The sequence below is a fragment of the Cotesia glomerata genome, linkage group LG3 (genome assembly GCF_020080835.1).
Source record: "Cotesia glomerata isolate CgM1 linkage group LG3, MPM_Cglom_v2.3, whole genome shotgun sequence".
NCBI lineage: Eukaryota > Metazoa > Arthropoda > Insecta > Hymenoptera > Braconidae > Cotesia > Cotesia glomerata.
Genome location: NC_058160.1, coordinates 25340935 through 25413023, shown reverse-complemented (window position 1 = coordinate 25413023; position 72089 = coordinate 25340935). Strand labels below are relative to the sequence as shown.

Genomic DNA, 72089 nt, shown 5'->3' with positions numbered 1-72089 from the left:
ACAGTGTACAGTCTACATAACAGTGTGTATTATATGTAGTTGTCTATGTCTATGACGGTGAGTGTGTAACGCGCAAACTCAAATGCTCATCATTATATTATCGAGCACAAAATTTATTCCTTTCATTCTTTGATTGTCATTGAAATTCATTCATCCAATATTATGTAATAAACTATCATTGTATTATTTCGTCTATTATAAGTATATGTATAGATATATCCATTTGCTTAGAATGAAATGTAATAATAATAATGAATTTTATATGATACTGATGATATGATATAAAAAAAGTTATTGAATCACTAAATTATATGTATAGAGAAACGGAAATCGCTGATGCTGATACATATCCAGTAAGTTTTACTTCCGTCCTCAGTTATTCATGCCGGACGTAAGCATTTACCTTTCGTATAATCAACTAAACCGTTTTAACGTCTCATAGACATTGTCATTGTGTAAATTAAATTTGGTCGTTGAATTTCATGTATTATACTCACATATAAGGATCTATGGATCTTTACTACTACATATGGCATGTATATGTGTATGTACGCTTGACATATTTTTTGTCACTTGTAGTGATATACGGAAAATTCTTTGTCTATCTTTAGAGTGACATTGATACATTAATTATAATTAATTAATCGAATTTATTCAATTTTAAATAACTTTATAGTAATCAGGTTTATACACATACTTACATCGATTCGTTTGTATGAATGATTCATTGATAGCATACTTTTTGTGAATTACATATTGTTGTTTTCCTACTTTATATTTCAACGATTTTGAATGAATAGGGGATGAAAGGCAAGATAAAGACGACTGGAAAAAAATTGGCTTTTGTTGTGCTTCATTATGGATCTATTTTTTTTTTTATTCTATGACTGATTTTTTTAAGTTACTAAATTATTATTATTATTTTTACTATTTTTTCCGAAGATCGGTGTTTTTACTAATTAAAGAGTTCATTATTTCAAAGCCATTATCCCCGATCCAAATTGATGTTAGACTAATATTAAATTTTACATTAAATTTTTATTTATTAAATTTATTTTCACCACTTTTATTGTTGGTATGAGCACTCAATACCTAATTACGATTAATACTTAATTAAGATTAAGCAAAGAAGTTAATTTTTTGTTTATTATTATTATTATTATTATTATTATTATTATTATTATTATTATTATTATTATTATTATTATTATTATTATTATTATTATTATTATTATTATTATTATTATTATTATTATTATTATTATTATTATTATTATTATTATTATTTAATAAAGATATAGTTATTATTTTAGCTCAAATAAGATAAATTATTTTAGTCCTGGTCTGGGTTGTCCGAATTATTTTTTCGGTTACCGAAAAAAGTTTCACTGAGTAAAAAATTACATCTTTACATAATTCTAATAAATTTGTCATAAAAATCAAAATTTTAATTATTGTATTTTCACCCGAGGTTGGTATACAGAAAGAAAAATTCCTTGACTGGAGAACAAAATTCTTGCCTCAGGAAAATTTTCGGGTGCCTGAAGGAAGACCGAAGTTGTGTTGGCCGAAGTAAAAATTTTTTTTGAAATTTTATTCTTGGTGGAAGCAATTTTTTCTTAATTCAAATTATCATAAATACTTGATACAATAAATTTTTATATTTGATCAAGATTTTTAGATACTTTAGGGAAGCAGCACCACTTACTTCAGTTGAGATAAAAATTTTCTCACTTTGAGAAAATTTTTCTATTGAATATTTGATACCCATTTTACATTATTTTAGAGTGCAATTATATATATTGAATGAAAAAAAATGATTCAATATTATTTGATCTTCCCATTTGACATGTTAATCAATGAAAATAATAATGAAAATTTACTTCTATCAAGATATTTAATTTTTTGGAGCAAGAGAGAAATTTTCTCAAGACAAGAAAATTTACTTCTATCAAGAACTAAATTTTTTGGAGCAAGAGGCTGAATTTTCTCAAAACAAAAAGATTTTCTTGTCTTAAATAAATTTTCTTGGATCAAAATACGTATTTCTTAAAGCAAGAGAATTAATTTTGTTAGAATAAATGAAATTTCTTGTGTCAAAAAAAAATTTTTTTTTTGCTCAAGAAAATAATTAGGAAGAAAAATCTTTTCTTGGCTCAAGTGAACCTTTTTTTCTGTGATAAGATCTCATACCGAAAAATGTTGTGGTGAAAAAAATAATAATAAAAATTGAATAGTCTTCAAATTAGATCGGATCTTTGGGCTAAAATAATAACTATCTCTTTATCAAGTAAAAACACTCTTCGAGTTATATATTGAACATATTATTATTATTATTATTAAAAAAATAAACGATACACAAATAAGCTAAAGAGCTCTGTCAATAAATGTCAAAATTTTAGATACATGGCGTCAAAAGAATGACAAATGGCGTGAAGAAAAGGTAACATCTTCACAAATAAAAATATAAATATCCAAGATTATTTTTAAGCATTACCTTGAGACGGAAAATCGGGATGAGCTTTTAATGCGTTACTAAATATTTTTCTATTCCGGAAGTTGGATCCCCGATGAGAAAGGTCTTAAAAGATTTCTTCTATGTATATGTATATATACCATATCGTTTCATTCATTTTCCATTGACGCCCAAGATGTTTTTTTTTCCGTATCTTCCGGAAGTTACAGGTCCTCTAAGGCTCTTTGTAATTAGTTCCCAGAAAAACCCACCTATTTTTCTCAAAAACCATTTTCTTAAGAATAACGTCTATTCTTTATGTCCCTATATCTTCTTTTTTTCTATTTGTTATCCGAAATAATTTACAACTTATTTCCGGGCGGATCTTATAAATAACATATATTATATACAAATAATAATAATAATAATATTAATATTATTAATAATAACAATAACAACTGTCGTTTATTTATAAATAACAACATTGTCGTCATAGAAGAATGTTATAATTATTAGTGAATGTCACACGACTCTGCGCGTCAAGTTCATGATCCAGACTATCACACAACGCCTACAAGATTAATGTATATGTACTCTTAAACATATATGTAATCACCGCAAAATAAATTCAATTGGCCAAGAGTTCAATTGACATTTAACGATAATTAAATTTCCAATCTTTTTTCACAATAATTTTATTTTTACTCGAAATAATTTAATTTCTGTTTCAAAAACTATTTTTAAAAAAAGAATTAATTGGGAAAAATAATGACTAAATTTTTTAATATTGTTCTATTTTTTTACTAACGCATTATTAATATAAAAATAAAAATAAAACCTTATTGTTTTGAGCCATATTTTTTTGGCCGATCCTTTTTAAAATTATTATATTATCAAAAATACAGTATTAAAATGTAAATAATGTGTGTAATAATTACCAGCACAAAAGTTTAAACACTTTAAATTAAATAATGACCTAATTAATTAGATCCATTAAATTCATCAAAAAGTGGAGTATATAACAAACAAATTTTCGAGACATCTTCAATATCCAGTCAAATGTATATGTCCTTCCGTTTGCTGCCTACATTCGGTGATAAATAGCTTGACATTTTAAATAAATTAAACAGAAAGTTATTAATAATTCGCTCGTTTAAATTAAAAAATTTATTCATATGACACATTTAAAAATAATTTTAAAAGCTTGTTGTTTAATAACAATAAAAAATTATTTTGATGAAATGTTAACGAATAATAATTCAAAACTGCTGATCATTCATGCGATGATATATGTTTTGTATAAATGTTTCTGTGTCAAATTGTGTCAGCATTCATTCGATTTCCACAATCATAAAAATACATCAATGAAATAAAAGTTTGCGAGTACATATATTATATTCACACAATATAAATATAACAAAAAAAAAACTATAAATAACAGATAAAGCGGCTTCTCTTTGCATAGTATTATAAAAATACAACTACAAATATATATTGTGTCTGCGGATTATGTTTGTATATAAATATATAGTGTGTATAGGACGAACATACGTTCGAAGGCCGTGCACTCGGCCTTTCCGTCAGTTTGCCCGGAACCGGAAGTGACGTCCGGTGTTGATCGGTTAATAAAAACGTCGAACTGTTAATACAAAAACCCGTAAAAATAAACAAAATATATATATCTGTGTCTATAGATCTGAGCTGTTGGGGCTAAGCCGGTTCTGCGCTGTCCGTAGATCCAGAAATTTATTTATAAAAAACAGGATGAAATGCTTGAAAAAAGTAACAAGCATTCTGAATTAAAAGGCTGATGCCATCGGAGATAGAGCAGAGTTGTGGCAGACGAAACGGATTGGGATCGAGATTGAGTAGGATGTAATGCCGAGCTTTCAATGAAACTAATGTGTATGTGGCTATTGAGAGAATCAAAGAACAAAAAACCGGTTATGTGTTATAAATGCATGCATACGTATATTTAATTTATTGCAAGTTAAGCACTTGTAAGCTTGTCAAATACAAGCGCACGTATTTCCGGTTCTGATATCGGGGTTTTGTTACATTTTTTTATGCTTAATTTGTCCGACGTTGAACGGTAAACTAATTATCCGCAAATTGTTTTTATAATTATTATGTGTCGCGATACTATTAAAAATGTATTTTTTTTATTTTTCATGGTTAATTTTTGTCTAGCTTTTTGATGATTTTTTGGAATAAGTTATGTATTTAAAGGAAGTTATCAACTTTTGTGAAATATCAATTTTTTTCTTGAATTAAAATTTTTATTTTCAAGTAGGAAAGTGGTACTGCAATCTTAAATCTTAGAACATTTAGTAAAAATTATTGATTTGTTCACAAATTTATTTTTTGTATCTAAAAAATTATTTTTTTTTCTTAAAAATCATTATACTATTTTATATTAATTAAAGGTTTATGAAAAAGTCTTTTTTTACTTTTTGAGAAATTTCTCATTCTTTAATTCATTTTAAACACAGAAAAAAATTTTTTTATTGTAGAACCAATTATTTTCTTGACTAAAAAAAAATATTTAGAAAAACAAAAATTCTTTTGGCTAAAGTTTAGTTAATAAAAAACTTTCTTGGTTAAAAAAAAAATTTAATTTTGATGAACAATAATCAATAATGAACAGAAAAAAAATCTGTAAAAAAAATTTAAAGTAAGAAAATTAAAAAAAAAATTACATTTAACAAATTAAAATAATTAAAAAAATAAAATTAGTATTTTTGTTAATTTATTAGAAGAATTTATCAATGAAACAATTTCTTCTAATTTAAAATCAAAACTTTTTGCTTAGTTGGTCTCTACTGTATACTTGTATATTTTCTATTCATCATGTGTATATACAATATGTATGGGAATAAAATGTAAAAAAAATATTTACTTATATACAAGGGATTGTTGAAGGATTAGGTATACTTGTGAATAAAAAACCGGAAATGTCAGCTTGCAAAAAAGGATAAACCGTTTTTTTTATTTATCTGGTGTTTTTACTGTAATACTTTATAATATTTCGTTTTAGAACCCTTTAATTTCGTGTCAGGTATAATTAAAGTCGGAGTTATCGCTCGCATTGCTTCACCTGTACTGAGATATGATCTAATCGCATCCCACAACTCTGAACTGAGGACTTGAGGGTAATAAGGAAAAAACTAAAAGTAGGTATAAAAGTTGAGGGTTTACGACTGCGTGTATCGATTGGGGAAGCGCTCCGTTGCCTAGACTCTCCTACAATCGTACATACCCCTTGTAACCTCCCTTGACTATACCCTGGCCCCGTCAACGGTTTTCTCTTCGTCTCCATTCTCTTTACACGCCGCTACACCGCGATCTCACCGTACCGAGTACTCGCGTGCAAAAAGAACAAATTATTATTAAATGGTTCTATTATTTATTATTTATTACTTTCATCAACTACTATGTTAATTTTGTATTAACATCATTTTGTTGTTTTAGTATAAGTAATAATATTAATAATAAATTTGTATTTAAATTTGCAATAATTTTTTTAAGAATTTTTGACTTTAGATTAATAATATAACTAAACAATAGATACGGAAATTTTTATGAAGACATTTTTTATAATTTAATTTTCCATAATATAATTGTCGTAATTTTTTTGTATCTTCAATATTTTTCCCAGAATTTTGATTCTTAATTTTTATAATGTTTTTTTCGTCATTATACAAGTTTACCAAAAATATTTTCTTACGACTATTAAATCAAAATTCTGGCTAAATGATGCAAAGTATAACGAAATTGATCAGTATTATTTATAAAGAGAATAAAATTTCCTACAAATAATTCTCTTACAATTTTTTCGTATTTTCAATATTTTACACAATTTAAATATAAAAAATTTTTTATTAGTCAAATACTCCAAAAAAAAAATTTTTATGACTTTTCATCCCGACCGTAAATTTTTGACAGTGTTTCAATAAATATAACTTGATATACGCAGTATTATATCTCTATGTACTATCCTATCCTTATCAACAAAATTTTGTGTGTGTTTATTCAACATTAGACCAACACAAACGCGGGTAATCGTGTTGTACCCTTTTATCATTGTGCCCTTTAATAATTTTTTTTTATTTAAATTTGCGAAAACTATAACGAATTCGAAGGATAACTCGTCGAGTTTTTTTTTTGTCATAGGAGATATTTTATCGGGGATATTTTGTCCGCGGATATGGTTTTTTGGGGTATTTTGACGGGGATATTTTGTCGGAGGATCGAGACGCCTGATATCCAAGCTCTTAAACTTTTTACTGCTTTCCCTCAGTACAGCTCAGCTCTTTATAATTCTCTCAAGTGACAAATTTATTAAAGAAAGAATAAAAAAATCACCTGAGATATTATGAATCATTCAGTTAATCCTCTCTTTCAACTCATTAATCATCACTCAGTACCGACTCTTTTGTAACTTCATTTTAAGCTCCCTGGTGACTCGTCACAGCTCCATTGACTTTGCTGTCGACTATTGATCAAAAGAAACGCCTATAAAAAAGCAATAAATTAAAAAAAATTTTGATATTTTAAGTTGATAAAAAAATATTTTTCAAAAATTATAAAAAATCAGAATTTTATTTAAAAAAAAAATAAAATAGATATACGTCGACGAAAGTATGAGTGAAGCTTGAACAAGAATGGGAGTCGTAAAAGGGAGAAATAACGTGTATGAATCGTGAACGAGAGTTGCATTACAGAGTGAGAGCTTGGGGTGTACGAAGCTCGCAGCTGGGGGTGGTGAGCTTTTTTAACAGATACTCGCTCTCTGGTGGTAGTGAATCCATGTTGAGAATGCGCGCGCTACCCCTTTTAGTGAGCTCTTCTTTCTTGCTCGCGTAATTTAATCGCAATAGAATATCACTCGACTCAGTCAATTCCATACCACCAGTATCAGTACCAGTACCAGTAGAGCAGCCAGTGGGTGCCACTGCCGCGCAAGCTGAATGCAGTTTACTGTCACTTTGCAACCCGTACAGACGGTACTCAGATGCACCAGATCCGTCTAACCGGTTGGATTAAGCCCTCGAGCACTGTCACTTTTACAACTGTCGTTCTGTCAAATTTACAAAGCACCTGTGTAGTTGTTCAATTTACACTTCTGATATTTTATTATCTGGTGAGTTTTTATTTTGTTTATTTAATTGTTTTTTTTTTTTTTTTTTTTTTTTTAAGCTACATAATTATTAATAATTATCACATGAATGTTTGTAATAAAATAACATGTTTCTAGGTAGTAACACAATACTTTGTGAGAGAGGAAGTATGTCGTAAGGTGGATCATCATTAAATCGTGAGTATATGATATCACGAATAGAAGTAAAACGGATTAGATTATATTTTACATTATATTGCATCCGACACACTAGAATATAGTACGCTCTAGCGATAATCAGTGTTGTGGAGATACGAGACTTTTTTATATTTAATTTAATTTATAAGATTCTTAGTCGAAGTGTAAATATTATTAATAGAATATTTTGATTAAAAATTATTTTTATACTTCGTTCAACACATTTTTATCTTCCTTAATATTTTTTTTAAGTCAATTTTTTCTTCCGTGTGTGAATTAATGATAAGCCGAAAATTTTTTATGTGATTACTTGATATTAGTTTGATATTTTAAACTTGAATTAAGTTTTTTTTTAACATTTTTACACAAGTATAAAACACAATCATTTTTGTCCGCATTTGCCACTCTCCAAAATTGAAATTTTCACTTACAAAAATAATAATTAACAGCCGAGACCAGTGATTGCAGTTTCAATCGGCTTAGCGAAACGAATGGAAATTTTGAAAAAACGTTTTTAGAGATAATAGATCATTTAATAAACTATTTCACCACAAAGCGGTTTTTTCAAAAATTTCATTCGTTTCGTGAAACCAATCGAAATTGCAATTGCTCTGTTGTTGGGAGTGCGACAGAGATAGTTCCGTGGAACTCCGTGAGAGCAAAGCGAGAAAAAGATGGTCTCGCCTGTTAACAAAATTCAGATTCTTTTTGTAATTTAACTTAATAAAAAAAATTGATATAACATCAATTTGTAAATAGAAGATACATTGATAGCAAATTTATTAGGAATAAAAATAATCAGGTTGAATAATAAAAGTGATAAAAATTGTCACAGAAAAAAGTCAAAACCAAGTTTTTTGCTATTTTGCAGCTACTGTGTTTTGAAATGAGGCAGCTGGGGTAATTTTTATTATTTTTATTAAGTGTAGCTTAGTTATTTTATTTATTTGACTTATAAGTAACAATTATACTTTTTATAATGCATATGAATAGTATTTAAACTTTTATTGATAAATTTTTTCATTTAATTTTTACCATGACAATATTGATACTTTATCATTTTTATATATAATATAAATAGTAAATAACAACTACTTATTATACGAGTTACTGTACTCTGTACTACTTAATGTAGCATAATAATTATAATATACATCTATAAAGAGGGAATAAGTCGATATTACTCAGACAAGAACCTTTGAAAATTTGATTTGTTTTATGCATCTATAATAGATCGTATACCTTAACTACTATATCTAGATGATCCAATATAAAGTATTTATTTATTATTATTAATATTATTACTTTTATTTAAAATATTAATTATTGAAAAATAAATAATTGTTTTACTATCGTGAAATTAAAATTAACGCAGAATCTAAGTATATAAAAAGTGAAGGGAATAATTTCGGATACACACCAATTCTTTTTTTTTCGTGTTAAATTTTCTGGCATGACACACCCACGCACAAATTCAGACCTGTAGATCTCCCAAAGCTATCATCCTACGCAAAAAGTATATATTGTTTGTTTCTATTAACGGTACTCAAACAGTGGTTTATTTTAATTAACTTTACAATCGGAATTCATGCATGGAATTTTAAATTAAGATTTAACAGAGAAACATGAAAGCGAGATTGATTTGAAGATTCGAGTATTTATAGGAAAAAATGAGCGGTCGTATGAAAAAACGTGAAAGCTTTCACCTTGTACGAAAGCTTTTGACTGATGCACAGAGGCATTCAGTGTTCCGTGTGAATGGAGAGAGCTTCTCCGGCCTCAGATTCATCGAGCAAAGCAAAGAGGCTGCATCAAGCCAGATCGTTCGTGATGCAAGCTTTGATAATTCCTCACATTACTCCACTCTGAGGAAAATAGGTCATATCGTATAGTCATTTTATTAGTATCAATAAATCTCTAGGTTATATAATTTTGGATTTTATGTTTGATACTGATTTAAAAATATTTAAACTTTGATATCTGACCTATAAAACTTTTTTTGGGCATTTTAAGTTGGATATAACATACGAAGAACTAAAAATATTATATAAAATTTATATCATATTTATATGATTTCAAAGATTCATTATTAAAGAGATTTTATTATAAAATACAAATTTTTTGCAGACAGTTCAATAATTAAGCAGTAAAATAATACAATAAATTAATAGAGGTAATACATTGAAAAAAATTTTCAATTTTCTTAGCGGGAAGTTAAAAAGTTGACTTGAATCAAGAGAATAATTCTTGAGCCAAGAAAAAAATTTTGACGAGTTTCATTGTCTTGAATCAAGTAAAATTTACTTAAACCAAGAAAAATTTCTTAGTTTAAGAATTTTTCTACTCAAATCAAGCAGATAAAGTTCTTTAAAATTATTTACTTGATTCAAGTTGAATTTTTTTGTGTGTAGATAATTAGATTTGTTAAAAATTAAAGTATTTGTATTTATATTTTTTTTTTAATAATAATTACATTAAATTCTTGAAATTCTAATTCTTCAAGAATTTTTTAAATGATTATTATTATTCATTGTAATTAATAATTTCCTTTCAGTGTTTCATTTTACACTAAATTTTCAACTTAAAAAAAAAAAAAAAATAAAATCAACTAATTATTATTTTTCCCTACAAATAAATTAAACTATTTAAATAATGAGAATATTATAAATCATTAATAATATTCTATGAAATAATTGTTTCTAACAAACAGTAATTCTGTATAAAAAATTATTTATGTATGTAATTTTATTGTCTACAGACAGTTGCCTGCTATTGATTTAATAACTCTATTTTTTCGTACTTTATATATGTATACGAATTCACTGATATATCAATAAAATGAGAATATATACAGAATAATAAGCCGGATTATTAACTAGTTAACTGCGAAAAGGTTTAATATCTTCCTTATAATACTCATCCAAATCTAACCCTTTGAATCACAAGTAAATAGTTAATAACTAATTGAATACTTAATACCACTGATGATTTATTTATTACTATATATGACTATGACTTATGACAAATTGACCCGTAAAATTAGTCAGTAAGTATATTTACACACAAAACTTTCCACATTTATTATATTGACGGTGGAAATACGTAAAAGCTTTTTATTTTCTCGACTGATGAGTCTCAAATACTAGTGCGCGGTATATAAGTATTATATCCAGCAAATTTTGTGGAGTAAGCAGTCAGAGCACCCACGCACTAGACGGCCTATTGATATACGAATTTTACTATAATAATATTACGTGTAAGTCGTAGATAGAACGCTCAAAGTTGTTATGGTTAACATAGGGTTGACATGAAGAGAATAAGATAGACTTTTAGATATAGACAGATTTCTGTTGACTTTATTGGGGAAAAGTCGAGTGAGAAAAACTTATATAAGAGTAAATAGTAAACTAGTTAGCAGTAAGAGAGGGAAAGTGCTTACTTGGATGAATGGAAAGGGAAACGGGGGTTTTTAGGCTTTAGCTTTAGTGTAACGTTAGACACTCATCAGTTCTACTGTGACCCTTATTCGATCCGCGACAAGTTCTACGTAACATGTGTTTACTATTTTTGCCGTATTTAATTTAAAAAAAAAAAAAAAGTTTTACTTGGTTTAAATTAATTACTTAATTATTTAATTATTAATTACTTGTTTCTTCACTGATGACTTATTATGTGTAATTTTAATGGATGAAAAAATTTTTTTCTACCCTTGAAAAGTACGTTTATTTATACAATAATGGGTGTAACGGAAGACGTGGGCGTGAGTCGTCAATCCACACACAACTAATAATGACGACATGCTCAAACTGTTATTTTTAACTCCAGTCATTTTTTATATTTTTATGTTTATTTATTAATAAGTTTGTCGCTAGTCAATAGTGAAATAGATTTGTGGATTTTGGAGGCAATAAATTTAATGCGTGGGAAAAAATTTTAATGCATTCGATGCCAAGATTCGTTAATTCTAATTATAGCTTACAATTGCTGAACAATTGTAGGAGTATGAAGCAGTGCGATTCTTATCATGGTAATAATTTGTTGAGTAATTAGTAATTTAAGCTAACATACTTGAGTTATTCACAACAATACGCCTTTAAAGTAATAAAATACTTGTCATTAAAAGAAACACGCGTTAAAATTGAGAATAACGAGAACTTGCAAATAATTCACACAAAATTAAATTTTTTTTTTCCACAGAGAATCATTAGTTTTTTCCTATACACAAAATTTTTTACAGTTGACTGATTTAAAGTGTCAAAATTATTTAAAATCAAATATTACATTTTTTTACACGACAGTAATTAAATTTATTAAAATTTTTATCTCTTATTCAAGTTGTTATATTCAATTTTTATTGAAAAATGATTACTGTTAATATGTGTAGGCTAAAATAATTTAACAAAAGTTGAATTATTTATTGCAATTTTAAATGAAGAACAAACGATTTAATTAAAAAAATTTTTTTCTCTTTTATCAAAATATTTACTTACTTTATAAAGAGTAAAAATTTTTAATAATACTCATTTACTTTTTATATTTTCTTTAATTAATAAAAAAATTGATGTTATTTTTAAGTAATTTTTATATTTCAATACATGAAAATTAATATTTTTTTCCTACTCAGCTTGATTGAAATTTTAACATAAATTCAATAAATTTTTACGCGTTTTTTTTAATGCATTAAAATAAAAAGCAATTAAAAACTCTATAATCGAAATAAATTATTAAAATAAAATATCTTATAAAAAACACCTATTCTTAAAAATTTAAAAAACTACAATTCCAAATAATTAAAAGAAATGACAGATATTCTAAAAAATTTCAACACTCACCCAAAGTAAGTACTTTGAAATTACAACTCTAATTATAAATCAAATTAAATTAATTTAATTAAAAAGTAATTATTCATAAAAACGTCAGCCGAAATGTTTGCACCGATTACACTAATTTTTGTTAAAAAAATCTTTATCTTTTTTTACCCAAGTCTTGATTCGTGTTTCCCGCGACAAATAAAACCGCCTTGACCACGTGACGAAACTTAGCCTGAATGAGAGGATCTAATTGGCGGTGGCTCGGCCCCCACTCGGATGCGCGGAAGCAGGCACTCGGGAGCGGATCGCGAGCGCTTCGCCCGCTTAAAAACCAGCGCCAGCAGTGGCCAGCAGTTTGTGTGTGAGACTTGCGCAGGAATGTTCACTCTCGTTTTTTCGTGTCAGTGAACTCGATCGTTAAAAATATGGCGATGAATGTGAGCGTGAGCACACCGCGGTCCTGTAGTAGAAATAGAGATCTGGATCGCAGAAATTATAAATTTTCTCCAAATACAAACATTATTATTTTATCAATTCATCTATCAGTTGTTTTTATTATTTTATCAGCAGTTGAAGGTACGGTTTAATTAGTTTTATAAAAGTAATCATAAAAATAAACTCCAAACTTGGTTATAAAAGTTATAAATAAAAAAAAATTCATAATTTCTATAATTTAAATTATTTTTCTAATTTATTTATTTTTCAGGTTAAAATAGAAACGTGCGAATGATTTATAGAGTATTGCGCATCTGTCAGAAAATTTAATTCATATATTTGCCGGCTTAGATATTCATTGATTGAAGCACATAGTAGAATGGCACAGAGCACATAACAGCTAAGCACACTGCATCTGTTCGCTCTTCACTCCGTCTCTTTCTATCTCGTCGTGCCCTCTCTACTTTCGTGTTCCGTTCATAAAATTAGACCAATGTTTACTTCCTGTTTGACGATAGGAAGCCGACGGTTCTATCTTTTTTTTCTTACATTTTTATCTCGCTCATTCATTCAGTTCAGTTTTTCATCCGTTCACTCACTCACTCTCAGCTTGTGCTTTTACCTAGCTAGCTACTGGTTACTAAAAATATAAGAAGCATCATCGTAATTTTGCTTTTCTTGTAGTATAGTACAGTGTGTAGGTATTATATTATTTTTTAATCGGTTGAGTTATCTCAATTTTGCTCTGTTTCCGTTTTAAACTTTTATCATCCAACTTAATGACCTTAGTTATAATTAACTTATTACAATTAAAAATAAAGATACAATGCATTCGGTAATTAAACTCGTATTTTTTTTAGCTTCTTTATTTTTAACTTATTAAAAATGGCGAATGATACTGAATTTAACAGACATTTAACAATTTTTTAGATTTTTATAATAATTAAATTAGAATAAAAAAAATTTAGTAAAAAAATTTCATACGCAGAAATTTTAAAAAATTATAAGTAGGATTTTTAAAAATATTTTTTTTTTACAATAATTAATTTATTATAAAAATTAAAAAAATTGTAAGATGTTTGCTAATTTCAGTATTATAATTTCATGATACTGAATTTAACAGACATTTAACAATTTTTCATATTTTTATAACAATTAAATTATAATGAAAAAAAATTTAGTAGAAAAATTCCACATGTAGAAATTTTTAAAAATTATCAGTGCGGATTTGTTTTAATATTTTTAACTTCCCGCTAAGAAAATTGAAAATTTTCAAAAATCGGGAAGTTATTGGTTTTACCCCGTTTTTCGAAAATCGAGTTTTCAACGGATGTTGACGTTTTGAGGTCCTAGGAAGCCTCCCCGAATGTTTCCGCGATGATGTCCGTATGTCTGTATGTATGTGTGTATGTGTGTGGCCGTATGTAAACCTCTCATAACTTTTGAACGGCTCGACCGATTTGATCGCGGTTAGTGCCATTCGAAAGGGCTTGACCAAACTCAGATTTTCAATAGAATTTGGACCGATTCGAACTAGTAGATTTTAAGAAATCTCAAAAAAACTACAAAAAAAAAATTTTTGAAATGTGGTTTTTTTTTAATTACTTTTAAATGGCTTTACCGATCAATTCCAAAATCTAATCAGCTCTTAAGATCAAAAAACCACGTCGATCACCGCAAACCCGGTCAAAATCGGTTGATTCGTTCGTGAGTTATCGTTGTCGAAAAAAAACCGAAAAAAGTGTTTTTTCGGAATTATTTCGAAATTACTGGCTCGATCATTTTAAACTTAACGATCCTTTATGGGGCTTTGAAAACTGCGTCGAATGCCGCCAACCGCGTGAAAATCGGTTCATTCATTCGAAAGTTATTGCCGTTTGAATATTCAAAAAATTGTGTTTTATTAAACTGCTATCAGAGTTTTTAGCTCAGAGAGCTCAAAATGACACAAAAATTATATTTTTGAGCTCGAAGAGCTCAAAAACGTAATGTGTAACTTTGAGCGCTTAAGTACAATATGAGCGGGAAGTTGCAGGGATGGCCTGTAGAGTCAACCGTCATCCTAATTTTTTTTATAATAATTAATTTACTATAAAAATTTAAAGAATTTTCAAATATCTGTTAATTTCAGTATTATAATAGCATGATACTAAGCTTAACAGATATTTAACAATTTTTTAGATTTTTATAACAATTAAATTATAATGAAAAAAATTTAATAAATAAATTCCATATGTAAAAATTTTAAAAAATTTTAAGTGCGAATTTTCAAAATAATTTTTTTTTTATAATAATTAATTTAATATAAAAATTTTAAAAATTGTAAGATGTCTGCTAATTTCAGTATTACAATTCCATGATACTGAATTTAATAGACATTTAACAATTTTTCATATTTTTATAACAATTAAATTATAATGAAAAAAATTTAGTAGAAAAATTCCACATTTAGAAGTTTTGAAAAATTATAAGAGAATTTTTTTAAATGTTTTTTTTTTTTATAATAATTAATTTGTTATAAATATTAAAAAATTGCAAGATGTCTGTTAATATTAGAATGGCGAATAATTATTATATAGATACGTAATAAAATAAATAGAACTATGAAACGGTGAAGAATCAACGAAACGTGTGATTTATTCCCATGAACCAAACGATGACGAGTGTGGTGAATCACGTTGGCTTTGTTAGGGTCTTAAGAAGACCAATTGTGTACGTGGATTTCTTTTTTCAATCCTTGATTATGATTATTATGAATAGACCGAGTCTGAGTAATTATATTTAGAGAACTGTATGCGGTTTTAATTGATATAATTATTATTCATTATCACGATTACTGTTGGTGTTATTTTGATATTATATTATGAAGATATCTTTTTATTAATGTGAGTGTATTTTTTTTTATTCTAGGAAGTACTGGTACACCTTTATCACAGTGGTACATAAGTGATGTTGGTTACGGGAATTCAAATGACGACAGTAAAACTATTTCATTGGAAAGGATTTACTTAATTACTCAGCAAAATCAAGACAAATCTGTGCTACCAATCTCCTTGCTGCCGGTTACCGAGGGGATGTCCTCATCCCCTAAGCATAGGTAAATAATTTAACATTTTTCATGCAATAATTTATCTAGCCAGTCAACTCTTTATAAAAGCGGATATTGATAAAATTTTATTGTAAAAAAATACGTGACTATAAAACTAAGTCATTTTTTATTGAAAAAAACATCCGTTTCAAGCATTGAACTCTATGATATATATATTACAATTTAAATTATAAAGAAATAAATAACTATTATTAATTTTATTTAATTATTTTAGATAATTGAAGATGAACTTCATCGCTAAGATTATCAGCCTAATTTTAACAATTTATTGTATAATTACTTAGCCCATTAATGTCGGTCTTAAATTTAATCGTTTGTTACTCAACAAGATAAGGAATTGTTTTATTAATGATACTAGAAATATCCAATATCTTACAATTTTTGTTACCAATAAACAGGTGAACTGTTTAAAAAAAAATTGAGTATAAAAAAATATTTAAAAATCTTTATCGACATAGCTTCGAGTTTTTTTCTTATAATTAGTAGCTTGTTAATTTAAATAAATTAATTATCAAGTGTCTGGTGACTGAAAGTATTCTTCTCATAAAATTTTTTAGTTAACACTCGAGTATTCTCACACATAAAATGTAAGCTTGTGGTTGGAATTGAAATTAGCAATGAATAGTATGATAACAGAAGGTTACATTAAGTCAAGGTGATACTGTGCGGATTATTTTAACATAAATATGTTTGCTGATATTGGTTATATAATTCATACTAACTGTTAATATTTTTTTTTAAGGTTGAAAAAGTCCGAATAAACACGTAACGTGGTTATTTTGATATTGACCGCGGATTTACAGTATTTATTATTCTTTGAAAAATTTGAAGCCGCAAAAAAAACAGTTGTTAAAGGTGTTATTCAAGCCACGCTTAATACGGCAAAAACATCTGTGATGTTCTTGCGTAAGGTGTCCAGAACTGGTACTGAGAATCCCGCAACCGGTACTTCTACCGTATAATCTTTTTTTTCACATGGTATGGGTTATATTATCGTTCCCGCGGATTTTTTCGGCATAACCGCAAACTTTACCACGTGATAAAACTTTTGTTGAATGGGAGAATCCAATTGGTTAAAATTGACTCCCACACTTAGTCTACAACGAGCCAGAGCGCGCCGAAGCTGGCACTCGCACCTCGAAACCGCTTTAACCAGCACCAGTTTGTATGTGAGACTTGCGCAGGAATGTTCACTCTCGTTTTTTCGTGTCAGTGAACTCGATCGTTAAAAATATGGCGATGAATGTGAGCGTAAGCACACGACGCTCCTGTAGTAGAGATCGTATAAATTTCAAAACTTTTATAAAAATATTTATTTTATCCGTTTATATGTCAGTCGCTATCGCTAGTTTGTCGAAAATTGAAATTAAAGGTACAAAGTGATTAATTGTTTAGTAACTAATAAATAAACATACCTAATTTATTTGATTAAATAATAAACTGAATCTTGGGGCATAAATTTTAAACTCTTGAATGAATTTCTAAGTATTATCTTGTTTAAAGTGAAAATAAAAACCGGAGAATAATTTATTATGTATTGCGCATCTGTCAGTAGATTTAATTCATATATCTGCCGCCATTCATTGATTGGAGCACACAGTATACTGCGTTCGTTCATTTTATCTCTTTTCCTCCCTACTTTCTTTCTCCGTTCATAAACTTTCATTCATCATTATTATTAATAAAGAGAAGAAAAATATTAATAAAATTTCTCAAGATTACTCCGGTGCTCTGTGATCTGTGATAAATAGTAGAACGCTGAACGCAAACTCTAGATGTCAGTTTCAATGGATAATATTAACCAATTAAAATTCAACGGGGTGTATATTCTTGACACTATTTTTTTTATAAAACTTAGTAGTGTATTAATGATTACATTGACTTTGATATAAATTATGAAGAGTCATAGAGAAGTGACTGTGTAAATATTGAGGGTTAATTTAATAAAAAATCCCTTGAAAAATTTTTATTAATTATTTTGTAGAACTATTTATTATAAATGTCAGCAAACTCTTATAATTGGTAATTCTTTTTTTTTTTTTTTTATAATTTATCATTTTTCATTATTTATTTTTTGATAGATTAAATTAATATAATACTTGAAAAATTTTATAGCAAATTCATCATCAATTACAAAATAATGAATTTTTATAAAAATTAAAATATTTTATTAAATAAATAAATAAATTTAATTATAGGATTCGGCAGTCCTCAACGGGACTGGATGATGCTGGGATGGACCTACAAGCAAGTCAGCTCAGTACCCGTGCTGGTCAGGAGATTAGCTCGACGGCTGCTGTATCATGGACAAACTGGAAATTGCCATTTCCTGTGATAGTCTGTGCAATTGCTGGCGCTATTCTCTTAACTTTCCTGATCCTCTTATGGCTCCGCAAGCAAATGTCGAGTGAAAAGAAGTCTAGTGATGGAGATAGACGTGAGTTGGTGGAAAAAGGCGCTGTTGATGGGTCCTCGTCCTCGTCGTCACTGGATAAGCCGGGTAAGAGTACCCAAGAATGGTCAATGGAAGCCAAATGGGTTCATCAGCCAGCTGCTAAGCCATCGTCAGTTTCCGTGCAAACAGTTCCTGTTGCTAGAGCTGTCGGCTTGTCCACTGGCGGCTTAGTTTGCAATTTACCTCAAGTACTGACTGTCGCGACTCCTGAGAGACGTCCTGAACCCATTCGCATAAAGGCTAAAGGATCTCTTCTCGAACGACGAGGCTCAAGTGCTAGTTTGACAATCGAGCTGGCCCCTGCGCCCGGCAGTCCACCCCATGTCGTCACTCCAACACGCGAATGCACCTCTGAGGAATTTCTTCTCAGCGCTGGAAACGTTCTATCCCGCATGCAGTTGAGAAAAGTCATACAAGATCCATCTGCGCTACATAAAAAATTTTGGGAGGTCCCGTTAAATTTACCAGAGAAAGTTGATATTTTTGGAGCTGGCGTAAAGAATAGATATTCTGGAGTTCTGCCAAACCCTCAATCTAGGGTTGTCTTGAGGGGATCTGATGATCCAGTCGCTAGTTACATCAATGCTAATTACATTCGGGTAAATATTATTTTAAGTTACTAGATTTTAAATTTTACTGCAATCTTAAGAATAATTAAAAAAATTAATAATTTCTCGTTCTTAAAATATATTATTTGTGAAGAAAGTAAATATTATTGATGAAAAGATATTGTCTTGTAAATATCTTTATGATAATGTAGATAAATATTTATTCAAACATTTAATGATTTCTTATGTACAAAAGTAAATTTAAATTTGGTCAAATTATTTTTTTTATGAATGGAATAATTTTTATGTTATAATTAAATTTATTAAGGGGGATCGAAAAGATAGGTGATTTTCGGGAATTTTTTTTGACTGGGATAATAAAGGAATTCGGGGATCGGGTTTTTTTTTGTTTTATAAAGTATACATTAAAGATTATTCTCCTGAATTTTTACTAAAAAATATCATGTTGTTAAAAAGTTATTAGTATTTTTGTGTTATTTTAAGTTATTAGTATTTTCAAAAACGGATTATCTAAAACAAAAAAACGAAACAGCGTTGTAATCTGCATGCATGTGGGTATCGTTGCAGGTAGGGGATTTTGAAAATTTGGCTTTAACAAAAAATGGCGACATATTAAAAATTTTTTCGTTTTTTTTTCTCATTTTTTTGGATTCAAACAGCCCTGAAAAATCTTAAAAATCAAAATTTTCAAAATCCCCTACGTGCAAAGATAGCTACTGAATAGACAAATACGGGAGAAAAAAAAGTTGCAAATCGGTTCATATTTATGCAAATTACAGTTCCCACCAGTTCAAAAAAAGTAGTTTCGAGAAAAACGCGTTTGACACGCTGTCACAAAAATGACTATAACTCGAAAAATATTCGGAATTTTCATATAAAACTCTAGATACATATTTTTGAATGTATAAACTTAGATTTAATGAAAAAAAAAAAAAATTTTTTTTTTTAAATTTCACAGTGGCTATCCCTTTTAAATTATGTATTGATTAAAATGAGAACAATTATTTATTAATTATTTTTTTTCTTCTAATTAAAATAGGGATACGATGGTGAAAGTAATCGTTACATAGCAACCCAAGGACCACTTGCCAGCACAGTGGCAGATTTTTGGCGAATGGTGTGGATGGACAAAGTATCGGGAGTTGTAATGATGACGCGGTTGTTTGAAGCAGCTAAGGCCAAGTGTGACGTTTATTTCCCACTGGAGAACAACAGCCGAATTCAGGCTGGCCCATTTACAATTACCGTCACGTCTATCACGAACAGAGACGGGTACATGATACGTGATATCGAGCTGAGACACGAGAATGAAAGAAGGAATGTTACGCACTATTGGTATGACTCATGGCCTGATCATGCAGTACCTCAAGCCGCGGACTCACTAGTCAGTTTGGCGGCCGAAATAAATACCTTGCCCGGGCCTGTGGTGGTGCACTGTAGTGCAGGGATAGGCAGAACTGGGTGTTTCATTGCTCTTGCCACTGGGATGATTCAACTCGCCCGAGATGGCAATGTTGATGTTCTAGGAATTCTCTGTCAAATGAGGTAAGCTATTATTATTATTATTATTTTAATTTTAATTCAAATTTACATAGTTTAAGTCTATTAGTTTATTAATAAATTTATTTATATTTAAGGTACGACAGAGGAGGAATGATTCAGACAGCTGAGCAATACGAGTTTGTACACAAAGCTCTCTGTCTGTTTGAGCAGACGCTGGATGGCAAAGTGCCAACAACCGGCGACTGAAGTGTCTAGCCAGCTAGACATTTACAAATAAAATAATATTAAATAATCAAGTTGAAGTGGCGAGTGACCTGATTATCATTTAATTGCTCGCGGATTACTGAGGTAAATATTTACGTGGGTTGAATTAATATTGATAATAATAATAGTAACGATAATAAGAATAATATTAATATTAAAAATAATAATTATAATATTAAGTATCTACTCACTGGATGAAATGAAAATGTCACAACTCTTCTTCTTCTTCTTGATTTTAATAGCAATGTACAACATTGATAACAAAATCAATATCTATCGTCGTCTTAATGATGTATAACTTCGTTAAAATTAATCAGACGATTATGAATCTCGTCACTTGTTAAGCTGCCATTACTATACTGCCACTAACAAAAAATATACACAACTTTATTGTAAAATATACATTTTACTATTGACGATCATAAATACGATTTAAAAAAAAATGGCTCAAGTAATCGAGATTATTATATGAAAACAAGAGACACGACTAGATGGTATTTTAATTGTATGGTATGACTTCCTTAAATCTATGATCCGATACTCGACAATATGATATGAATATATTATATATAATATATATATTTATTTTTAATTATTTAATTAGGTCATTGCTGGCAACAATGGATTATTTGTAATTAAAATTTTTTTTTTAACTATTCCTAATCGTGGATCATTAATTATTTATACTTTAAATGAGAATCTTTTAGCATTAAATAATTTAAAAATTCCGACGTGAAAACAATGGTTTTCTTCACAATTATTTATATTTATTTTGAATTTATTTATTAACAAAGACTGAATGCTACTAGTACAATGTGTTTCATTAATAAATTGTTAAAAAAAAAAAAAAAAAGATATAAAGATAAGTTAGATTGTGCAAGTAGCATTGATAATTAAAAAATGTACGATTTATTCAAAATAATGAAACTATCAGATCTGAGAATATATATTGAAGACATTAGTAATTGATAGTAATCCTATATTCTAAGTTAATGAGTATAAATGTATAAAAAATATTTTTCAAATTAATCGATTTTTTTTTTAAATTAGTCATTTTAAATTATTAATTACTAGTGTCTTTGTAGTGTGAAAAAAATGGCAGAAAAGTGAGCTTTTAACTCACTTAGAATATATAAATGTATAAATCACAAATCTCAGAGCTATATATTATAAAAAAAAACAATAAATAAAAAATTATAAAACTAAGATGTCTTAATATAAATATTATAAAAGATTAATTAATATACAATATAGCTGATAAAAATTAACAAAATTGACTCAAAGCTGCTTATGAATTTTATAGTCTCTGTTGACAAAAAAAAAATTATATTTAATTTTGTTCATTCCAATTTTTAAGTATACTACGAAACAGATTCACCGATAATAGTGGTAAAAAAATTGAATCTCAATGCTTGTAATAATATTGTAGGTGTAATTTTATCTTTCATATCCCTACGTGCCTAAAAAAAAAAAAAAAAAATACTGAAACACCGATAAATTATTATTTAAAAGGCCTCAACGATTATTAGTTTTGTATTTTATCTTTATTTAATTATTTAAGTTATTTAATATTGATTGAAAATAAAAATATATTACGCTCAGTAACTGCTAGTATAAATAAAGTATAAAATAATGATATTGATGAGCAATTAATCAGCGCGTGTGTATTTTGTGTTCAGCGAGCGCAAGTATGTGATATAAATGTGTAAAAAAATTATAATTATTATATATTGTACAGAGAGCGAATTATATTTGTGAGTGTAAAAGAGTATATATACAATAATTGTGAATCTAAAATTAAAAAAAAAGCAAACAAATTAATAACAATAATATTATTTATTAAAACTACACAAAATCATAGTTAATTCAATTAATTGTATTTAATATTATAATTATACATACATATAAATTTAAAAAATAATTATACTAGTAACCTTTTGGTGTTCAATTGTACTTACGTGACTCATAAATATTTATAGTATCCAAAATTTATTTATTATTATTATATTTAATTATTAGTTAATAAATTTTCCTTAAATTTAAACTAATTTAAACTGCGCATGCGCGCCTGTTTTATCGATTTCAAAATTTCATAAAGCCGTAAAGTGGCGCCACCTAACTTCATAATTTCAAAGTTAGTGCGACAAACCGGTTCTTCTTACAAATTTTTAATTTTTCTTCCATGCGGTATCTTCAGAAGAAAAAAAATAAACATAAATCTTCCATCTTTAATGCAAGACACAATGACATGAAAACATAACTTATTAGTATTAAGCAAAAACAATAATTAAACAAATGAAAAAGTAAAAATTAAAATAATCTATTCAACTAAATAGTCACTGATTGTTGTCCTTCTCAGCTTCTATTCACATCAAAAGCAATCAGTCTATATTTATTTATTGTAAGTGTATAATAGTGCATTGTGTGGTGGAGTGTACAGTACCATACCAAAGAATCACGTGATCACATGGCTCTGTTTCACAGTGGTTATTTGATGAACACGCAAGTGTATTCGGTGGGATGGTGGGGCCGTCAGAGTTGTATCGTGAGCGTGCAGCAGCCTGTGTCGGTTAGCGCACATTGGCGCATCATACTGTCAAGAAAATAATATCAAAAAAATTTACATTAATTTTTAACAAAATAACATTTTTTTTAATTAAAACATTAAATAAGTATTTTTCTGTTTTTGTTTCACTGGTTACCAGTCAGTTTAAATTGGTCTCGGTGTTTATGTACGTTTTCAGTAGTGAATACAATGTCAATTGTAATTATGACGAAAAGAGTGCGCTGAAGAAAGAAGAAATGGGAAAACTAAATGAAAAAATAAAATTATAGTGTAAAAAAAGTGTAAACGACTTGAAAGCTAGCCAGCTAGTGACTTCCGCTCTAGACGGTGGTTGTTTTAACTATGCAACTTGTTCTCCTGGTCCTGGAGAACTACTTGTACAGCGGACCCACTAGACGTACTCGTGACGTTTATTTTTAACGTTGTGGTATGCTGGAAACTTGATCTGATGCTGTACTAATTTCTGAAAGTCGTGCTATTGTTATTTTATTTATATTTATATTATTTATAAATATACAGTAAAATAATAAATTGTGATAACGGTTAATGCTGGTTATGTTGTGCGCGCCAAATGAATTATAAATAAAATGACAAATGCTGGCATTGATGATATGATGTGAATTTTAAATTGATATACTGGTTTTGTTCTAACACGTTTGTTTGAAGTTATCGGTTATTTATAAAATATCAATTAATAATTATCATTAAAAATACAGTACAATAAGTGGGATAAATATCAATTGAAACAAGAAGACAACTATCGAGTTAAGTTTTAAATCTGAAGAATGGATTATCATTTAAATTACCTTGGAGATCTTTAAGATGTTGGACGGGTTGAAGAGAGTAGACAACCAACAAAATGGGACCCGTTAAGATCCTAAAGGGATCCTGGATCCCAACTACGGAGGCATGGATGTCATTGGGGACGGTGACGAGCAAACCCTCCAGGCTATTCTCGGTAATTATTAATATTTTTATTAACAATTAAACTTTTATTTACAGGTAAAATATTAGTGAGTAGATTAATTTTATTTATTTATAAGAATATAAAAAAATAGGCGATGAGGTGAACACTATTTTTTATTTTGATTGGTGCCAATGACTTGTACGAGCGAGTTCAGGGCATGTTTCACCAGTCATTGACCTTTATCGTGATCAGAATTAAGGTGGATATTGAATACGACTAATGGAAAGCGCCGTGGCATGGTAATAAAGTCACCGAGTTGTTCTAGAAGGCTCCTTTTTATTTTTATAAGCCTTCTAACCATTGAGATGTCGCTGATTATTATTGTTTTTATTATTATCATCATCATTATAATTATTAATATAATAATTTGTAATGAAAATAATAATCATGACATTATGTGCGAATTACAAGAGTAAGTAAAGAAGAATTTAAGAGACAGAGACGGTGAGAGTTTGTGAAATTGAGGAAGAAGAAATTTAAAAAGAACTCTTGAGTAACACAACTTTGCTTGGATATATAAGATATAAGTATGGTGACTTTATTTTGAATTTACTGACTGACTGCTACTCCTTCCACCACTATTTCTGCACTTGTACCACCACAGTGCGCCGTTTAAGCAACGTTTCACTTCATGACAACTACCAGCTCAGCAATGACGACAGAACAGTTGCATCGGCAAAATGCATCAAAACAATTTCCGGTGGACAATTGAATTTATTTCTATCAATAAATGACATTTTAAATCACTTAACTAATCTACTACAAACACATCTTCAGTCATATTATTCAATAAATAATATAATAACTCAATCAGAAATAATACATAGTTCAAATCCGGATGTTAATTTAATTACAATAAATTTTACAAAAATTTTTTATAATTGTCAAAATATTTAATAATACTTCCTGTTAAGTGTATGCTGAGTTTAATACCCTACTTTTATTTTAACTTCACATTAATATTTACTTCCCGGTTTGGATTGTTATTGTTACTATCATTATTATATTATTCTATTGACGAAACAAAAACTCTCAATTCAAATACCTGTTACGCGTACTGTCATGTCTAGTATTTTACTATGCGCAACAAATAGTTCTACTGTCCACTATATTTATATGTAAATACATAACATTCTTCTTGATTCATACTTCGATAATATTTCTTCACACTAAAAATTAAAAAAAAAGGCCATTCGGCAGCCAAAATGGAAGTAGATTTCATAATGATTAGAAAAAAAACTACTAGGATTGTATACAAAAAAAAAAAAAAAATTCATTGAGAATAATGATAAAAATATAAATAGATTTTTATGAGACAAGTTGGACAAATTAATCAAAAATACGACTGCAAGAGTAAAATTTCATTGAAAACCTACAGACGAATCGGTTATTTTAAGTTTAGGAGAATAAAATGGTATAAAAATTGAAGCTCATTTGATGGGCTTTAAAATGCAATTTAGAAAAATTCGATGTTATTTTATTCAAAAGTTATGCTCGAAAGAGTCTGCCAAAAAATGAATTTTTATGGTTTTGAAAATTTTGAAACCCTGTAATTTCTGAACTACTTGACCGATTAAGCTCATCTTTGAACTTGGCCTTGGTATTTGTCTAAAAATTAAGTATGCTGAGTTTGGAAAAGATATTTATATATATAAACTTTTGAACTAATGGTATTTTCTGAACCAGCTTGACGAATTGAGTCAGAAAATAACAGAATTTTTTCTAAATCTGCATCATGAGGACAAATGCAATAGTTAGATTTCTATGAAATCTACGAAAAAAGAAAGAAAAAAGTAAAATTATCCAATAAATTTTTGGAGTAAAAATTAAAAAAATAACTTGGAATTTATTACACTATGCAATAAGTAACAATCGACACACGATTGGTACAGATGATATTTACCGTGTAAAAAAGGTTTGTTTTTTAAGTAACATTGTAATGTAATGTAACGTTGGAGATGTATATGCCTGATGACAAAGGGTCAGGAGTGGAGAATGAGATAAGAGGGTGGGAGAGAATAGAGAATGCGGAGAGAATTTAAAAGAGAGGGAATGGAAAGGCTGAGATCTGGAAATAGTATTTTATTTGATTTAAGTGTATGGAATATATGTACATACATGTAACATAACATGTATAAAGAAGTCTCTTTACTTAAGTTGGATCTTAGATCTTGGGGGTCTTGAGTCTACTTGACTCGTATCCTATCGGCAAAGAGACGTGCAGCCTTTCGCGCAGTATAGGTAACCACATACACGAGTTTTCATACTTATTTTCATCTTATTTATCGAGTATGTACGTGTGTACACCTTGCGCGTTCCATGACGTCATCAAGCTGCGTACATTCACCTTATTAAGTACATCGTGGCACTTATTATCGAGGACAAAGGTTATAACGCTGTCAAGGAAGAGAAGGAGGAACAGATGACCCCACTGTGATTATTATTTATCCCGCATTCATTGAGATTTTATCTACACATGTATGTGTGTACAAATTTTGAATTTTTATTTATTAATATTCATATTATATTCTTCATATTCTACAAGCGTATATCGTTTTAACTTGACTAATTGATGTTAACATTATATTCCATGTCGCTAATTAATCTTAAACTTATTTATTACAATACAAGTAATGTACATTGTAATTATAAATTTAACGTTGATTATAAGGTTATTTACATTAAGATAAAATTGTCATGAGCATGAGGATTTAAGCCGCGAATTGCGTATCATGCGAGGAAGATTAATTGGAGTAAGTTTACTCTTTTTTTTTTCTTTTAAGATTTATTTACATTTTTAACTATAGTCTTCTCTGTTATTTTTTTGAGCTAGTATTTTTTCGCTCGGCGGATAAGTGAATAAAAAGAGGATGAATGAAATTTGTACATCGTACAACCTCGGTTTATTTTTATTGTTATATTACTCCGAATGAGCATCTAATAAACTAAACAGGGAATGTGTAAAATAATATTGTAATGAATTGAAAAGAAACAAGAAATTTCTTGAGAATTTAGATACAGATCACGCAACAAGTTCCGGGATATTTTGACGTGTCAATAGATGAATTAACGCGGAAGACTATATATCTTATGGTTGTTGGTGTTAGGTACTAGGTACTATATTGAGTATTGTCGAGGCTCTATGCTGGTATGGATAATTATCGAGGAGAGTATATGATGTGTGAATAGAATATTATATTAAGGATGAGAAGCTTTTTTTTTCTTACACTTATTATTTAGAAAAAATTTTTTTTTGTCAGTAAGGTAAAAGCCCCAATAGATGATTACGTACCAGTATATGATCACTCTATGTATTTTTATACCTATATTTGTGAATATAGATATACAGATACATGGAGTGATCATATACTGGTACGTGATCATCTATTGGGGCTTTTACCTTACTTACACTTGTTATTTTTAAAATAAATTTTTTTGTTGACGTTCAACCTTAGTGTAGATCTTGGCTCGATATTAAACACGAAACGTAATTTTTCTTGAGGCTGAGAACGGATATGTAAATTTTTAAAACGGGTTTTTATTTTTGACACGTATTTTATTCAACTAAAATCAAGGTTAAATAATGTGTAAGATTATTTATAAATATATATATTGTATCTGGAGGTTTTGTTTTGATGGAAGCAAAATTTATTTTTAATTTTAGGCCCGGAAATTTTTATTATTCATTGTATTTACCAGGTCGTTAAAATTACTCTAAGATCTAAGACGTAGACGGAGATAAAATTGTTTTCGTTTTGTAACAAGGTTTAAATTTTAAAATTGTTAAGTATAAAAAGTTGGATAACTTTTAGGGATATTTATTTGAATAAAATAAGCTTAGAACTTTTATTTAAAGAGATAAAGAAATTAGAATGCGAATATTAAAAATAAAAAATAATATGGAGTTAAAGTATGAGCGAAAGAGCGATGGCCGTCGTAGAAAAGCTTGGCGGTCGCAAGCTCTACTCCGGTCGGAATCACCAACCCCTAGAATTTTATTGGACAGCGTCGCGACGGTAGTTCCACCCTCAGCGAAAGCTCGAGCATGCGCCTGTCATCCGTTGACATTAATAAATACTCGTGACAAAGTATTGTTATTTTGTTTGTTTTTCTTTTTTAAACTAAAACTGTAACCAGGTTATATGGTAATAAAATGAAGGATATATGAACTGAAATTTTAGTAGAAAATTAAATTTATTTTTAACGATATTGAATGCATGAGTCAAACTAACTCGGAAATTTTTTAATTTTCTTATAATATATATTTTATTTAACTGGAAAAATTTTTATTATAACTAATGTGAGTTAAAAATATTATCATTTTAGTTATTATTATTATTAATATTATTATTGTTATAGAAAAGGAAACGTAATGATAATTACTTGGTATTTTCCTCGAGATTCCCATCATTATTAGTAATAACTTCATAATAATTCAAAAGTAATTTAACGAGGAAATTATATACTGCTATTTTGAACTATTCGTCTGTAAAATAATTCTTCAATAGTTTGTATCACGTGTAACTGTAGTAATTGTTTATTATTATAGTTAATTATTGTTATTTTTTATAATTTAAAAGTTTTTTTTTCTCCTTATTACATTGTCGAGTGATAATAACGATTATTATCTTTATTATTTATAATGAATTAGAGTTAGAAGAAAAATTAAAAATTATTGTAGTTTTTTCCAGAAGTCAGATATTTTTATTTTAAAGTAAGAGAAATTTTTCTTTAACCAAAACTTTACTTCAGCCAAGAGAATTTTCTTTTTCATTATTATTTTTTTAAGCCATTAATTTAAAGTAAGGATTTAAAGTTACTAATTTAAAGGGAAAGAATTCTAGGAAAACTAGTACTAACGAGAAAAATGAATGTAAACAGGTAGCTAGTTAAATTCTCTATCTAGTTCTATGACATTTTTGCTTTAATTATTCCACGGTAATTGCTATTTGAGAAAGAAAATAAATTTCAACATTAATTTCGAGTCAATTAATTCTTTACTCATTTTTTTTAACTTTGAAACTGGTCGCTAAAAAATATTCATATTTTATTCTTAACATTTTTAATTATTTTCTCTGGTCAAATATTTTATATCTTATATAATATAAATCAAATATCAATAAAATAGTTAATCAATTAATATAAAAAAATTGCTAATTAAATTGATTGTTTTCATATTATACAAGATTAATAATAAGCACACGCACCTGTATGAATTTAAAGTGAGACTTGAAAGATTTTAGAGAGTGAGTTGTGTATAATCAGTTCAATACTTTAAACACTATTATATACAATAGTATATGTGTATGATAGTACATAAGCGCATCATCGTACGCAAAATGGTAATTAATCTTATGTCACTTGAACTCTCTGACATGTTTTAAATTTACAAATATTGTTATTATTATTTTGTGATAAATGGCGATGATGTAGGATATGAAATAAACTCTAGAAGTGGGGGTTGGAAGGTCGGACAACGGGGTGGTTTGTTTAATCGATGACTACAATTCGCTTACTCGTGGTTCTTCTTTTCCTTTCGGGTCTTACTCTTATTTTCTGGCTTGGAATTCATTTTTAAAAACAATTTCAACCTTTTTTTTTGCAAAAATATTTTAATTCAAAAAATTTATCAATTAATGACTACTAATTTTTTGTTCCAACTGTAAATTTTAAAAAGTTCAGGCACTGCGCAATTGTTATTTCTATAAAAAAAAATCTATTCGTGGTTTATATATATGTATTTAATGAGACATACACAAAGTTTCGCAAGCAAACCAAATTTGGCACCAAGTTTGACGACTTGCGGCTCTTCAGCGCCTTTTTCAGGCTTTCGTGACTCGATACTTAACAGTTTAAATTACTCGTACAACTATTTATATGGGAAAGACTAAAAAAACATCAAGACTAACTAACTAAATATTGTATTTTTTATAAATTAAATAATAAAGTAAGTTATAAAAATAACTTACAATGACATTCTTATGATTTTTCTTCTCTTGCTTTTCTTTGAAGATCAAGAATATTCTATAGCGTCATTAATATGGTATGGGTATTCATGGTTATTTCATAATCAGGTTGATGATACATTTTTCTGTGAAAAGAAAATTCTACGTAAAAAATTAAATGGAAGGACTAGAAAAGTCAAATCATTATAATGAAAATACAGTAGAAGTAGCATGGAGGTTGAAATGATGTTAAAATATAATAAATTCGTCAAGCTTTTATCACAAAACTCGACTTAACATCTTTAACCTTTCTGCTATTATTGTTATACAATTTAAGACTGGATTTTCCGACGACATTAAAGTTAGCAGTCACTTCACAATTTTTTAATTTTATTTAACAAAAAAATTTCTTTTAAAAAATTGCATTTTTAATTTTTTAAAATTTCTACCTGTCAATTTTTTTTCTAATTTTTTTGCACTAATTTATTTCTTAAAAAAATTCTAAAATTTGTTAAATATCTGTTACTTTAATTTTCATGATTTTTCAACTGAAAACAAGTAACAGCAAAAATTTCAAAAATTCTAAATAATTTTCTTTGTTTTATTGTCATAATTTAAAATATTTTTTACATCATACGAATATCATTTTTACTTTGAATTGATTACAATTTTATACTCCTACAAAAAAAATAAAATAAAATAAAATTCATTTAAGTAAGAAAAAAATTTTATCGTTAACAAAAAACATATTTTAATAAAATTGATAAAAATATCTTCAAGATCAGTTTACTAAGCTTTTACATTATAATATTTCTGGTCAATAAATAAAATAAATACCGACAATAATGTAATGTAAATGTAATTACAACGGTCGCATTTATTTACAATGTGAATGTCATTCCATTCCATGAATGAAATAAAAATAAATAAAAAAAAGAATTATTATCGTTAACGTAATATAGGTAAAGGCGGTCGCGTATACACAAGACAGTAGTCCACAGCCGCCGTATAGCTCTGTTACGCCCCAACGTTCCAGATTTTCCAGCGAGATTGTTTATACGCTCAGCAAAAGAGAAAGATGAAGAATATATAACGTGAACTACTTGCAAGATACTATAAAACTATTTATTACTATATATATATATATATATATATATATATATATATATATATATATATATATATATATATATATATATATATATATATATATATATATATATATTCTAAATATTACACATTACATATATCACTAGACTGAGCGAATAGTCATCAACTGAATCGCTCCATATGTAGGGAGAACTCTTATATTATCCAAGTTATAAAATCTTATATTGAATAAAAAGAATGATCGTTAAAACGAATGGTTCAATTAAAGAAGAAATAATAAAAAAATTAACAGCTAATAAAAAAAAAGGAAATGTCTATTGACATAAAAATTCTTTGGTAAATTAAACAATTTTAAATACTCTTCCTCTTTGTTACCTAATTTTTTTTTTATTCATTCATGAAATTTGTTAATTATTGTTACGATATGACTTTTCTTATTTTTACTAGGAAAAAAAGTATTTCTATTAAGCTTTTTTATAGCAACATTTATTTTTAATAGTTAAAATAAAAATTTTTATTATTGTACGACGGTTTTATTTTTCTCACAGTATCAAAACTAATGATTATAAGCGCGTTTTAAAATCGTTTTCATCCGGCTTCCTGCACACAATGTTCGTATTTATCGGGTACGAGAAATATTATTACACGTTGTAGTTGTACACTACAACTACTCAGACAAAGAAAAATAAGAAAAGAGATGGATGGATAATGAAAAAAATAAAGATATATCGCATTGATGTAATGTGGGTGCTAGAGTACTAACGATTGTATTGTGATTTCTTATCATACTTGTCGCGATCTGTCTCTTATTTATTTTTTTCTATTTTTGTTCCTCAATCTATTCTATCTACATCTAATCAGACTACACAGACTATTTGATACATCACGGAGCAGGGCAGAACGTATGATGTAACACCGTCGCTGTACAAATAAATATTACACCCATTTAGTTTAAATAAATAAAGTTTATTCTGCTTAGTTACTCATTTTTCAAATAATCTTTTAAGAACAGTTTTTTTTTTATTTCAATTTTTTTAAGAGCCCATTAATTGAATAAAACTGTTTTAGTTTTTAAATATTACATTTATTAATTTTATAAAATTATTAATTGAATTTCATTAATTATCACATACAAAAAATGCAAGATATAAATTTTTAATTTTTTGAAAAATATATAAAATATAATTAGTATTTTCTTTTGAAAAAATTGTTTTGTAAATTATTAACGTATTAAAAATTTTAATCAACTTCAATTTTCCAAGCAATACATAAGTGTATATTTTTTTTTCAACGTTCAAGCTTTAAATTAATGCATTAATAAAAATTTTTCACTTTTCAAAATTGCACTAAAATTATTTTAATTAATCATTTTTTGTAAAAACAAATTTTTCAAAATATTTATTCAAGCAAAAAAATAAATTTTATTGTTTCACTAAAATCATATCTAATTTTTAAAATAAGAGTACAAATTTTTATTAAAATTTATTCATTTAATTACTCATAGAAAAAAAAAAGAATTAAATTTAAAATATTAATGAAAAAAGTCACTTTTCGCAAGTATGAGTCTATTCTCATTTTTTCCGTGTATTTATTATCGAGTCATATAACATACAGCTTATGACTTATAACTATATCAACTATAAGTATAAAGTTTACCATTAATTCACTTCATAAACATATGATTAAAAACTTCAAAAAAAAAAAACTCCTATTACAATTGTATAATTATTTTCATTATAATGTAAGATACTTTCCAATGATCTTGACATGAAAAATCTAAAATAGATAATCCATTTAAATAAGAAAATAATGAATGTATAAATAAATAAATAAATAAGTAGAATTGCTATAAATAAAAAATTAAAAAAAAAAACTAGTACATGTACATAAAATCGGTGGCATTAAATGAAAAATCATGTGACGACAATGAAAAACGAATGTTAAAATTTAAAAGTTACTCACGCAAACCTTTACACTACATAAACTGTAAAGGTAATAGCAATAATGTGTACTTGTATTGTAATAAAAAATGCTATAATAATGTATGTATATTAATAAGGTGGATTTGAGAATAGGAGGAGTAGGGATCATAAGTCACGGTGGCTAAGGCTAAGATGCCCAGAAAATATAAACGCTAACTATTACTGAAGAATCATAGCGTACGCCTTCGGTTCTTGATGTCCTGATGTCGTGTTTCACCATCTAGTCACGCTAGACTATTCAAACTTCCTTGTCTTCTTAGTTTTTATCTCTCTTTATCCTGTCTTATCTTATGTTACTTTGCATTGATATATATACATAAACATACAGACTTACTTTTATTTCGATAGCCATCTTATCCGTGAATATGTCGCGCAAACTCTTTTCGAGCATGTCCAAAAGTCGAAATAAAACATTCCATTGATTTATACACGCTAATACACTATTCTATTTTATACTTTTTTGCTCCATATATTTTTTATTTTTATATTATATAATATAACATCATCATATATTGGTATAAATAATTTATACGATTGTTATCGTGCATTTGTAGAAACACCCACACAATTTTTTTTCGATTCAAAAATATTAAGGTAGCTAAATATTAATACTTGTCATTCAAGATAAAAAGTATCTATTTATTAATTGGTGTATTATTAAAAATAAATTAAAAGAAAAAATGTTAATATTGCCTTTGTTGTCTAAGTCTGTAGCTTTAATAAGTATACCGTGCCTTAACAACATTCTTTAATTAATTACGGGCGTTAATAAAGGCAATAATATAAATAATAAATATACATAAGCAATCTTATCATATTAAACCGGAAAATAGAACTAGAATCTAATTATAATTTAAATTTACCGTGCTAGTACCGTAATTCATTTTCTGTAATTAGTATATGCAAATATTCGTTCAAAAATAGTCAAGTGCTAATCATCGTGAATGTTAAAAAATAAATTACCGGAACCAAATTTTGTATTGTGGTAAATTGTTTTTCAATTTAGACAATACATGCGTGTGATTTACATATTTTATCGGATTAGGTTTGCAAAATTTTTTTAAAACAACATATTTTTTTGGTTACTTTATTTTAAAACACAGAAACTGATTTCTTTAAATTTGCCTTTAGAAAAAAATTTGCATTATGAATTAATGAAATATTTGATTCATACATAGAATATATATAAATTTGAAAACTTTTTAAGAAAATAAAGGATTATCTATTTAAATAAATCAAAAATGCAGCAATATAAAAAAAATGTTGAGAAATTTCATGTTTTTTGATTTTAAAAAAAGTTTTTGAGTTAAAAATTTTTTCCAGAGTTCAAAATGTTTATTTTTATATCAGGAATAAGTAGAAAATTTTAAAGCGATTCATTTTTTATCTAATTAGATCATTTGTTGCGCAGAAGATCCAAAATAACAGGATTGCTGTTATTAAAAAGTTCTACGTTTTACACTGATAAAAAAATTAACTTGACTCAAGAGCCAAAATCTTGAACCAAGAATACCATTTTGAAGAAAATGATTTTCTTGAATCAAGAGAATAAATTCTTGAGTTAAGAAATTATTCTTGGTCTAAGAAAATTTTCTTGTTTCAAGAATTTATTCTCTTGACTCAAGAAAATCATTTCCTTCAAAATGGTATTTTTGGTTCAAAATTTTGGCTCTTGAGTCAAATTAATTTTTTTTAGTGTACCTGTTGACACTGAAAACGTTAAACCAATAATTGTTTGAGAAAAAAAATTTTTTTACTTAGCATTTTGATTTTATATAATCTATAAACAATTTGAGAGCGGCTTTTGGTCCTTTCTGGATTTATTATTTGATAGTCTATCAAAAACTCCCCTAGAAGTTATTTTTGGACCTGGTTCTAGTTCGACGATTGAAATTGTCTTTATCTGTGGGAAAAACAATTTCAAATAAAAATCTTTAATAATCTAATACTACTTTATTTTACTTTTATTCTAAACATATTCAGTAGTGGTATAATTATCTGAATAAGAACAAAGAAAGTTGGAGGTCAAGTTTAAGATTTGTACGTATAAATACTTAACTACCTTAAATGGCGCTATAAAATTTGTTTTCTCGCTCTACCTGTCTTAATTTCAACAAACATGCTGTTAATGAGGGCTTGACAATGAACAAAAATATAATAACCTGATATCTCTCTGATTTGATGAGATTATTGTGGTTTTGTAATGAGTAATACAACGATAATAATTATTCTGTTTGCTTGTATGTATATTTATATTTTTTAAGTTTATATTTATAATACATACATTAATAATACATTGTGTGAAAAGAACTGAACGCTGAGCAAATGTCAGAAGAATTCGCGTAATCTCAAGGCTGGATAGAATCATACGCAACACTTTCCTTCAATACATGTATACTTAACTTATAATTAACTGTTTCTTATCACCAGTTTTAAGTTGTAAATAATGTTTTATTTGTCGCATCAAATGCAAATTTAAACGCAGTTGAATTATTGTTTTATAATAATAATACATACTCAAAAATAATTATTCAAAACTTTTTTTCTAACTCAATATAAAATTTATAATAATACAGTTTATAATTGTAAGTTTGATTATAAATAGCTTTTATTTGTTACTGGACGCTTAAAATTTAATCATTATAGTACCAAGCTCCAATAAGTGATAAACGGATACGTCACTGTTATCGCCTGTGAAAATTTCTCTCTTGGGATGTATAATACACTGATGATTCACTGATACCACTTTGGTTATTCTTAATGTTGCTTCATGTTTATTTTTTCACATAATCCATTATAATTATTATTATTAAAATTAACTAAACAGTTTTAATGTATACTTAAAGTTATTGTATCATTATTTTTACTGACGCGTTTATTTAATTTAATTAAAATTAAAAAGTAACCGGAGACTACAGCAATTTTAATTGATAAATTGTATGATATTATAAGATAAATAATGTAATTACGATTGCACGTAACTTAAATGAACGTCACTTTTATTATGCATTCAAAGTTAAAGCGTAATCATTTATTCTACTGGGAAATATTCGAGTAATATACCATGAAGCGTGTGTCTCAGATATGGAAAATTTTAAGAAAAACATTATTTTATTTTATCTATCGTTAACGATTTTTCGTGGAATCATTTAAAAAAGTTACGCAGCAATTATAATGATGAGTGATTATGATTTATTAAAAAATAATAAGTGTTTTTTTTCTTTTTTTAATTTTTATGGTTAGTACAGAGAAATAAAAGCGGGATTTTAGTGTCGTAAATAATAGAGTATTTGAATAAAATTCAGGTAGCATATGGAGGGTTGGAAACCGTTTAACGAAATTTACAGATAAACATTTACATTTACATATTATGTGTAAATGCGCCGGTGACGTTTAGTGGGGTATCATGAGAAGGGGTAAACGATGACATAAGGATCATGTGGGTGATCTTTGGCGCGTGGCGATCAAATTACACGCACCATGAATTTCACGAGCCCTTTATCAAATTGCGCTCGATGACCTGCTGCACCGGCAAATTGCTTTATGATAATAATCTTGCTAATGTTTCTTTTACTCGAAGACTTGAGGTTTTTTGGGTTTCAGTGTAAATAATTTTTGATTAATGTTTTGATGAGAAAGATTTAATCAGATTCATTTTGTACATGTACAGTCTCTTCGAGTAATTACACATTTCAATTAACAATAATTTACACAAATAACAAATTTCTTGCGCCAAGAAAATATTTAAGGAAAACGAAAGTTATTTTGGAGTAAGAAAAAATTTTCTTGGCTCAAGAAACTTTGACTTCATTCAAGAAATTTTCAACCTTCTTTAATATTTTCTTGAGCCAAGAAAATTTACACTCCAGTCAAGAATTTTTTTTTCAATGTCCGCTTAGAGCTAAAAATTGGGTACACTGTTTGTTGAAATTTTGTTGAAAAAAAAATTTCAAAATTCTCTATCGGCCTTACATCAGATAAAAAATTTATTCAATGTTAAATGTCAAAATTGTCGGTTATATTTATTTATATTTAACAATACTAAAACTAATTAAACTGAAAATTTGACAAAAGTTTAAATAAATAATGTGAAAACATCAGTAAAAAATTTACAGTAGCATGAAATAAAGTAAAATCACCTCTCATCAGAGTTTTCCTCTCATTTTTTTGTTTTAGAATACTGCGTTCTATTGTAACAATGCTAAATAATGTCCTTCCAAGCTACTCGATGATATTCATTTGCAAAATTGATTCTTGTATGACAAAGTATATTTTTATACTTTTCTTTAAACAAGTCAGAGTAATTATTTTTAACCCTCAAAATTAGGTAATAAGTTTGCATTTAATACTCTATTTTTTACGTTTAATTATCCAATAAATTCAACGAAAGTTTATGGGTATGTGCACAAATACACAGTGAAACAATTGTAAAACTTGCGACGTTTCGTATTTTTAAATATTATTAAATAATGTAATATTTAAATATTAATATAATTAATGTAATATTTCATCAAACAATCATTAGATAACTATAAAATATAAAACAAACAGCCTTATACAAAATTTTCTCCAAATTCGCAAAACAGTAAACAATTTTTTACAACGTTTGATTTTTGGAATTCTTAAAGAGTTTAAACTTTTTAATTTTTTCATCATAAATTTTTACCTAAATATTGTTAGAAGTATAACTTCACAAAAAAAATTTTATAGACGAAATTTTCGATGAACTTTAGTTGAAAAATAAAAGTTAATATCTCCAGCAATAAAAAATTTTACAAAATATACTTATAGATATAATTAATAGCAAATTCAAAAATGATTTTTATCAGATATAGATAATACATAAACTATTAAGTCAAAATATTAGTATGAAAAAATGTAATCCTTTATTATCTAAAAAATTTTTCCAGATATAAATTGAGAGTAGTAAAAAAACTCGCATTGAAATGTAATTGTGCGGGTAAACTAAATTTATATGTTTCTATCGTGACGTATAACCATTACAAGATCGTTTATACATCCACCAGACTAAAATGTAGATTATTAATTCGATAATCGATGTCTTTGCATTTAAACTCTGTAATTTCCCGTTGATTAACGTCATCTCGTTCTTTCTCTCTCCCCTCCATCAAACTGTCATTAAGTCGCTAGACCATTCCACTGCTATTCTCGACAGTCTTATCTGCATAACAAAATAACATGTTCAAATATAATCATCTAACGTTAACCGAAAATCAAATAAAATCACCACCAGCTTCAATAAATATTTACTTTCGATTTTTGGTTTTGGTTTACACCAATACATGTAGGCAAAAAACAACCACATGCAAATATATAAACAAGGGCATTGTTTACTCAAAATTATTCTTTTGAATGTATATGTGTATATACAAGTAATACAAGTGAAGTATAGAGTTTAGGGTAGCTGAAAGTTGCGCAGAAACGAATCAACCCCCTTAACTCGTTTATGCAAGCACCGCCCCTTGTAAAGTCTCGTTGGAAACATCGTTCTCCATTCGCTGTGCACCAATCAGATATACATTTGCTAGAACCCGCGGATTCGCTTAGCTCGTCATCAAACTCAATACCGGATGAACGTAAAGTCTTGTCCAGAACGAGTCTCCCACCCAGACGTGGATACTTTCCACGGGTCAACCTACATAATATCTAATCCGAGTGCGCTTCATCATCACTCAATCATCCAGATAACTGTGCTTTTATTTTTTCATGTCCCGTAACTATATTTTTAGTCTTAAACTCAAACTGTCTTCGCCTCAAGTGCTAATGTTGGTGATGTTCCAAGTGAAAAGTCTGCAATATAATATAAAACAGTGGTACTGATGATCATTACTATCATCATCATCTTCATTTCAAACTAAAAGTGATTCAAAATGTTAAAAATCGAAAAATGGATATATTAAAAGTTTTGCTGAAGTAAAATGAATGAACAAGTCAAAAATGTAGCAAAAAATCGATTTTTTTCGAGCAAGACTCTTTGATAGTGGGAAATAATTAAGGAATTTTTATCATTATTGGTAATAATAATGGAATTTACATGGACGGTACAGCAGCACCAAACTGCAGATCCCGTTCAAAATAATACTGGTCATACTACTGAACCAGAAGAATCTTCAGTGATTGGTCACTCTGCTGCTAGAAGACTTCTTGCGATTGCAGGTTAATTCATAATCGTCATAATTTATAATTATTTATCAAGAGTACATTATCTTCATGAAATACAATTAATTCGATACCAAAATATAACTCTCTTAAACTAATTATAACTTCGTTTTTCTTTAATAATCTTATATTCTTGGTTCAAAAATAAGTTTCTTCATTCGAACTTCAAAAAAATTCTTTAGAAAAAAACAAATTTTTCATTTGAACCTATTCTGAAACGTATTTGAGACCAATATTCGATTATATAGAAAATAGAAAAATTTGAAAATTGTTCTTATTCGTGAAACAATTCAATAATATTTTGATTTGTTGGGAAAATGATAGGTTATCTTCTTTGGAAATAGTGAATTGCTTCACTGAATCCATAAAATTCTTCAATTGTCAATTTTTTCTCATTACTTTCAAGTTTTATTCCTTTACTCGCAAATAAATTTCAAGAAGAATATTTTTCTTAAATCAAGTCGTTTTTTTCAGGATACACCGAAAAAAAAATAACTTGATTCAAGAGAGAAAAAAAATCTTGATCCAAAAAAATAATTTTGCAGACTTTAATCGTCTTAAATTAAGCAGAAAAATTTTTGGACAAAAACAATTGTCTCTGTTTAAGTCAATTTTACTTGATTCAAAAATTTACCGTCTTGATTCAAGGAACTAAAACTCGTCAAATAGAATTTTTTGATTCAATATTTTTATTTTTGAAACAACTTAATTGTTGTTTTTTTTTTTTTTTTTCCAGTGTAGCAATATCACACTATTGTTATTAGAATTGTAATCATTTATATTTATATTTAAAATTTGCTTTCTATTTACTTAATTACACTTATGTCTGTCACTAGAGAAAATTTTCTAATAACTATTAAGTATGTCGGATAAATAACTTTAAACAAACATAATATTCAAAACATTACACCGTTTATATGATAACGTGATGAGTTGATGACAGAAAGTTTGAGTGATTAATGCGGAATATAAATAATAAAATAAATAAATGTTTGTATGTTTATATATGTATATATATGCATGGTTACACACATGTTTACTCGTGTCTATAGTTGTGTTTGCGTATAATGAAATAGATTTCACGATCAATGAGTGTGTGTATAGTTTCACACACACGAGTATATATAGACATAGAGGAGACGCAACACCTGACGTGACCCTCGTAAAACCTGGCCAATTATCATAATCGTTTTGTTCACGATCTGTCTAATCGTTTATAGCTGTCTAGAGGGTGGCAAAACAGCTGCAGCCCTATTTCCAAAATATTAAATTTTTATATGCACGAAATACTGGAAATGTATATCAATAACAGTAACAGTAAAAGAAAATTATTGCTCAATTAACTCGTCATTTGAATACTATACTTCCGGTCTACTGCAATCAATCGCCTGACCCTTGAGAATTAAAATACATGATTCGAGTGCTTATGCACAAAAATTTATATTTATACTTTAATTTCGATATAAATATATTTATTTTATCTATTAATTGATTTTCAGTCTGCAATTCGTTGAAAACGTCTTTAATATATATATTATATACGCGAAACGATTTTGAACTAATTTAAATTGCAGTAAAAATTTACTAGCTAATATTTTTTCATATGTCTGCAGAGGTTTTGCTCTTTTATGTCTTAAGTATAGAAAATATTATCCATACATTTATTATTATTGGTATTTATTTTAATGTATTTTTCTTTGTACTGATCCTCGTAAACTAAAGTTTCATTTAATGGATAATTAAAATATAAGTATGAAGTTATCGAGTAATACCTTTTGAACTAATACAAGAACAAAATTTTGATACAAACGTATTTTACTAAGTACCATAATTAACTATTGAAGTTTTATTATTTAGGTTTATTACAAGTTTTTACTTAAGTTTTTTTTTTTATTGTATATTTATTGAAATTTTTATAGTAAGTTAAAAAAATTTCAAACTACAATCTCCATCACCATGTGTGTTACATCACGCCAAAGGTACTGATGTCAAAAAAAAGTTTGTTGATGGCCGCCAAGATTCTGGTTGATTATCGTATAAAAAAACACCATTCGGCCACACCCGAAATGGAAGGTAGATTTCACTGTATGAAATTCTTGATAAAATGACGTACATAAGTCGGTTGTACTACACATTGCCTAAAAATGGTTCAATTGCACTCTTAAATTTTAAAAAATAACTAAAAATGGTGAAAATGTCAATGTTATAAACGTTAAATTGAAGGCGATTTTATGAGCTTTCACATGAATTTATCAAAAATTAGTAATCTCTTTTCAATCGAAAGTTATACAACAATGAAGTCACCGAAAACGTGATTTTAACTATTTTGATAATTTTGAGGTGCTACCATTTCTAAACTTATTGACGAATTTCGCTCATTTTAGGGCTCATGCAAGCTAATTGTCCAAGGGATCTATATACTAAATTTCGTTAGGATCTCTTAAGAAATCTCGATAGAATAACATTCATAAGTCGGTTGTACTACACATTGCCTGAAAATGGTTCAGTTGCACTCTTAACTTTGATAAAATAACTAAAAATGGTCAAAATGTCAATGTTATATGCGTCAAATTAAAGGTAATTTTATGAGCTATCACATGCATTTTTCAAAAATTAGCTATCTCTGTTCAATCAGAAGTTATACATCAATGAAGTGTCCAAAAACGTGATTTTTACTATTTTGAAAATTTTAAAAGGCCGCCATTTCTAAACTAATTAATCGATTGTGCTCGTCTTCGAACTTGTTCAAGGTAATTACTCAAAGAATATGTGTACCGAGTTTCATCTAAATCCGTTAAGAATTGTAGACGCTATCGTGTCCACAAGCCACGTTATATTACATATATATATATATATACATAAATATATATATATATATATATATATATATATATATATATACATATATATATATATATATACATAAATATATAAACTTTTGAACCAATGCTAATTTTGAGCTTTACTCGACTACATAAGAGATAAAATGACAAAATTCCGTGTGAATTCCGACACAAGGACCAATGCAATAGATAGATTTCTACGAAATCTACCTAAAAAAACAAGCTGTACTTTAATCATCAAAGCTGTGGCTATCTTCTAAACTATAATAATTCGAAAATATTGAAAATTTAATTATTTATATGCTTTTTAAAGTTAATTGTAATTTTTTAATGAAACACAAGTTTTAAAAATTTTTTGACTTTTTAAAATATCAGTAAATTTATAAGAAAAAATTCAAATTTCTATATTTTTTTGGTTTGTCAAAAAAATCTAAAATTAACGTGTTATTATCATTCGAAAATATAAAAATGAATGTTATATTTTTAATTTGTGAAGATTAATAGTTTAAAGCTTATAATTCTTTAATTAACTTGAATTTAAATATTGACTTTTAAATTATTATTATATTTTTAGAAATTATTCATATATATTAAAAGTAAGCAAAAAGTTCATTAATTCGACATTAAATTTTTTTTTTTCGATCAATAGTTGACCTAAAAATATTAAAATTACACGCTACAATGTTATCAAGACTTATGTAAATAATTGTTATTATAATAATCAAATTAATAATTTGCACTTTCAAATTTTCCAAAAATTTTTTATATTTAAAATCAAACATTAATAACAATCGTGAAAAATTTTTCACAAGTAAATATTATTTTAAAAACGTATTGGCCAGAGATAAAACACGGACCTTTTACTGATAGTCTAACTCATTTATAAAAAGTAAAATATGCAAATAATTTATTTAAAAACTAAAATAATAAATACGACTATTGTCATCTTAAAATTCCTTCTCGTCAATGTCAAAATAATCTTATGTATTTTCAACGTTTCCTTAATATTTTCTACCCAAAGTTTCGTTTCCACAAACATGCCTAAGATAAAAAAAATTAACATTAAAACAACGGAATTAATATAATTAAAAATAAATATTAGTGTTAAAAAAATTGTTTGTATCATGCGTAGCGATTTCGAATAATGTAAATTTGTCTGTTGGTTGTCTCATATCACAAACTGAACGTAGAACGGTTCCTTGAAAATAAAAGGCTTATAGTTAGTACAGCTACACCAGAAAACAATGTACACGAGACACGAATATACCATTTAGAATATTAAAATACAGAGAAATAAATAACGAAGAGAGAGAACAAAAGTTATGTAGATGTAGATGTAATGTGTAAGTTTATGTTGATGCTCAAGTAGAAGTGGTAGGTCAAAGTGTATAGATGTATAAAAGCATTCTATTTGTACTATACTCAGCCAAGACTCGAGAGAAAGTTAACATCATCTTTTTGTCTGACATAATTCAAGTCATGAACCCATGTACTATTTTTATTTATTTTTACAACTTGAATTTATTTTGACATTCATTTGGATTTTTTACCATAATAATTCATTTTATTACCAAACAATTTTCTCACCATCAACAATAAATATTGCGTAAATAAAAGACACCATAATTATTTAATATTTAATGTAATTACGGAAAAATAAATTTTCAACGTACGTGTAATGTACATTTAAGGATTATATTACATTTGTATGCTATTTATCTAAAGTATACATGTCCCGGGAAAGTCGCAAACTCTTAAACGATGGTCTACGCCCCGTGTGTGGAAAGTCGCGTTCTTTATATGTACATACATATGTGTAATACATATAAATAGTTTATGCATAATAAAGATACTTTAAAGCAAGACAAGTCAATCTGAACTTCCGGAGCCGGTGCATACTATCGACAAACATTAGACATATCTGCACTCTTTTCAATGTCTTGTGACCACTTATTTTCAATTACCATTATTACTGTAATTATAAACAAACTAACCATCTCAGTAATTATAGTTTCACCATTTTTAATTTGTTTAGTATGTTAGCTTTAACAACTTTTACTATTTTATTTGGAGTTGGATTTGGATAGTAAGAGCCATTGAAATTAAACAATGAAATATTTCATAAGAATGTGCAATAAAAAATTTTTAAGTTCTTATGGATATATAGTATATATTTTATTGTTGTTGTTATTATTACTTTTAGGAAAATATTATCAGGATTGAAGGTCCGCGAGGATGTTTGATCGATAAGACCACGGACAAAATTGGCAACGCCCACAGTAATCCCTTCTACATTATTTTTCAGCATACTCCATTATTATAATTATTATTTTCTATTTAAATTATTTATTTCTTGTTATTTTACAAAAATTTATCAAGTCCAAAAAAAAATTTTGAACAATTATTTTAATTGGAATAGAATTTTTTTGATTTTGAAAATTTTCTCATGCTTGTAAAATAATTTTAGTCTTCCTAAAAATTTATTTTTGCAAGTCAATTTTAATTAGTGAGAACATCTTACCGTGTAGAGTCCTTAAATAATCTGAGTGTTGTTTATAACTTTTAATAAAAATTTTTTTAAGAGAAAAGTTCATTGAACAGTTAATTTTTTTTTTAATAAACGTGTCTTGCTTACGGTGCGATGTAAAGATCGTTCATAAACAAATAATGCCATAACCTTTTACAATGAAGATACCGTACACTGATAATTTTCACCGCAAGCAAAAATTTTGTAATTTATTGCAACCATTGTTTTATCATTTATTTTATATCCTTTATTTTTATAAGAAAAATTTTAATCTACTCGATCTAATAGAATTCGATTATCTATTAAAATCATGGGGTTTTAAAAAATGTCCAAGTAGAATTTTTATACTAACCTTTTATTCAAGGATCCAAACAAATATTCATTAACAGATATATACTTATTAAATTATGTTTAATAAACGAATTAAGTATTAACTATCAACATAAATTTCTTCCCTGTTAATAAATGACATTTAATCAATGATATATTAACTGTTAATAAATACTTATTGAATCATTTTGTGTTAAAAAAAAAATCATTTATTAACAGTTAATAAAGCTTATTAAATTATTAATTTAAAAAAAAAACCTTTTTATCAGTATGTGAAGAAAGTTTTACAAAAAATTATAATGAAAATTTGTTTTGATTTTAAAATTTTACTTCAAACAACTGTAACATTTCTTCTGAGTTTAATAATCAAAAAAATTATCTGTTTAATTTTTTAGAATTGTCAATTTAAGTTTACTAAATTACAGTGAATTAAATACTTCAACTCGGGTTATGTTAATTTTTTTTTAATTAAAAAAAAATTTTACAATTTTTGAAGTAAATATTACATTTTTAAATTACACGGTATTGAACTGTGCTCCGCCGATAATCAATTTGAACATGATCATTGTTTGTATTTATTAGACATTCTTATTGAAAAAAAATACTGTAAATAATAAGTAAAATAAAAGTAAAGAATATACATGATATGATATAATTTGAGACATGATATTCTTATAGCGTACGATGTCAGACACAGCTTTGAAGCATCTGACCGGAAGAAACGAGTTGTGACACTTGAATTACTCGATTAAACACTTAAAGAGGGGTTCAAGGTGCGCTCCTGACTTTTTTGTCACTCTTATTGTCATTATCTCTATTTTATTTAACTTACTATTGTTGACTGTGAAATTAATACATATATCAATTTAACGTTCATTAATGTAATTAATAATACAAAAGGTTTAAATTTGTTTTTTATTTTTTTTTTCTGTATCATTAACTGTTATTATTGTTCCCGTTGAAATTATTCAATTACTATATAAGAAGTTTAAAATGAGCGCAAACTAACAATAAAATTCTTTAGTCTTTAGAATACTTTTTGTACTGATTCTTTGTAAAAAATTTTCTATTTACTTATTTATATTTTTTTTTGTTTTAATATTTACTCTTGTTTAAAATTGAATCCATTACTCGAGGCGTGAATCATTTTCATAAGAATTTCTAATAATTTTTTATTGTCATTATTCTGTAAAACTTTCACTCGTGTGAATAATAAAATAAAATTTAATTTTGTTCTTATTGATATTCTAAGAAGTGCATCTTTTAATTTTCTGCAGATTATTGCTTAAAGTTTACAAAACCTGAGAAGTTTGGAGAAAGCAATATTTAGTCATTTTTGCTATATACTATAGATGATGTTATAATTAAGAAAAGTTTAGTCAAATAAAATCTAACTGATTATTTTTTTAATAAAAAAAAAAAGCAAAGTAAAAATTTATCTTAAAATCATTTCTCGGCTTAATTAACTCAGTAAAAATAATATTATTAAACTGAAGGAAGAAGAAATTTGTTTTTCATTCTTTCCTTGATTCAGAAATTAAATTTATTGTTATTATATTCATATATTTTATCGGAATATTTTTAATAAATTTTTGGAGAAATATTATTACTGAATATAATATCAAATACTTTTCGTTACATGTTATGGGTTTAAAAATGAAAAATTCTTACCTTTTACTCTTTACTCTCTACATTTATCAAAATAGGTTGCCGTCCCTGCGTTGTCGTATGATGGTTATTATTCATTAAAACAACGTATTGAAAATTGAAAAAAAAAATCTCAGAAATATTATTTTTTAGTATATTTTTAAAATATTTCACTACTTTCCTATTTTTTTCTTAATTTTGTCTTAGAATTAAGAATCTTCTAAAGTAGTTTGAAAAATTGCTAACTTTATTATTAATTCTTTCATATAATGAACAGTAAAAAAAAAAATAGACAAAATTAATCTAGAAATAGATCCACGCTGAAAGTATCTTATTTTTTTACGATACTATCAAAAGTCAAAAAAATAAAATTTTAAGTTTAAAAAACGTAAATTTTTCTTCAACTTCTTCCAAAAAGTGAAATATTTTCCTTAAATCAAATTATATTTTTTTAGTGTATAAATTTTAAATTGACCAATATTTAAATTTAATTCTTCTTTTAACTCACAACAGGAACTAAAATTAAAAAACCAACAGACCATTACCGAGATATTTAATAAAATATTGTTAATTCAACATTAAATTTCGCAATAGCGGTAATAAAAAGTTTTAACAAAATTTAAGGTCGTTGAAACACCAAGACTTTTCCAGTGTACAGTTAAAAACAAAACCATGTTAAAAAAAAAAGTAATTTGGCATATTGCGTACTACCTTTTGAATTTATAAACATGACAAGTGTGTTATCGTAAGATCTAAAGTGTAATATAGTAAATATAAATACAGTAATATAATATACAATGAAAGAGGATCCAACGCAATAATCGTGAGTGAGGTTCCGTATGTGTTAAATATTCTCTTATGTTATGTGTCGACTGCCAATGGAACTCAGCTTGCTAATTTTCTCGTATATATAAACCGTTCACAAGACCTTTAATGCTAAAGAGAGAAGAAAACTTTTATTCCAAAAGCATCACAATCAGCTGTTCTGTATACACTCTCGCCGTAAAGTTACATCTCTCCCACGCAAGAATTATTTTGTATCATGATCACAGACTGAGAGGAATGAGGCAGAAGATAAAATAAAAATATTAATAAAAATAAAAAATGATTAAGAAATATGTAATGTGCCTATGTACCTGCAGCATCTTCTCTCAGCCTCTTCTTCTCTAGTCTCTACACCAGTGTACTCGATGAATCGATAAATGGCGAGGTAAATCGATCCAATAGGATTCACCTATTCAATACCTACAAGTCGAGGCTCAGCTTGACCTGGATGAGTTTCAACTTTGCAATGGAAACTCTGCAGCTCTACTTCGAAAGTCCACATACACATTCTTCCATTTCTAACGTAATTTATTATTATATTATCAGTCTGTCAAATGTGTCTCAAATATCAAATTTAAATTATCAAGTCAATGCACTTCCATTCAAATTCCTTTTATTCACACTAAAAAAATAAAAATGGAATAATAATTACTGTATAAATTAAATTTTCATTAATCTTATATCTATAAAATAAAGTTTTAATTTATTGAATCTCATATCAATGTATCAATGCATATCCTACTCACCCGACCTGCTATCTTATTATTTATTTATTTATTTTTCAAACACACGAGATTGCATCTTCAATCATGTGTTAGTTATAATTCACTAGTTACATTCTCTTTACACTCGAGGACACGTCGATTTATCCTTGCATAAAATGTGGAATCTTTATCTTACATCGAGTTAACGATCGAACACATTACTTTTAATTCTTCTTTATTTTCTCGAAGAGAATTTTCTTTAAAAAATTTTTTATTATATAAGAAAATATAAATTGAATATTAAAATATACTTTCAATGATTGTTTTTAATTATAACATTTAATTTTTTTATTGGGTTTATTTTCTAGGACGGGGTGACTTTGTAGGAGGAATCGATAATGAGGCGCTCGATTTTTCTCAACTCGAGGATTTCATCAATAGTGACAGTCCACAACCTGCCACGTGAGTGTAATTATACAGTAAATTAATATTAATTTTTTATTTAAATTTGAAATTCTTTATTCTTGAATATCATTTTCATTTCAATTTTCCATGCAACACTGCGTTTATTTTTTTTATTTAAAAATTCTTAAATGGTTTTTAAGATTTTTATTCAAAATTTATAAAAAATTTGTCAGCATTTAGAACTTGCTAAAAATTGCAAATTATAAAATCACAGTAACTAATTTTATTTAAAAAATATTTTGATTGGGAAATTTTTTTAACTAAATATTCAAAAGCCCGCAATTTTTCTCATAAATAAATTGATTATTATTGACATCAATAAAAATAATTTAATAACTTTTGAAGATAGTTTAAAGTGCTGAGAGACGAGAAGAAAATGTGATTATATTAGTATAACCTGTAATATAAAACCAAGTTATGTTGAAATAACATAAAATGGTCTATAGGTTTTTTATACACTAAATTTGGGTTAATTTTGACCTAAAATTCTTGGTCTGAATCATCTATCCAATTAAATGATTGTGTTTTTTTCATACAGCGATCGTTGATCTTTGAAAATTCTCTTTCACAATCTGAATTTATTATGGAATGATTATCAAGGCTTTGATTATGAAATAACAACAATTATTTATCAATCATCATTGATAATTTTTTAATCTAAAATAATTAATTATGAACTGATTGACACTTTGTAATTTACGACGATTTTTTTAAGAATTTTTTTACGTAATGATGGAAATTGTATCTATTAATCAATGAAAATTAAAATTGATCTTATAATAATAAAAATTATTTAAATGTCAACTAAGAGCAATTTAAAGAACCGGTTTGTTGATAAATTTTAATTAGTTATAAAAAAAATTTTAATAAATAAAAAATACTATAAGTTAGATTCCGATAAATACTTAATTATTCATAGAAGATTTAACGGGAAAACCTGACTTAAAATATTGATAACTGATAACATACCTACATCAGCTCACCATCTCTATAGTTTATGTGTACCTACCACGTCTACCATGTTAGACGATTAAAATATTTCTTGGCAGGGAATCGAACCGTGATTCCTACCAACAAAAAAAACTATTTATATCGTGTATTGTACTTTTATTCTACGCATGTAATTATACTTGTCAGGTGTTAGAGTACACGTATTTACAATGCTATGCTTGTTTGAATAATTTAAAATTCTGGTTGGAGAAGTATTTATTGTCCGTATTTTAATTGAATTTGAATTTTTTTCACTCTGGAATTCTAGATTTTTTTAGAGAACTAACGTGTAAAAATTTAAAAATTTTCTAATACTTTTATATTAATTATTAAGGAGTTTTTCAAGTCATCTCATGTTTGTTAAATGAATGTTTAAATTTGCGAGATAAAAAGTTAAATTTAACCTTTTATACTTCAAAAATCTTAATATCTAATTCTCTAACAAAAATTTTTACATCACTATTAATTTATTCGATCTTTTAGTTGTTGTTAGTTTTATGTTTTTTTAAGTTCGTATTATTTTTAACTTATTGAAGTTGTAATTTAGCTTAAAATTATCCTTTGAATTTAACAATGTTTTAAAAAATGATTGCACAAAACGATTGAAAAATTTTTTTTTACTTTAAAAGAAAAAAAGTTGGTTGTAATTGTTGGTTATTATTCAAGAACCACTTAAATATTTATTTAATCTTAAAATCGGATCTGATCTTAAAATCTTGTATTTGTTATTCATGATGACTGATGACGTTTCGACATAATATGCTTATGCTGTCTTCACATCTAGCAACATGTATTTTTTACGCATACAATAATTTAACATCATTGTTTTGCTTACCTTTAACTTTAAAGCCATAAAACATAAATCAACTGTTTACCTGTCACAATTTTTTGTAATGTTCAGTTATAAATTCAACATTAAATTGAGTCATTAATTTATCTTTATTAGATATCTTCAATAGTATTATATTACAGATAAATCATATTGAAAATTACAATTTTTACTGAGGGATTTTATTCTAGTAAGAAACAGTTATTTAGCACAAAATGTAATAAAAACATCAATTACAGTCATGTTTTTTAATGTACAGTCATTTGATATTTATTTTTGTCTCAACAAAATTTAATACCGAATATTTTATAAAAATTAAGATATACATATATTGACCGTATTTTCTAATGACACCAAAAATTTTAAATTATTTTCAATACAAAGTTTACAGTTTAACAAGAAAAAGGCGATTTGGCATCCGAAATGGAAGTAGATTTCATTTTATTTCATTTCTGTGGACAAAACGACTGCAAAAGCAAAAGCAAAAAATGATCCTATAATATTGATATTCTTCGGTTTAGAAAAACATAATAACATGTAAATTATAGCTTAATTTCTCAGCTTTCAGATGCATTTTACAGAAATCAAATATTTTAAAACGTTCGAAATTTATTTCAAGGAAAAGTAGTATGAGTATGAAATTTTCAAAATTTAAAAATGCTGTAATTTCTAAACTAATCGACCGATTAAGCTCACATTCAAACTTGACCTTCGTAATAGTTTATATAATAAGTATGTTGAGTTTCATTAGGATCCCTTAAGAATTGTTGACGCTATCGTCATTACAAGCCGCGTTATCTATACTTCTATACTAATATTATAAAGAGGAAAGATTTGATTGTTTGTTTGTTTGTTTGCATTAAATAGGCTCCGAAACCACTGAACTGATTTGAAAAATTCTTCCACTGTTGGGAAGCTACACTATCCCCGGGTGACATAGGCTCTATTATATTTTCAAAAAAAATTATGAATCCTTACTAAAACTCCAATTTTTGTTAAATACAGACGAGCTGAGTCAAAATATAGCAAAATTTTTCGAAAGTTCCGTCATGAGGACCGATGCAATAGTTAGATTTCTATGAAATCTACACTGAAAAAAAAATTAACTTGATTCAAGAGAAAAATTTTTGACCCAAGAAAATAATTTTGAAGAGGATAATTTTTTTGAATCAAGTAAAATTTCCTTAAATCAAGAAAAAATTATTAGTTCAAAAATTTTTTTACTCAAATCAAGAAGATTAAGTTCTTCAAAATTATATACTTGATTTAAGAACATTTTTTTCTGTATACTAAAAACGGTAACATTTAGAAGCAAGGCAATAAAAAATCGCCTCGGTTATAAATGATTTACTATAAAGATGAAGACCTACTTCCTGTTTTGATCAGAGCAAATTCCTAAATTCGAGTGTCAGTAGAACATAAAGTTTAATCCAGATGACGAAGGCAACTAAACGCAACGCCGGCTGTTATTTAATGGACAAAAAAGCAGAACAAGAGATTATTAGAGAAAGAATAACGATGAAAGAGAGAAAGAGAAAATGAAGGAAGAAAAAATAAATACATAGTCACAATTGAGAGTAAGAGAAAGAGAAACGCTGTAATGCAGTATAGTAATGACATAATGACGACAGAACCAGACTGGACAAAATTGATAGAATCACTGTTATTGCTACTGTTACTGCTAATACTCACTGTATTGCATTTAATGAAACTAGATGGTAATTTTGTCTCTACTTCAAAGTGTCGTACGTGTGTTTAACATTTGTCATCTATTTTATGTCCTTTTACATCCATATGCATAGACCAATGTGGATGTATATGTGTATGAATGTATATTTATATTATACCAGGTTTAGAAACGAGGGCTCGTGCCACCGGAACTATTTTCCCATTAAGAAGTATCACTTCCTCTAATACTCGTCAATTTATTCCCTCTTTTTAATTTTTAACTTCTCAATACAACTTAATGGGCTGAACGCACACCGACCGAAACTCTATCCAACCGTGATATTTAATTAGCCATAACAAAATAAAAATTTATCATCGTAAAAATTGCTCTTTTGCTCTCATTTTTTTCCTTTCCTCATTTTTCATTATTTCAGAAATAACATTCATTATTATTTATTATTGTATTTATATATTTTAGCGAATTATTTTTTATAAATGTCTATAATTTCATATTTTAATGGCTTAGGAAAAGAGTCAGTGTTTCCTGAAAAAAATTTTTTTTTTAATATTTTTAAAGGATGACGTCTTGAAAATTTTGAGTGGATACAAAGATGAAAAAAATCGGTCATCTTGCTTCAATAATTTATTCTCTTGGTTTTGAAATAATAACAACTTTATTAAGCTAAAAATAATTTTGTTTTCTTTTAAAAAATTTATATTTTTTTTTTAATAAAAAAAAATTGAATATTTTAAGCCGATAGTAAAATTTTAGAAAAAAATATTTCTAAAATAAAAATAGTTATTTTTCAGTGTATATTGTATGCATAATTTTTTGAATGAACTTGAAAAAATTAATTAATAATAAATCTAGTATTTATATTAATAATAATCCTATTAAATGTACTTAATTGAACAATAAAATACAACAGTAATAACGTCATTATTAGACGTCATGCATACCACAGTTAGCGATAGCGATATCTCTGTTTTATAAACCCTGGTATATGCCTGTTAACTTATATTATTATTCACCTATCAGGAACTTTTATTGCTGTACGAATGAGAGGAAAAATAAACATGTATGTTTTAAAACAGCAAGTTAAGTGATCAAAGGTCATTTCGAGGCTGGTGTCGTTATTTCTGTGCATATATGTTTTCTATTATACAGCTATTTTCTTCAAAATTTATTCATATCTTACAACTAAATAATTATATAACTAACTAATCAATAAATTCTAATACAAAAAATAAATATTGTAAAAAAGCGATTGATTAATTTTAATTAAACCCGATAGATTAATCAATTTCTAAAATAAAATTACTTATCTTCTCATAAATAGTTTTTTTTACCATTTTATTATTATTATTATTATTATTATTATTATTATTATTATTATTTATTGAGTTATTAATTATTAATAAAAAAAATAAGGAAAAAATTACAAATAAATAAAATAATAATTATATTTGCAGATACTTTGCCGATACCCTCGCTCACAATGAGACAAATGGAACGACGACGAGTCATAACGGGCGAGTGGAGACGACGAGCCAGCAACCTCCAACCAGATTGCCATCACCAATATCCCAGAATCATCCGGTACAATCTGCCTGTCCGACTGGAGCAACGCCTGTCCCACCAGTTACAACTTACAAGGACCCTCAGACCTACGTTCATCCGTAAGTACTCCTATCATATCAGCTACCTTCTATTGTTATTATCATAACATTATCATTATTAAATTTAACAACTCTTGTAACTAATAATAATATCCATTATTTTACGAGCATGCGATTGCTAGTCTGCTTATTTCTCGAACCAACTAGAGTTAAGCTTCTGAAAAGTTTAACCCTTATCATGATTTATCATTCAATTTTAATGCCCTTGTTCTTTGCAGACACGCGTTACCAGAGAGTCCACCAGACAGTGGAAGTGAACCTCCGTATTCTCCACCAGGGCATCATGAAACCTCGCAACATGTTCACTCGCCACGTAAATATTTATTTTTATTTTTTATTCATAGGGTAGCCACATAAAAATGCTAAGCAATTTTATTAAATCGAAAATTAATTGATAATTTTAATCTTTATTTTTTGCGCTGAAAATTTTGAGTAAAATTTTACTTCAAAAATAAATTTAATGAATTATTAAAAACAAATTTAAAGCTAGGAAAGAGTAAATCTATTTTCAGAGATTACAATTTTTTAATTACTTTTTGGAAAAATTTTTAATTAAAGTATTATGAAATTTTCGCAATAGTTAGTCGTATGTTTTTTTTTTTGGAAACTTTATTTGAATCGATTTGAAAATTTATTTAAAAGGTAATCAGAAAAATAAAATTTACTAAGGCCTATCTTTAAGCACTTAGTGGGACATTCATCCTTTGACGATAAAAAGTTGAATGGCTCTCAGGTCTGTGGATAGTAGTAATATTTTCACTACAATGCAATTTCTATTGTATATTTTTATACAATGTTTCATAATTTCCCGTCTTTATCAGAGTAAAGGAAAGACAAGTATTGTAATTAGAATAACCAATAAAAATTTAATGAACAAATTAAAGCTACTATTTATAGTTTTAATTACATTAATATTTAAATAAAAATAGTTTAATTTTCAAAGATAATTATTTATTGTTTGACAAAATATTCAAGTGAATTAATACAAGCAACTTTGTGGAATTATCCAAGATTTTGATACAATTCAAATTATTTTTGATACATATTAAGTATCAAATTCACAAATATAAATATTGATAAATAAAAATTGAAAAAGCACATATTAATAAAAAAAAAAATAAAAGCATATATTCGCATTTACTGTGATTATTTCTGTGTATTGAAAAAGAAAAAAATTTTCATTAAAGCTTAATGAAAATCTCTTTAATTTAATTTTATTAAATTTGACCATGCAACACCATTCTTTTCAGTTTCTTTTTGGGCTGCTAACAAAACATCTTTTGGCGGGTTTCGTTCTCTGGTATACAAAGCAACGCCCTTTATGCTAGAATATTAATTCAATAGTAAATATTAATTTAAAATTTAATAAAAATTTGATAACTTACTGGTTAGGCCCCAGATTCTCACAAGCCAAGGATACGACATAAGCATTATTATCAAGTGCAATATTCCAAAATGTCCTTTCCAATTTTCCTAAAATTGGTACAGAGAAAATGGCTTTAAAAACTTCATCGTTCTCAGTTAGAGTCACTTTGCATACGGTTTTTATGGAATCGCCAATACTATTTCACAAAATATGAAAGAAATTAAATTTATAAATAGCGTTAACAAATAATTGTATCTTAAAAGACTTAGAAACATTTAAGTTAATTACAGTTTTGAAAAACTGGTAAGAGTAGCTATTGATACACCATTTTCGGGTGGAGTCATATCAATCTTTATATTTTTCTGCTCTTCATCCAGTTCATTTTCGTTACTCGCGTACTTGTACCATACTCCGCTAAGCTGAAAATTTATTGTGAGACAAAAATAATAGTCATGATTGAAATAGTATTAAATTTAAAAAATCAGTATTTACTTTAGTCAAATTCATTTTGTTAACAGTCACATCGGGACAATGTCCGGGCTCTACGACAAGAGCAGTAGATCCAGCAACCAAGCAGAAAATAATAGGCACAAACAACATTTTTCTTTCAATTAGTTTTTCAACTAAATCGTTCGGACACGTTTTGTTTACTGACAAAATCGGGTATTGGAGCACTCTTTATACTCGTCGTTGGCATACAATTTTTTATGATCCATTACGCATGTTGAATTTCCTCAATATACAAATTTATTGTGAGAAGTTTGATAGTTAAAAACTCTGTCGATGAATTACTTCGGGAAACCTATAAGTGTGTGCTCCCAATTCTATAAAACAAATAAAATAACTTGAATTGAAACTTTATGAAAAAACCACATGTACATTACACATGATTTCTTAGGTAAATATAGTATTTTCCGAGACATAAAAATAAAAATAAATAAATAATTAATTAATAAATCAATACATAAAAATAAATAAAATTTTAATAAATATATTTAGCAAATTCAAAAAATAGTGAAATTTTCAATTTTACACAATGTTCAAAAAATTTTTTTCAATTTCATTTTCTTGATTTGACTTAAAATTTGTTTAATAATATCGAGAGATCTGGCAAAAAAATTATTTAAGTCGAAAAAAGGTCAAGTTTGATGGCTTACCAATTTGACCTAAAAGTAGTCCTATTTTTTTTTTATTTAACTGATAATATTCATGGTGGAATTCATACTCATACCATACACATTTGAGTATTAAAAACTTTGTTTCTGCAAAATTGGTCGGTTCAATTTTCATTCATAATTTCATAAAAAAATTTTAATAGTATATTACACACCTAGGGAAGTAAAGTAAGAAATGTCTCAGATCACATGTAATTGTTGGCCGAGGCGAAGCCGAGGTCAACAAACATGTGATCTGAGGCTTTCTTATTTACTTCCCGAGGAGTGTATACTATTTTTTTGTCCGACGAAGGCGGAAAGCGGCAACTTAGTTTAGCGCAGCGGGACGAAAGTTGCCACTTTCCGCCCGGAGGGCAAAAAAAGTAGTCTTTTTCGGTGCTGTGACTAGATAACCGCGATAAAATAACCGAACGACATTATAACCATGTAACAAAACAACCAAGTAATAAAATAACCGAACGATAAAATATTATAATAAAAATATTTTTGCATAAACACACACAAAATCCATGAAAAAAGGGCAGATCAAAATAACAAGCTGCTTACTTGTTGATCTATTTTTGAATTATATATAAAATTGATATCTTATCGTAAATAGATTTTTTTCATAAATTTTAGAATCAAAATCTCTAATATTTTTTGTTATTTAGTTTGCAATTGTATTATTATATGATTGATTGTAATAACCTTTGCGTACATTATTTTTGTACTTATAAATTTAAAAATTATTTCAAGAGATTAATTATAAACTTTTATGATCTGGATACTTTATCGTGTGAATATTTTGTCTGCGGTTTTTTTGTTATGGCGCCGCCTTTTTTTTATAAGCGCCCAAAATTCTGCCTTAAAAATTATTCCGATAAAAAATTTTTTTTCTTGTACCATATTTTATCAAAAATAAAAAGTAATGAATAATTTTAAATGGCTACCCATATATATTTATTAAAGTTATTTAAAAATTAACTGATGAATGAAAATTTCCAGATCAAAAGGCTGCACTGCAGGAAATTCTACTCCACCACCAAGGAAGTGCTCCGGCTTATACCTCAAATTTATTACCAACATCTCCAAGAGCATTAGCAGCATCTGCTGATCCATTATTGCTGGCCCATCCAGTCTTGACCCCTCTCTTAACACCCACGACGCCTGCTTTGACAGCTCAGCAGACACTGGTAGCATCCCACGTGTCTCTTCAACAGCAACCACAACAACCACAGCCGCCGCAACATGATCACAGTCCCAGTGGAATCACCACTCTCTACTCATCACTGCAGTCTGCTCCAAAGAAAAGGAAGCACAGTCAAGATGGACTGATTCACGTGAAGCAAGAACCGGAATTAGGCAACGTTGAACACAGTTGCAGCAGCAGTAGCGCAGTTCTCGACAATGACGAAGTTAACGGGGACAACTCTTACATTGACGCCAGTTATCAATGCATCAGATTCCATCCGTTTCAGCAGACCACGTGGCACGCTCTCTGCGATCATAATCTCAAAGAGCTGCCAACGCCGCATTATCGCGTCGACGCTGATAAAGGGTTCAACTTTAGCAACTCTGACGATGCTTTTGTTTGTCAGAAGAAGAATCATTTTCAAATTACCTGTCATGCTCAATTGCAAGGCGAGGCTGTCTTTGTTCGCACTGCAGAGGGACTCAAAAAAATCAGCAGTTTTCAGCTACACTTCTATGGAGTTAAAGTTGAATCACCAACTCAAACTATTAGGGTTGAACAGAGCCAGAGTGATCGTAGCAAAAAGCCATTTCATCCAGTTGTGTAAGTAGATTTTTATTAATTTATCGTAATAATAGTAAGAAAATTAGAAAAACTCTGCAATCAGCATATGCTATTTCAAACATTGTTGGGTAATAATTGATAAGAATTAAGTTAAACATTGAAAAAAAAAAAAAAATAACAATGAGATCGGTTAAATACTGGAAATGTTTTAAGATAAATTTATCAAGTTTGAAGTATCTTTTATTACAGCCAAAAAATTATTTCGATAAAATTGAACCAGCTCAGACTTTTAGGGAAATCATAAAATTTTTAAACAACCACTATTCACAAGCTAATTGGTTAATTTTACTGATCTTCAACATTGGTCTCGATACTCATTCATATAATAAGTACACAAAATTTCAATAAAATCGTTTAAGAATCATAGGCGCAATTCTACTGATATGGCGTATATAGGGTAAAAGACCTCATTAAGGGCGGGGACTCTATTACTGACACTTTCTTTGATTTTGGTATTTATTCAATCAATAAAATCATTAATTTCAATAATGAATATATTATTTCTAATCTTTAAGACCTTTAGATTAAAAAAATTTTTAATTTTTATTCCAAGTAGAACATTTTTTCATTGAAAGAAAAAGTGCCACTAATAAGGTCTTTTACCTTATACATTGATAAAAAAGTAAACTTGATTTAAAAAAAAAAAAAAATTCCAACTAAGATCAAATTCTGAAGAATTTCTTCATCTTGAATCAAACAGAAAACTTTTTGAATAAAGTAAAATTTACTTCAGCCAAGAACAATTTTTTAGTTCAAGAATGTATTTCTTGCATCAAATTAATTTTTTTATCGGCGTACATAAGGTAAAAGCCCCAATAGATGATCACGTACCAGTATATGATCACTCCGTGTATTTGTATATCTATATTCACAAATATAGGTATACAAATACATGGAGTGATTATATACTGGTACATGATCATCTATTGGGGCTTTTACTTTACCTATATATAAAAACTTTTAAGCCAATATTATTTTACGATGTAAATTAACAAAACAAAACAGATTATAATAAAATTGTTTTAAATTACTATACAGAGTTGTGAAAATTTTAATGAAAAATATTTTCATTAACTCATTAAATTCAATTCTCTAATGAAAAAATTATCCACTAAAAAATTTAATTTAATTGTGAATGGAAATATTTATCATTAAAAATATTTTTTTAATGATTAGTAAAAATCATTTAAATTAAAAAATTAAATTTAATGATTAATGGAAATATATAAAATTAAAAATTTTTTTTAATGATTAATGGAAATTTTCAAAATTAGATATTAAATTTAATCGTTAATCGAACTATTTTTCAACTTTCCGCTATGAAAATCAATGATTTTCAAAAAATCGGGAAGTTAGTAGTTGTACCCTGATTTTCGAAAATCTTTGAAAAAATTTTCGAAAGAATTCAAAAAAAGTATTTTTTTGAAATAATTTATTCGATTAATGTCGGATTGTTATTGTAGTCGTAATTTAATTTATAGCTTTTGATTATCGGCGTCGATTGCTATGAAGAACGTCGAAATCGGTTAATTGGTTCGGTAGACATCGTTGTTGAAAAATATAAAACACTAGCAATCTGCAGTCACTATGTGAACGCCGAGAATTGTCAACTACAAATAAATAAAATTTGCTCAATTACATATCGACTTTTGATAAATTGCACTGTACTTTCTTAAATATTAATATTCTTAAATATATAAGCTCACTCCGACATTACACTCATCAAGAGCTTTCATTTGAGTACCCACATCATTTTTTCATATATTTATATATGTTATATATATGCATAAATGAAAAATATATAAAAATGCATTTGGGTACTCAAATGAAAGCTCTTGATGAGTGTAACATCGGGATGAGCTTATATCTTGAAAAATTTCAATAATTAAGAAATGACGTCGTATTTTGTCTACTTATGATATTTTTTACGATATAAGCTCATCCTGGAGTTACACTCATCGAGACCTTTCATTGGAGTACCCACACCAATTTTTCATATATTTTATAAATTTATATATATTATATATATGTATATATGAAAAATATATACATATATATAATATATATAAATATATATATTATATATATGTATATATGAAAAATATATAAAAATGCATGTGGGTACTCAAATGAAAGGTCTCGATGAGTATAACATCAGGATGAGGTTATATCTTGAAAAATGTCAATAGTTAAGAAGAAACAAGCACATTTCTTTATTATTGACATTTTCAAAAATATAAGTTTATCCTAAAATTATACTCATCGAGACCTTTCATAAGAGTAGCCACATGCATTATTATATATATATATATATATATATATATATATATATATATATATATATCATATATACATCTCATATATATCATATATATATGACATATAAGTACATATATCAAGTAGATATATAGGACATATATCAAAAATGCATGTGTATACTCAAATGAAAGATCTCGATCAGCACAACATCAGTAGAGCTCATATTTTAGAAAATGTGAATAATAAAGAAATAATCGAGCAAGTAAACAAAATTCGAACGTTCTAGGGCTAAAGTCGATTTGCTGTCAAATGTTTTTTTTTTTTAAATAATTTCATTCAAAATTAATATTAACTAATTGGATATAAAAATTTATCTTTTTATATGACACCGTTTCAATAATCAGTACATCATCCAAATTTTTCTTATTCTTAAATAAAATTGTTTCGAGTAAAAAAAAATGGTGATGCGCTCGAGACAGGGAGTCCAAACACACTATTACATTCAATTATGAATGACAATACTTTGATTAAAATTAAATCGAATGATCAATGGGAAAATTCACCATTAAAAAATAACTTTTAATGGGTAATGAAAATATTTATAATTAGAAAATTAAAATTAATGATTAATGAAAATATTTTTCATTAAAGAATTAAATTTAATGGTCAACGAAAATTATTTCCATTTAAAAACTAGATTTAATCCTTAATGAAAATATTTTTCATTAATAAATTAAATTTAATGACCAATGAAAATGCTAATGCATTAAGAAATTTAATGCATTATTTGCAACTCTGATTACTATATAAGATCGGTTACATCAAATAGATTTCCAAAAAAAACTTTATTGTACCACTTCTTTACTATTTTTGTTCTATAACTTTCAATTAATTTTTTAAATTATTCAGATAAAAACTGCTGATTGCTAGTTTTATTAAAAATGTAAAAAAATAAATACCAATTATTAGGATTACAATTGTTAATTTATTTAAAAAACTTATAAAAATAAATTAATAATTTAATCTACCCAGTATTCCCATTACACTAAAATAGAGCGGGTTTCAGGGTCGAGCTGGGAGGTGAGCGTGTAACTAAGGTGACAGTTGGCCGTCTGCACTTCAGCGAGACAACAAGCAACAATATGCGAAAAAAAGGAAAACCGAATCCCGACCAGCGATACTTCCACTTAGTGGTAGGCCTCCACGCGCACACATCAGACCAGTCAAGTTACCAAGTAGTGGCGCACGCCAGCGAGAGGATAATCGTCCGCGCGAGCAATCCCGGACAATTTGAGTCCGAAGGCACAGGAGTCAGCACCGAGAGCGGGTGGCAGCGTGGAGCCGCACCAGACACAGTTTACCACGCTGGACGGGTCGGAATCAACACAGACCGCCCGGACGAGGCCCTGGTAGTCCACGGGAACATGAAAGTAACTGGACATATAGTCCAGCCGAGTGACGCTCGTGCCAAGCAAAATGTCCAGGAAGTCGACACCCGAGAACAATTGCGAAACGTCCAACAATTACGGGTCGTACGGTACAGGTACGCTCCAGAATTCGCTTTGCATTCCGGACTGGGCATAAAGGCCCAAGAGGACACCGGTGTGATAGCTCAAGAAGTCCAGCAAATTTTGCCTGAGGCGGTCCTGCCAGCCGGCGACATCGTTCTGCCAAACGGGCAGCGCATTGATAATTTTCTGGTTGTCAATAAAGAAAGAATATTTATGGAGAATGTCGGGGCCGTTAAAGAACTCTGCAAAGTAACAGACAGTCTCGAGACACGCATTGATCAGCTCGAGAGGATCAATAAACGTCTTGCAAAACTAAAACGCGGTGACAGTCTAAAAAGCTCCGTTAGCACTGTGTCCAGCATTGCTAGCAGTAAATATTCATCATCAGCTAAAACCAAGAATAATAACAATTATCATAATCATAATAATAACAACAACTTTAATAGTAGTAATAATAATAATAATTCACTGAGCCACGGGAAACGTGACAAAGAAGAAGATTTATTGTGTAGCAATAAATTTATCCAAATAATAATAGTTATTCTTATTCTCATAATGGCATTTTGTTTGGTCGCAATGGCGACTCTATACTTCCTGGAATACCAAAAACGCAGCAATCTCGAGTGGTCAGCAGTAGCAGCAGGAGGAATGCTGGCAATTGGAACTGCTCCGACATTACCAACAACACCCTCTTACGATTCAAGATTTAATCCATTGCTTCACAGCACTGTTTCGCCGTTTTACACGCGGCAAGGTTTGTTCACCAAAACTCTAGACGGTCATGTGACGAAGGACAATGTGATGTCGACTAGTGCTCCCAATACCAAACAGCAGTACTATTCGCAAGAAATAACTTCCTGGTATCCGTTCGGTCATTCGGGTCCGCAGGCCAAGTCTGACAAGAACAACGAATTGTCGAACAATTGGCTGAGACATGGCGCGGGTCCGGTTCCTAGCAATGTTGATGAGAACGATCAGAATGCAGATGTGGACCCGCCAGTACTGAACCGCGGTCCGGTTCCATTGGGCAGGCCTGCTGATTGTCCTTTGCACTTTACTGAGCTGGAAAACGCTTGCCAAATTTACTGCTGCACTTCGGATATTCACCAGCTGGAGGAACCCCGCCCGGAACATCCGCCTGAGAAGAAGTCCATGTCAATTCATTTGGAACAGCCGCTGGGTGTTCATGAAGAGAAGCGGAAATTGAATAAGGGAATGCAGAATGGAATCAGCCCTGCGGATTCCAGCACCCAGACCTTGGTGAAAGACACCCATTTTAAGTATATGCCCAAGAGGAGCAGAAGGGAGGCTGGAAGCGGAGTTTGGGGCGAAGTTGCGAGCAATGCAGCTGGCTCGATACCTCCAGAACCGAAACCACAGTTACATATTGTTGCAAAGAGCTTCAATGCGACCTTGGACCAGCGGTACTGCTCAATAACTTCTCCCAGCGCGCCGAATAATTTCAGCTGTAATGTTCCGTTATCAAAACACATGCCTGACACGCATTTGACGCTACATTTTATCGGAATGCCCTGGTACTGGCAAGTCGTACAGCAGTGTCAGGTTACTCCCAGTCTGATGGCTGATGAAACTATCGCTTGTGGATGGGGGTACACTCATCAGAAGCAGCAACAACACCAGTATGTGGAAAACAGTAATCAGCCCAGTGACCAGGCTTTTGTTATTGATGTTGCCTTTTATTTGAGGAAAACCCTGAAATTTCGGGTACCTACGGTACCGCCTCATGAGGTAATTTTTTGCCTTATCTATCTTTTATTTTTATTTATCAAAGTGGCCAGAAGTTGATTTATTATTTTTATATTTAATATGAAGAATTTTGCAGTTTTACAGATTTTTTTTTATTTTATAACCTGTAGGAAATTATGGATAGGATTGATAATAAATTAAGAGAAAAGACAATATTATTATCCACATAGAGTGATTCAAATAGAATCTTTATTTTAAAAGTATCGTATTGAGAGAAGTGTCGTTACTTGACAGAGTTTAGTCGCAGACTTATAATGTTAAAACTATTTTATTGTGAAGTCGAACCCTCTGTATTGTCCTTAGTAAAACGGTTGTTTTGATGTTTTTCTTCTTAACTAAGACGGTAATATTTGGTTGTACTGCACATAGTAAAATAAGAAGTCCTTTATACAACTCAAGTACCTAAGGTCATAAAATCAAGCCTATACAGGCTTTCTTATTTTGTCTGCATTAATACATCTGTATTTTAAATTTGGGCAGCCGAAATGTGCCTTAAATGTGTTTTCCAAATTTAAAAATTAATAAAATAAAATATACTATTTTTCTAAAATAAATATTTCTAAGAACAAAATATCTAAATTATAAAACTAAAGGTTTGTAACTGAGATTTATTTTTGCTCAGAAAATCCAACATAACCCACTAAGCGTAATTTGGAAATTAGAGTAAGGTATTTTTATCGCAGGCTATGATGAAAAATCAAGGGTATATTCTTCTTTTGCACGCCTCATAGCGCGAAGCGCGTGAGGTTGTGCTTTATACTCGACTCGTCAAGGTCAAGCAATTTTATGATCTTTAAATGCCTCTATCACAACCATATTACACTTATACAATGATATAAGTAGATGTGCACCGAAAAAAAACTTAAATTAAACCATCTTTTACTTTCTAAAATTTATTTCATGTTGCTATTTTGAAAAAAAAAACGTTTTGAAAAAAATTTTACGTGGACGTCCGGATGTCACCCCATTTTGAATGTACCAACGATTACTACCGAACTAATTGATATTTCAAGACCGGACTTTTTTTATTAGTTTAAGAATTCGATGAACTGGGTCCGTATTTCATATCAGTAGCCTAGTTTACGTACTTTTTTTTAAATTGAATTTTTATTAAAATTCACTACGATACAACCGTACAAAGCCAAACGAACTTTTTTTGTTTGTCACGTAAAAACTATGGCGTCACTTGATCAAGCTAGATTTTTTTAGACTGCGTGGGCATATGACAAGAAAAAAGGGCGCCGTTATTAAAAAAAAAAAAAAAATAAAAAAATACTCTGTAAGAAATTACTTAATTATAATTTTTTTTTTTAAATCAATTACACAATTAATTTTTTTCTTAAAAAATGAATGAGCGTTATGAGGCGTGCACTTTTGGATTTTCCAAACTTTTTGAGAATTTAACGAACTAAACTTATCGAGTAAATATTTAAAGTAATTTTTAAATTATTCATTTCTTCTAATTTTAGTACTGAAAAGCGGCGCTAGAATATTGATATGTACGCTCTACTTTTTTCAATTATCAGTTTTTGTGATTGTAAACGAAAATAGAAGAGAGATAAGAAAAATAGTTTATAAATATATCAAAGCATATGTTCACTACGCGATTTAATCGAGTGTTAATTATTGTACTTTTTGTCACAGATTTATATATTTATTCTTGATGACAGATTCAATAGGTTTAATTAGATGATTCAATTTTAACTCTATAAATCTTCCATGTTCAATTGAATTGTCTCCTTGAACATATTCAGAGAATTGACTTGTTGTTTTCGAATTATTTATCTTTCGGATCAAAAGCCATGTGGATCAAATATCGGCGGATCGAGTGTTATGTAACTCGATTATAAACAAACTTAAATTTATATTATTAAATTAAAAATACTAAAACTTCAAAAGTTGAATTACTGAATTTAAAAAAAATACAAAGATCTTCATATAAAATTAAAAAAAATGATTCTATTTTTGGCATCGCCTAGCTGTACAATAAATATCTATTATTAATATAAAAATTTTATTGATTTCAGCATGTTTGTAAAAATAATCACGGAGGTGATTATCTTGAATTCACGATGCACTTTTATCGTGACTGCGATGGATGAACCAATACCCACTGAGCTTGCAGTACGTCGAGAATCAACACATATCAATCGTCCATAATTTTGTTCAACGATATTGAATATAAATACAAATATTGCTATTTATCAACGAGATTCTTCTCCAAACAAAAAAAAATTTTTCTTATTTTTTTTTAATCGAACATTGTACATTGAAAATGTGAATGAATAATTCAACGTATATGCCAAGCTGTTAAATACGTTTTTTAAAAAATTCCACTCGATAACAATCGATGGTTTTGGGTGATAAATTATTGAACAAACTGCATTTAGTGATGTTGCATATGTATTTAATATTCATAAGTTATGAAAAAATACAAATATATGCAAGTGCAGTCTTTTGAATCTCACAGAGATTAACTACGTAACTCATTTTGTAATTGTAATTGTATTGTAACAATGGATTAATTTTTTTAGAATACTAAAAATATTATGTATTGATAACGTAACAGTTACACGCAGGATTATTTTATCATTTGGCAAGAAACTGTGAGAATCTCATTAAATTATTGGCAGCTAAATGAAAAATTTATAAACAAGTAAATAGTTTATGCTACGTAGGTATACGTAAATTTTTACTCGATGCTTAAACTTTTAACAAAATGTCAAGATAAATAATAATTATATCATAATCAGTACATATTGTCATCATGTAGAGTTATTAAATTTACTATCTACTTATTAATTATTTGAGATCATTTCAATGATGATAATAATGAAGATGATGTAATTTACTTATTATTATTACAGATATATATACATATATAATTAGAGACATTTGTATATTTTTTCATGACTATACATTTTTTTTTTATTTTTTGTTTTTATTGCACGATATTTTTTCAAGTTGTTACGTTTTACTTTTATGATTTTAATGTACTACTTAAGTTTTATTTTAAATGTGTATTATTTTAATTTTCCATTAAATTTTTTTAATTTAAAATAAAATACAAGAATTTTCTTGTATCAACTTTTTTTTTTAGTTACGAAGAATCTATGTGAATAAACAAAATTTTTACCTTAAATACTATTAGTAGCTGAGATTGATCGTAATTAACTATTTAGTTGTTAAGAAATAAATAATGCGTAATTGTAATGCAATAAGTCATAGATAATAGTAAATTGTACATACATACACTTCACTCTATTACCAAGTATTAGACTTTTAAAAAATAAACTAAAATAATTGATTAATTATTTATCATTACTCGTGAGATAAAACATTAATAAACAAGAGAAAGTACAGTTTAATTTTTGTCTCAACGCTTATCTTGATAATTATAATAAAATAAATAAATAAACTATTAAAGGTGCAATAACGTTGGTATTAAAAATGTAAAACTTGAAATTGTTGATAAGCAAATATATGATATAATTTGTGCCTTAGAATTGTGAACAAATTGCTATTAAAATTAATCATGTATTATGACTTTACAAGATTAAAAAATTCAATTTTTAATAAAAAAAATTTACATGTTAGAGAATGAATAAGCTCACTTATAATTTACCATTTACTATTTATGAATTGTCTTTTAATTTTATCGAATCAGTCGATTTTTATGAAAACGAATTTAAAAAAAAACCCGATAGTAAATTTGATGTTATTGGATTTATTTATTTAATTAAACCTTACGAGTAAACCGAATATTCGTAAGGCAATGTAGAGGATTTTATTCTTAGGTCTAATCTTTTGCTAGTCCTCAGTAATTATTTCAAGGCAATACACTAAGTGGTCATTTGATCCAAATGATTATTATAAAAAAATTATTATTATTACCGTGGTGAAAACGTAATAGTAATAATTATTTTTTATTAATTTTTACTATATATATATATATATATATATATATATATATATATATATATATATATATATATATATATATATATATATATATATATATATTACAGTGCCTTGTGGATCCAATTCTAATGATTATAATTGTATATTTGACTACAAATTTATGTAAATGTATTATGTATTACATATTTATTAATAATATATAATGAAATTATAATTCTTATTATTACTATTATTATTGATATTGTTAAAATAATTATTTTAAATTTAGGAATATAAATATTTAATTTTTTATTTGTAGTAAAAATTAAAACTTTTACAGCTACTCGTAGAATACATCGGAATGCACCCACTATTGTATTCTTATCTGCAAAACTTTCGTCCGCAAACACTAACAAGGATATTACATAATTTAATTATCGGATCATTATTATCAATTATCTTGGGTAAAAAATAGTATGTTATCTTTGAAAAATTTTGACGAGATTTTTTTTTAAATCAAGCGCTAAAATTTACGTGACGGGTTAACTTTATCTTTATTCATTATTTTTTATTCTACGAATATCATATAATCATGCAAATAATGTTTGTAGGTTTTTATTTACAAATAATTAATACTGAAGCACTTAAAAAAAAAAAAAAAAAAAACATTTTTTTGTTGAAATTTTTTCACTCATAAACGCTAAAAATTTATTTGAATGTTTCAATCAAGTTTAAAAAATTTAAATAAATATATAAAATTTTTTTTATTAATATTGATTTATAATAAAAGTTTTTAAATCATAATTGATATTAAAAAATTGATAGGCTTACAAATAATTAATGTCTATAATAAAATAAAAAATAAAAAGTCATTAAATCCATTATTTAATTCGGATATTTATTAACAAATTTTCCTATTATATGACATTATCAATAGCTTAGTCATAAAGTCGATCACAGAAATAAATAAGAAACATTCATACAGACATCATATTTTAGTATTATCTAACGATTATAATAAAATTACAATTTTCCATTTATATTCTTGTTAATTATTATTATTTTTCATATCGTTTTGCTTCTCAAACGACGGAATTCAGCGAGCAATTTTCTATTTGATAAACTATAATATAAATATATTTATTTTATTAATCTCTTTTCATTTAATATTGATTTTTTATTGACATGTCGTTTCGCAATCAAAATAAATAATAGCTCAATAAAAAATCAAGATATGCGAGTACATAAATTTATAAAAATCAATGCTAATAAACAAAAATATAGATAGATACACGTTTATATATTACATATTTATAAATAAATTTAACTAAATATCGGTGGGCGATATTTTAGTATTACAAAAAAAACAAATTTATCTATAATTCATTAAAAAAAATTATATACTTATATTAAATACGTATAATTATGCGACTTCGATGCAATATAAATACGTCATTACAATTAATTATAAAAAAATAAAGACATACACAAAATCCCTTTTATCTAATTTACGACAAATCATTTTATAAATTATAATTTCAATTAATATAATAATAATAATTAACTATTCCACTGTACAATGATTATCGGTGTTACGTTATTTGGTTTTATTTTATTATTATTTTTTTTTTTTTTCAATTATTTTGTTCGAATGCATAATATATTTATTAATATAAGAGGTACTATTGACCTATTAAATATTTTGTCCATGAATAATAGGTGCAGAACGGAACGAATGGACGAATTGTCTAGCAATGATAAATCGCTCATTGATTACTATCATTTATACACAATAACAAAAATAATAATAACAATAATTTTAATGGTAATAATTTTGTTAACTATCATTCGCAAGTATGAAATTATTTTCTATGCATTCATTCACTTTATAAATGATTAGTGATTATTATATATAACCATAATCATTAATTAATTCATTGAGAATATATTAAGTAGTCTTTCGATAAATCTTATCGTATCTCAACTTAATTTATTTATAATTGCACCTAATGTTGGTATGGACTAATGATAAATATAGTTATCTACGTGTGTAGTCGTTGCTCGTAAAATTTGCTACATGTGTATATTTTAGTGTCATTAATAAACTTCAAAGTTGCTGTTTTCAGAGGCAATGCAGCTTTACGAGTTGACTTTATTTATTTATTGGTTTATATATTTACTTATTATTATCAGAAGGATCTTCACGGACAGCCATCACCATTCTCAGCATAAGAACTGCTAGTACTTTGTCAAGTGGATCCATGAACCCACGTTGTATCCACTTAGGTATTGTTGTACGCGCATGTGAAAATCCCAATTTTTGAAGTATATAGTCAATACCATATGGTTCAATACTTTTTCCAGCCCAAGATATTAATCTATAATAATAAAGAAAATTATATATATATGCATAATTTTTTATTAAATTATTTTAAGAATTTTTATTCATAATATTATCTATATTATTAAAAAAATAAAAAAAATTTTGTGTCCAGGATAGCCATATGATAAAATCGATTTTTTAAAGTGAAATTTAGTGTCATTGCAAAGGTCTTAATTTGAATTTGTGCCTTTTTAAGGTTTCATATCATTCTCACCGATAGTCAATTTATGATGATAAGTATTTAGGCCGCATTCGAAAATTCTCTATCTCTAGATACATAATTAAGAAATGACCTTGTATCTCGTAGACTATTGACATTTTTGAAGATATAAGCTCCTCCCGATGTTACACTCATCAAGAGCTTTCATTTGAGTACCCACATCAATATTTCATATATTTATATATATTATATATATGTATACATGAAAAATTTATCAAAATGCATGTGGGTACTCAAATGAAAGCTCTTGATGAGTGTAACATCGAGATGAGCTTATATATTTAAAAACATCAATAGTTAAGAAAGTACAGTGCAATTTAACATAATTAAGAAATGACCTTATATCTTGTGAACCATTGACATTTTTAAAGATGTAAGCTAACTCCTACATTACATTCATCGAGACCTTTCATTTGAGTACCCACATCAATTTTTTATATATTTTTATACATTATATATATGTATATATGAAAAATATATCAAAATGCATGAGGGTACTCAAATGAAAGCTTTCGATAAGTGTAACATCGGGATGAACTTATATCTTTAAAAACGTCAACAGTTAAAAAAATACAGTGCAATTTAACAAGTCATTATTTAATAAAGTAATATTTTTTTTATTTATAGTTCACAAGTCACGGCAGTCACATAGTGACTGCAAGGTTATTAGTTTTTTATTAAATTATTTAAAAAATTTTTATTCATTAATATTACCTGACAGTCGGCTCTAAATGCCAAGTTTTACATCGATAAGATCGCCAATCTTTGATGAACATTTCAGCAGGATCAAATTGTTTATTTGATTGTTTCTTCTCTTCCTCAGTCATAGTTGAAGAAGTAGCTGTTGATGTTGAAGCACTCGCAGTACTTGTAGTAGCACGTTTTTTATCCTGCGGATCTGGACTGTAAGCTCTTGATGCTCCTGCACCTTGGGTAGCGTACTAATAAATCCGAATAATAATTAATAATTTAAATAAATTAATGAATTTAAATAAATAAAAAAATATAAATAAATTACCACTCGTTCTTTTTCTTTGTGATAAGAACTGATGAGATCGTGCAAAAAGAAAAATGCCTCTGCATCTACAGTGACGAATATGTGGTCCTCGAATTCCGTGATAAAGCTGCATTCTACCAGTGGTTTCTCGCCTAGTACACAGGAATAAAAATGGATTTATTAATTATATTTTAAATTAATATTAATAAAGTGAATTTGCTTAATTTTTAACATTGTTTAATAACTAAAATTTTATTTGTTAGCCTAGTAACAAGACTCTGCTACTTCATGCAAATAAAACTCTAGGCAACTAAATTTTAAATTCGGGAAAGTGGTATTACAAGTATATATTAATATTATTAATATATTACTCTACTGCTATTGAAAATTCTTGCTCAATACGTTTCAATAAAATGCTTTAATTTTAAATAAATTTTTCTTTTAACCATTTGTTACTTATTTGTACTTACTATATATTATATGTCTAGGCAGTCCTAAAAAAATACATAGAGAAAAAAGAGAATTGCAGTTTCACTATTA

General features: G+C 27.6%; 2 protein-coding genes across 9 annotated transcripts; both read left to right on the top strand.

The window, feature by feature from the left end:
• Positions 1 to 7358: 7358 nt before the first annotated feature.
• Positions 7359 to 21798, top strand: LOC123262094 (tyrosine-protein phosphatase non-receptor type 7-like). 6 transcript variants are annotated; one of them, XM_044724122.1, is made up of 6 exons: positions 7359 to 7598; positions 7713 to 7772; positions 15929 to 16115; positions 18326 to 19181; positions 20191 to 20696; positions 20789 to 21798. In XM_044724122.1, the coding sequence occupies exons 3-6, from the start codon at positions 16093 to 16095 to the stop codon at positions 20898 to 20900; spliced, it is 1497 nt and encodes a 498-aa protein (XP_044580057.1). In that variant the 5' UTR covers positions 7359 to 7598; positions 7713 to 7772; positions 15929 to 16092; the 3' UTR covers positions 20901 to 21798. The 6 variants fall into 6 exon arrangements, 5 of the variants coding, with proteins under 5 accessions (XP_044580057.1, XP_044580056.1, XP_044580055.1 ...); XR_006508863.1 differs by lacking the exons at positions 7359 to 7598; positions 7713 to 7772 and adding an exon at positions 12932 to 13159 and having other exon boundaries at positions 20789 to 21002; positions 21099 to 21798; XM_044724121.1 differs by lacking the exons at positions 7359 to 7598; positions 7713 to 7772 and adding an exon at positions 11442 to 11799.
• A 1455-nt stretch (positions 21799 to 23253) lies between these two features.
• LOC123262093 (myelin regulatory factor-like protein) lies at positions 23254 to 66675 on the top strand. 3 transcript variants are annotated; one of them, XM_044724118.1, is made up of 7 exons: positions 23254 to 24442; positions 48913 to 49006; positions 53970 to 54176; positions 54395 to 54489; positions 57702 to 58491; positions 61826 to 64031; positions 66077 to 66675. In XM_044724118.1, exons 1-7 carry the CDS (start codon positions 24394 to 24396, stop codon positions 66149 to 66151), a joined length of 3516 nt encoding a protein of 1171 aa, XP_044580053.1. In that variant the 5' UTR covers positions 23254 to 24393; the 3' UTR covers positions 66152 to 66675. The 3 variants fall into 3 exon arrangements, with proteins under 3 accessions (XP_044580053.1, XP_044580051.1, XP_044580052.1); XM_044724116.1 differs by lacking the exon at positions 23254 to 24442 and adding an exon at positions 39407 to 39665; XM_044724117.1 differs by lacking the exon at positions 23254 to 24442 and adding an exon at positions 39410 to 39665 and having other exon boundaries at positions 61838 to 64031.
• Positions 66676 to 72089: the final 5414 nt, after the last annotated feature.

Excerpts from the sequence above, each read along its gene's own strand:
- LOC123262093 (XM_044724116.1), top strand. The coding sequence starts at position 39,533 with ATGGAATTTACATGGACGGTACAGCAGCACCAAACTGCAGATCCCGTT. Across the intron at positions 39,666-48,912 it reads AAGACTTCTTGCGATTGCAG|GACGGGGTGACTTTGTAGGA; the intron begins GTTAATTCATAA and ends TTTATTTTCTAG. Across the intron at positions 49,007-53,969 it reads GACAGTCCACAACCTGCCAC|ATACTTTGCCGATACCCTCG; the intron begins GTGAGTGTAATT and ends TTATATTTGCAG.
- LOC123262094 (XM_044724120.1), top strand. The coding sequence starts at position 13,009 with ATGGCGATGAATGTGAGCGTGAGCACACCGCGGTCCTGTAGTAGAAAT. Across the intron at positions 16,116-18,325 it reads TCCTCATCCCCTAAGCATAG|GATTCGGCAGTCCTCAACGG; the intron begins GTAAATAATTTA and ends ATTTAATTATAG. Across the intron at positions 19,182-20,190 it reads TCAATGCTAATTACATTCGG|GGATACGATGGTGAAAGTAA; the intron begins GTAAATATTATT and ends TAATTAAAATAG.